The following is a 72,089-nucleotide window of genomic DNA, read 5'->3' on the forward strand; positions in this document are numbered from 1 at the left end:
CTTTTCATAGTCATGCTTGACTTTTATTCATCACAGATGAAGGAACGCTTCAGCAATCACAGTGATCTCCAACCTCTGCTCCTTACTGCCATCTAAGGTCAGCATGCTGAACGACAGCTCAGCTCAAGCGCTCTCCAACCTGTATCCTGATGAAGTGTCACCGCATCTGGAAGTTGTAAAGTCAGAAATTGACACCTGGCGGAATAAATGCAAAGATGCAACTTCTGTTCCACAAGATGCAATTGAGGCATTAAATGCCTGAAGGAGAGAGCTGTTTCCAAGCATCTTCAAGCTTCTCCGCGTTTTGACAACGCTTCCTGTCACTAGTGCCCATGTCGAGAGAAGTTATTCCCGTCTGGGAAGGATCAAGGACAAAATGCGCAGTACAATGACAGAATCACAGAAAGACGGCTTAATGGACTGGCATTGCTGTCGGAGCAGAGACATTGTGGTGTCCCCGGAAGAGGTACTGGACATTTTTTCCAATAAAAACAAAAAGATAAAAAAAGAAGACGATTGGACCTGCTTTTATAATGGGAATTTTATTTACCTGTAGCTTTCGGCAGTGTTGCCCGACCCCCCCCACCGAAAAAAAAAAGTTTCTGGCTACGGGCCTGATTGGGGGGCATTGAATGTCGCTTGGGGGGGGGGGCTAAGCCTCACTACAGCGCCCCCTGGAGCCGGGCTTGGTAGCAGCGATATTAATTTTGGAATGTTTATGTGGAATTGTAGATTGCAATGTCACAGCTTGATGACGATCATCCTGTAATATTTTTTTTGGGGGGGGTGGGGGGATTAGACTTTTTATGACAAAGAAGACATTATTGGGAGAGGTTTTCTTGATGTGTGCAAGTATTGTTACCGTTGGTATTAACGTAGTTTTAATATTAAAATTCTAAAAAATGTAAAAGTGTAAGGAAAAATTAAATGGGGAAAAAAACCTCATGCCGGAAGAGGTGGGGGAACGGCGATACCCCCGCTTCCCCCCACCCACTACACCATAGATCGTGTAGGTGGGCGGGGCCAAGGACCACGCCCCTGACCGGAGCTGCGCCCGAAGAGGAAACACCGAGGGTGGTCTGAAAGGACGCGGAAGCAGGGTAGGCTAAGCTAACTGCTAGCCAGGTCCGACAGTTATCTTAGCTGGTGTTCGTTCTCCTGGACAGTGATTTTGTTTGTTTAGATATATGTGTTAGTTTGGATATGTGTTCTTGTAGTGTTTGGATGTTTTTGTCTTTGTGTTGCACTGCTGTGGGCTGGGGGAAACGACGTTTCGTTTAATTTCATGTGCACAAGTGCATGAAGTGAAACGACAAAAGTATTTCTGATTTTTGATTCTAATTGAGGACCTGACCGAGAAGCACTGGTGTGGTTGTGCCTGCGGTCAGGCCATTTTAAGGGTCAGGTAGAGGAGCTAGATAGAGCACCTTCATGGACACTAGTGCATGACCTGGTGGACTGCAAATATTTCCCTCTAAGTTCCTTGCTGTCCCTCCAAAATGATTTCCCACTGGTCCCTACCGTCTTTGAAAGCCCCCCCCCCTTGCTGGCTCGTGTAACTTTGTGTTTGTCAATTCAAAGGACACAGGAATATTTGTTACATCAGGTTAGCGTCAGTTTAATCACCAATTCCTCTGGATATCGCCATCTGCACATCTGGAATTCACATCTCCGTCGAAACTTAGCTTGTGTTTTTGATGGTATGATGCTCTCTGCTGGCCACTGTAAGAATGACCATAATACTGACCTTGATTGTCTTTTGCAACCACATTTATTTGATCTTTAGAATGTAAGTAATGTAAAAGCATGAACTAACGTTTTAGTGGACACACCATCATGACAAGGTCCATAGTCAGGAGCACTATAGGTGCGCCTTAATATTGTATAAATACAAAGAAAACTCAAAAGCTTGGGTATTTCTATCGTATTGATTGTTCAGACTATATTTGCAACAAAAAAAAAAACTTGCGATTTGCGAGTAGCAAGTTTCGAGTCTCAACCATCAAGACAGGTATTGCCTTTCTGATTTCATTACATATTTGCTCTGTGCCTTTCAGATTTGCAAGTTTCTTATAGAGTATCAACACTTTAAGGTCGTGGAAATTACATGATTGTTGATTACGGGTGGATTTCCCCAGTGGCGGTACTTTTTCTCCATTGTTCTGGCGAACGCATGGACAGCAGGAGCTGCAGAAACCTGACAGGGACTGGTACAGGTGAGGGAAAAGGAGCCAGCCATAGCAGCACCAACAGAAAGAGCCTGTGGGCGTGACAAGACTTCATCTCCCTTTCAAGACTTGACATTTGATGAAAAGGCTAAATCTTGGAGATGGCATCCAAGCCAAAATGAGTTGGCTTTCTTATGATCCGTCAAGGTGGCTGTACAGGGGTCAAATTAAGTATCTTCTCTATCACAAATGCAGTCCATCTGGAATATCTTTTTTTTTCTTGAAAAGTTGATACCATGCCACTGAAATTCAGATATTAAGTTGAACCCGATAAAAGGGTAAAGTCACGATCAGTTGGGATGAGGACACGTTTAATTACGTGAATCCATTCTTATGGGGAGGCTTCAATTTGTCAAACTGAAGACTGAGATAAAAGGACCCATCACCTCTAATGCAAGCCCCCCCCCCCCGTCTTAAAGAACACAACTCAACAGTCGTAGCATCAGATGATGAGTGTAAAATATGAGTTTTGAAATTGAATTGTTTTGTTGAATTTTTAGATCATATATGGTGTAGTTTATCATTCATACACAAGATTACTTCTCAATAGCTTCACCTATATGGCACTATGGCGTTTTCCCTTAATGAGAAGCAGAGGACTCAAACAACTTATGCCGACTTCTTTACGCACTGTTTTAGGGTTGTATATCAATCTTATAAAGGAAAGAATAGGTAAACCAGGAAAGCTTGGGTGGCTCAAATGTGTGATGTCAGTACAGGGTCTGTTGCTTTCTCCGGTTAATGGCAACAATTATTGTAAAGTGACCTTGAAAACATTGTTACAATTTTTGGGGCAATCTAAAGGACCCATTAACCTCAATTTACAGCAATGCTGGAAAAGGAAGGACATTTTTTTTTATTTTTGTGGACAGTTGATTCATTCAAATTTTATAACAGCGCCAAATGACACCAGCACTGAGGTTTGTCTCAGACATTATTTCATTTCAATCGAGGGAACTGGGTAACAGAGGCAATACAAGAACAAAAATCCAGCTTTTATGCAAAACAATCCAGACAATAACCCATTTCACAGCTACAGAAAATTTGGGACAAAAACAATAAAAAATAGTTCATTACATTTAACAGATTTACCACAGAATTTAGCAAATTTTAAGCACCATCACTCATGCCAATTATTACCATGACTCAACACTCATAAAAAATATGTATAGAAAAGAATGAAATATTTCTGAAAATCAAAAATGGGTGTTATGAAAAATGAAGTCAGGGTGACATGGCATTTTAAAAAGTTGTACAGTCAAAACTTTACTACCCTACTTGTCTTAAAAACAATTGTCAGAAACAGGAGACTAAAAAGAATTGGGTCTGAACTTCGAAGCTTTTGTGAGCGTTTTACAAGCAGTGGACAAGTTTCACTTCAAAACATTTAAATGTGTCACGGATAAACAGTCTCATTGAGTTAGACAGTAGTTGCTGTGTCGGCGTCCACCATACCAGCCGTGTATGAAGCATATCCTACTGAAAATAATGGTGCTAACAGTTATGAGGAAAGGACCCTCACACACGGCTTCCTTGCCAGCAGATAAATGTTGAAATCTAATAATTCTATCAGAACAACTGAAAGAAACACAGAATGTGATCTCTAGAATACACACGCGCACACACACATACACACACACACACACACACACACACAAAAGATATACAGAGAATCAAGGGTTTTCCGTTTAAATTAAATGGGAATTGTGTAAAAAAAAATCTGTTTGGAAAAACCAAAACAAAAAACAAGACACACCGTACCAAGAAAACATCTTCCTGGTATGGTGTTCTAAACTGAATCCCAGAAAGCATTCCCACAGATCAGATGGTGGGACATCAGTAGCGCCGTCCGAAGGCTCCACCCTGCAGGCCTCCGCCCTGCATCATCTGGTTCTGTCTATTGAGCGCTCCGGAGAGAGACTGCGATGTTCCTGTGTTCATGTAGCCTCCACGGCTTGGAACAGAAAGAAAACAGACATACACAATAGGTTCACTTTAAAGCAGTTGTGTTAGCCTCTACAGTCACACATTTATCCCCTCTGTCGTAGGACTGCATCTACACACCTCTCTCATATACAAAGTGTGAGAGGAGGGCCCCCTCTTATGTTTACAAAGGACTTTTCATTTAAGTAGAATACAATTACAAAACAACTCCCAAATGCTGCTGAAAACAGACAATCAGCCACTGGTATGAGTTGGAAAGTGTAGGACATTTAAGAATGTACACTTTCTACTGTGTTCATGTGGTCTGTCTAATTCAATGGATTAATACTAACTGAAGTCTTTTAAAACCCCTTTCCAGTCATTTGTTTTGAAATAGGATGAGTTGTTAATTTGTTGCATTTACACATTGGTTCTGTTTATAATGGTGCATGAACATTTTAAGCCAAGGACAACTGATACAATGGAATAAATCCTTTATTAATAAGTTATTTGATATAGGGGAAGAATGTTTTCTCATAGTAAACAAACGTGGATCCCCAGCATCAGCTGTGTTTGTGCATCATCGTATTCTCTGGTTCATATACAAGCCTGTGGTATGTGATCACAAAGCTGAATGTAAAAGCTTTCGAGACCAAGTTGCTAACCCACGTCACATCGCTTCATTCCAACAAGACACTGCCTCAAGACTTCAAGTAAGAACAAGGCATGGTCTAATTATAGCCTGCTGTTTTAAACCATATGCTGCCAAAAAAATGGGTTGGATTATCACTAGAACGACTGGGATTTCCCTTCTACCTACAATGACCATGGGCGGTCAAAATGACTGCCAGTTTTTTTAAACTCTATATTCTGCCAAGATAAATACCCAATTGAGATATTAATGCACTGCATATGTTAGTATGTCTGTTAGGAAACGAATGACACCAAAATTAAAATTTTAACAACTATAATACTATTTTTAAACAATTTAAACTTCAGAGACATGGTTGAACTTGAATAGCAGAATTGAAAAAGTGAAAATATTACCTGAAAAACAAAACGGAAAACACATATTGCTCATCTAACAAACCTAAAAAGCCCTACAAAACGTGAAATGTAAAAAAAGAACTGAAAATAAATATTGAAACAGTCCCCAACAACGACTGGAACTTAAAAACTACTAGAACGACCGTGGGCGGTCATTTTGACTGCCACGGTTTTTAAACTCTATATTCTGTCAAGATAAATACCCAATTGAGATATTAATGCATTACATATGTTAGTATGTCTGTTAAGAAACGACTGACACCAAAATTAACATTTTAGCAATTTTTAACACTATTTTTCAAACAATTTAAAATCGCCGCTGTCCATCGCCTGTAAATACTGCAACGCGTCAGTGGTAGTCATGGTGCGTCTGTAACAAGACATGTTGGCAATAATCAAAAATCAAATTTAGACTATTTCTCTGCACTGGAGAACGCTAGTTTTTTTCCCAGGACAGAGCAATGAACTTCGCAAAGGAAATGATGTGACCAAAACACATCACAAATAGTGATATGACCCGCACGAGCGCACAATCACACGCAAATTACGAGATGGTCATTTTGACCGCTCATGGTCATTTTAGGTAGCTCTTATCATAATTTTTTTTGTGTGCAATTGATGTAAAGCTCATTTTAAATGCAAATATATGCAATTTTAGCAGAATTCAGAGAGCGGCAGGTCTGTATCTTCTTTTTTTTTTTCCCTCACAAAGCTACTAAACTTTGAAAACCCAAAACAGTCATGATGACCATCTTGGTCATTCTAGTGTTAAATCCCTCTCAAAACAATGCACTTCGGGGTTTGTTTGGTTATGAACCGAGACTATTTGCTTTACAGACTGGACATTGTCAACTGCTCACCTCTGCATTCCTCCGCGTCCCATGTGGCTCTGGCCAGGGATAGCACCATCTCTATCTGAAATACAGGAAAAAGACCTTAGAGAATATAACTTTATTCCAGACTCTATAGGGCTGACATCTCCTCATCCCTTTTACTGTGAGGCCAAATACAGTTCATAAGGGTCATCAAAGAATGCCGCAAAGAAGTATAACTGTTGTAAAATGCCGCATTTAGATTTTCTTTGGCATTTACTCAGATTAAAGAAGAACTAATGTTTGCACGGCTCAGATAGGCTTGAAAGCCACCCTGTCTAACTTATGATGCTAGTGAAGTATGAGTAAACTGCTTTAACTTTTACAAAACTTTCAATTCAAGTTTAATTTGAAAAGCATGATCATCATGGTTGTAGAATATTTTATTTTGTGTAGTATTCGTTAGCACCCTTTATTTTAACCGAGCAATCACTGCAGCTGACTGTAGAACAGTCAATAAAACATAAGTTGTCTTACTTTGCCAAGGTCTGTCTCCATCCATCTTCCGCCCAGAGTCCCAGTCCCGGCCTCCCTCCCTGAAGGATGACGAACAAAAGAATTGCTTATTGGGCGAAGAGGATGGGTGGGGGACAGCATCAGCCTATAAGTGTATTTCAGCAGACGCAACTGCATAAGTGCGTAGCCCATCAGTTGGGTACTACTCACCTGGGGTTCATCCGCTTGTCATAGCCGCCTCCCCAGGAGTCTCTGCCATGTCTCTCTGACCGGTCTGAGAAGTTCTATGGGGATATACAGTGTATGGTTGAGAGGATAACACTTATTTCTATTTGCAAACTAAATTTCCACATACTCTTAAAACCCTCTGCCGCCCCCTCTTCCTCTTTGGGGGATTTGGTGGATTCACAAAAGGTAAAGTGCCCTGTGATCGACTGGTGGCTTGTTCAGGGTATTTCCCCACCTGCCGCCCAGTGACTGCTGGGATAGGCTCCAGCATCCCACGACCCTGATTTGGATAAGCGGCTTGGATAAAGGATGGATTTCCACATACTAGGAGCTTGACTTGAGATAGTCGTTACTGTGACAGAGAGGGGATGCAGTGTGGATTTTAGATAGAGATGAACATTTAGTATATAGCTGAGAGAGAGAGAGAGAGCGAATGATAGAGAGAGCGAGATGAGAAACACCACATGTAGTGGCACCCAATCACTATCTACTGTGGGCCATTCTTATGGTCCTCCTTCCAACCCACTGTTGCCAGATGTACGATAATTATCGTATTTGTACGATAATTTTGCCCTCTGTACAATCAATAATGACAAAAAGTCCCATAATGTATGATAACTTGGTCATTATAATTATTATTGATTGTACAGAGGGCAAAATTATCATACAAATACGATAATTATCGTACATCTGGCAACAGACCAACCCAACAATAAAGCAGCTGATTTAATTGGTTAACACACTGTGGTTACATAATTGTGTAGAGGCATTTCACAAAGTCAGTGGTTTCTGTCAAGTCCTTGGGGACCCCATAGTACTGCTGGTATTCTATTCTACCAATCATAATCATATTCGCCTTTTAGGATTAGATGGCTGAAATGTCTAACACAAAAGGTGAATATAATTCTCTACCTGGTAGAAAAGAAACATCCCCATTACTGGGGGGGGGGGGGTCCCTGAGCATCTGACTGAGAACCACTGCACAAGGCAGGTTTGGGAAGCCATGTGACACTGTCATAATTTATTTGAAGAATCCATTTCCATCACCCTTTATCACATTTTCGCTTTATGCCAACTTTTCCATCTCAGCCAAGTGTAAAATCATTTGTAATATTTACAAAAATTCCCTTAAAAGTGCAAAACATTGAATCTATATATGAAACTGCAATAATTTGTTGCTGACCACACATTATGGCCGGTATTAACTGACAGAGAAGACTGCACCTGTCACCTCTGTGTGTTAGCTGCATCTGCTGTCAAAAAAAAAAAAAAGCTAAGTAGTTACGTTTCCATAAGAATTGTACTACGTAATATGTCCATACAACATCCAGCAGAAAGATGGACTAATTAACAGGGATGCTCTGATCAGGGTTTTTGGGGTTGATCACTGGAATCAGAATCGGCCAATACCGATGGCCGATCGTGGGGCGGGGGGGGGGGGATCTTCCATTTAAAGTGTTCTATTTATTGTGTAGCATTATTTATTTATAGCAATAAAAGTAATTATTCTTAACAGCATTGCAGAAATATAATTACGAGCTTATTGGAAGGCGACAAAGGACAAGGACATCATTAAAAATACGTTATAACACAGCATAACTGTAACTTGAGTGAGATTTTGATGTTATGAATTTGTTGTAGGTTATTTTGCCTACCCTGACCGCACGTCATTGGTCAGCTGCATAAGTAGATTAGTGCCCGTTTCTGTTCTAGTAGACTCTGTAGCATATACAAAGTACTATTCCACCTAGTAGATACTACATCTTGCTGTAGTCTTTTTGTAGGCTGGCCCAGTTGTTGCTGAAAACTTTGGAGTTGGGAGTATGCTAATGGGGAATGTTTAAAATGACTGACAATCTGTTTCCCTGCAGCTATTATATCAGAGATGCTTCGCTGTGACAATACTCCCTCAGCCACATTGAGCTGGAATGCATGCACCATACAGGGTAGGCTGGGTAAATCTGCATCCTTCATGGCTTTGCCATGTTCTTAGCATTATCCCTTAGAAAAGCATGTACCTTTTCTCTCGGGATTCCCCAGGATCGGAAAATGTCACTGAATGCGACAGCCAGAGCCCTCGCTGTGTGTGACCCTGTGAATTCTTGACAATAAAGAACAACGTTGTGTTGTTTGAAGTTTTGATCAACAAAGTGGACGGTTAAGCCTAACAGGGACATAGTAGTACACGCACTCAAACTCCAGATGTCACTTGTAAAACTAATTGATGTGATGATGTCCTTTAAAATGCTGTCAATATGTGTATACACTGTTTGGTATAACTGCGGCAGGCATACGTCCATGAAATATTTATGCCCTGGCAGGATACAGCATGGATCCAAGTAGGTAATAAGTTGTCGGAATCCTTCATCTTCCACTACAGAAAGAGGCTGCTTATCAAGGCCAATGAATTCCACTATATTGGCTGATATTTCTTTTGAATTCTTAGTTGCTGCTATAGGGTTCCTACCGTTTAAATGTCTCCCTGACAACTGAGCGACAGAAGACTCAGTTGCTAAAGGGTTAGCCCTCTTACTGACTACGCTGGCTTGCCTTTCATACTCCCCGTATTCTTTAGCGACGAATTCTTAAATGTCTAACACAACGACCAAGGCGGTCATTTTGAGCGCTATGGATTTTCAGTTTAATAACTTTGTGAAAAGATAAAGATAAATCTGTCGCTCCCTAAATGCTCCTAAAATTGTCTATATTTGCATTGAGTTTTAGATCAACTGCACAGAAAAAAAAAAAGTTATGATAAGATCTACCTAAAACAACCATGACCGGTCAAAATGACCATGCGGTAATGGCGCGGGTCATGTCACTATTTATGACGTGTTGGTCACATCATGAAATGGAAATGGATGATCCGCTGTGGCGACCCCGAACAGAAGCAACTGAAAGTAGTAGTAGTAGTAGTTGGTCACGTCATTTCCTTCGCGATGTTCATTGCTCTGTCCTGGAAACACACTAGCGATCTCCAGTGCAGAGTAATAGTCTAAACTTGATATCTGATTATTTCCAACATGCCTGGGTACAGTCGCAATTTCAGACGCACCATGACCACCACCGAGGCATTGCAGCATTTACAGGTGTTGGACAGCAGCGATTTTAAATTGTTTGAAAAATAGTATTAAAGTTGTTAAATCGTTAATTTTGGTGTCAGTCGTTTCTTAACAGACATAATAACATATGCAATGCATTAATATTTCAATTGGGTATTTATTTTGACAGAATATAGTTTAAAAACCGCCGGTCATTTCGACTGCCCATGGTTTATCTAGTAGTTTTTAAGCTCCGGTCATTGTTTGGGACTATTTCAATGGTTATTTTCAGTTCTTTTTTTTTTTTTTTTACATTTCAAGTTTTATAGGCCTTGTTGTGTTTGTTAGATTAGCAATATGTGTTTTCTGTTTTGTTTTTCAGGTATTATTTCCAACATGTCTGCGTACAGCCGTCAGGTGCACCATGACTACCACCGAAGCATTGCAGCATTTACAGGTGGTGGACAGCGGCAATTTTAAATTGTTTGAAAAATAGTATTAAAGTTGTTAAAATGTTAATTTTGGTGTCAGTCATGTCATAACACAATAACATATGCAATGCATTAATATCTCAATTGGGTACAGAATATAGAGTTTAAAAACTGCCAGTCATTTTGACTACCCATGGTCGTTCTAGTAGTTTTTAAGTTCCGGTCGTTGTTTGGGACTGTTTCAATAGTTATTTAAAGTTCTTTTTTTTTTTTTTTTACATTTCACATTTTATAGGCCTTGTTACATTTGTTAGATTAGCAATATTTGTTTTCAGTTTTGTTTTTCAGGTCATATTTTCACTTTTTCAATTTTGCTATTTAAGTTCGACCATGTCTCTCTGAAGTTTAAATTGCATCACTACTAATTAAGATAAATAAACAGCAGATAGTGATTAAATTCTATTTCCAATTCATTTTTAATTCAGCTAATGTGTTTCCATCACCCATTTAGCACATGAACTCTTTCTACAAAAGAAAAAAAAAAACCTCCCTAGCAAGCGTATAAACTTTTTAGTGATATTCAGGATTGACCCCCGTGTAAGTACAGAAAGAGAGAAGTGTGTATCTTAACTAATACCTGGATGCATCGAATACATCTCATTATTTCAAGATTTTGCTCTTATCAGCTCCAAAAAGAACTGGGAGAAAAACAGCGGGAAAAACGGTGTATTTATTTGGCCAATGAGGATAGCTCATAGTTATTGTAAGTATACTGTATACGAGACATTCTACTTTAGCGGTTTATTTTTTTTAAAATTTATTTCTGATTTTTCCCTTTTTTCTCCCAATTTAGTGGCCAATTGATCCCTATTTTAATTCAAACACCCACCCTCGTATTGCATGCGTTCGCCAACTGCATCTCTCCGGCCGGCAGTCTCGAAGGAAAGCGCCTCCCCACTTTCGTGACAAGGCGAATCCAAGCCGAACCACTGTTTTTCCGACACACACAGAGACGCATTCACATGACGAACACAAGCCGACTCCGCCCCCCTCCCGAAGACAGCGTTGCCAATGATTGCTGCTTCATCGAGTCCGGCCATGACTTTAGCGGTTTATTGATTGTCCCTTGACCTCCTGTTTTTTTTTCTGTTCTTTTTTCTGTTTGTTTTTTTCTTGTTCCTGATGAAGAAAAAACCCAGAAATAAAAAGTTCCAACAAAAAAAAAGGATTTTGCTCTTATCAATTTGCTCTTGTTCCTTCTTTGAACGAGTCTATGTTGTGCTGTAGGTATTTGAGGTGAAGCTTTTGCAAAGACCAAAAACCAAAACCTTCCCGCATCCACTTCACTAGGTCTGTCGCATTCATTTTAGACTGGGAGAAGATAAAAACAGTGGGGCAAAAGCCAAATTAGGGCCACAGTTGTTACGTGTTCAATTTGCACGGGATTAATATTATCAGGGGACCTCAGTCTTCACAAATTTGTAACAGGTAATTTGCGTTGAAATGTTTAAAGATGTGGAGGATTTGCAAGAGATAAAAATTACCCACAACATCAGCTAACATAAATTACTGGGTGTCCCCACATAAAAATCCTGTGCAAGTAAGACATATTCTGGTAATAAAGATATTGAAATATGCTAATATGATTTAAATATGACCATCACAAGTGTGTTTTTCACTGTCTAAATGGCATTAAAAAAAGACATTTTTAATTTTGAATGTCTAGGACATGTTTTGTCAATAACGATATTGAAACATGCTGATATGATGTCAATATAACCATAAAGCATTTTCACTGAGTATTTAGCAGAGTTCAGTGCGTGTCATGCAGAGAAAAGAGGTGCCTCGCTGAATCTCTAATGCCTCTTTTGATACCGGCTCGACTCAACTCAACTCGCTCTTTTTGGTTTTCCATTGGGCAAAAGTTAGGGATAGTACCTGGTACCAGGTACTTTTTTGGTACCACCTCTGTTGAGGCTCCAAGTGAGCTGAGCCGATACTAAAAGGTGACATGAAAATACCACTATAAATAAATAGATAAAATATAAATATATGTATATTTATTTATATTGATTTAAATATAAATAAAATCTTATAAAAAAAACCAAAACTAGTCAACACGCCCACAAATGACCAGTGGTGCTTCACCGTGAGGGGACATTATCTGCAGCGGGAAAATGAAATCCCATAAAGTAAAGCGAGTAGAGTCGAATAGTCAAGTTGAGCCAGTACCATGCTATGGAAAAGGGGCATAAGATAACAGCAGTGTTGTAGAACCTTGCTGCTCATGCAAGCAGTGTGTCTGCTCTTAACTGCTAACATGGACACCGAAATGAAAAGCAAAACATTCCGCATCGATCATGCATCCAGTATGCCACGGCCATAAGTTCAAAGTACACAAACAACCTGATTCACCACTGTTGTCTCAAATTGTAGAGGAAAAAAAAAAAAATATATATATATATATACACTACCGTTCAAAAGTTTGGGATCACCCAAACAATTTTGTGTTTTCCATGAAAAGTCACACTTATTCACCACCATATGTTGTGAAATGAATAGAAAATAGAGTCAAGACATTGACAAGGTTAGAAATAATGATTTGTATTTGAAATAAGATTTTTTTTACATCAAACTTTGCTTTCGTCAAAGAATCCTCCATTTGCAGCAATTACAGCATTGCAGACCTTTGGCATTCTAGCTGTTAATTTGTTGAGGTAATCTGGAGAAATTGCACCCCACGCTTCCAGAAGCAGCTCCCACAAGTTGGATTGGTTGGATGGGCACTTCTTTGAGCAGATTGAGTTTCTGGAGCATCACATTTGTGGGGTCAATTAAACGCTCAAAATGGCCAGAAAAAGAGAACTTTCATCTGAAACTCGACAGTCTATTCTTGTTCTTAGAAATGAAGGCTATTCCATGCGAGAAATTGCTAAGAAATTGAAGATTTCCTACACCGGTGTGTACTACTCCCTTCAGAGGACAGCACAAACAGGCTCTAACCAGAGTAGAAAAAGAAGTGGGAGGCCGCGTTGCACAACTGAGCAAGAAGATAAGTACATTAGAGTCTCTAGTTTGAGAAACAGACGCCTCACAGGTCCCCAACTGGCATCTTCATTAAATAGTACCTGTTAGAGCCTGCTTGTGCTGTCCTCTGAAGGGAGTAGTACACACCGGTGTAGGAAATCTTCAATTTCTTAGCAATTTCTCGCATGGAATAGCCTTCATTTCTAAGAACAAGAATAGACTGTCGAGTTTCAGATGAAAGTTCTCTTTTTCTGGCCATTTTGAGCGTTTAATTGACCCCACAAATGTGATGCTCCAGAAACTCAATCTGCTCAAAGAAGTGCCCATCCAACCAATCCAACTTGTGGGAGCTGCTTCTGGAAGCGTGGGGTGCAATTTCTCCAGATTACCTCAACAAATTAACAGCTAGAATGCCAAAGGTCTGCAATGCTGTAATTGCTGCAAATGGAGGATTCTTTGACGAAAGCAAAGTTTGATGTAAAAAAAATCTTATTTCAAATACAAATCATTATTTCTAACCTTGTCAATGTCTTGACTCTATTTTCTATTCATTTCACAACATATGGTGGTGAATAAGTGTGACTTTTCATGGAAAACACAAAATTGTTTGGGTGATCCCAAACTTTTGAACGGTAGTGTATATAGGTCAATATGATCAGTAAATTGGGAGATTTTCATCCATGTAACAGCAGCAGCTAAGCCGTTTGTTAAAAAGTCTGAGTTACAGTCCCCAATTGTATGGGTCCTTGATTTACTTGACGACAATTTGATGGAACAAATGAGCCCTTACATGACGCATACTTACTTGGCCATCTCTGTCTCCACCCATGCCACGCGAGTTATCCCGCCTGTCTATCATCACATCATCTTGGTAACGGCCACGGTCTCTGTGGTCAAAGTCTTGATAGCGGTCCTGACGATTGAAGTCTGTGCGGCCATACCGGTCATCCATGGCCATGCGCTTGTCAGGCCAGTCATCTTTCCTATGTGAAGACAGGCAGAAGAGACGGTCAGATATACCAACATCCAATGAGCAGCCAGGTATTCAGTAGGCTTGGGCAGTATACCGAAAATACTGTATACCGGGGTATTAAATTGACACCGTGGTATGATTTTCCCATACCGTCATACCGCCACGCCCAATTTTTCATTTAAGCAAGCGTGCTCATTCCACTTACGCATGTCTGCGATGTTTGGATCAATGAACTTGTAATAGAGTAGCCTACCGATGTTCCCGCCCCCTACCAAATGCTTCATTAATTTAGCAAAGTCTGCCATTTATTCACATAAATACTGGTTTATCCGGTTTCAAATGTTCAACTGGTACAAAATCAACGGATGAACTATGATAAATTCGTAAGACTATGAACTGCTTTTTTTTGGGAGGGGAAAAAAAGTTGAGGGTAACTGACAAATGTAGTCAGGGAACAGAATGACTCTCGCACGCGCGCACTTACATTCCCGCGCTATGCATCATGTGAGGTGTTGTTAACAACTTTTGGGAGACAGAATTGAAGTGACAAGACTGAGAGCTGTAGCAATTTGGTTGCTAAAAAAATGTGAAGGCTCCTGTATGGCAGTAATTTGATTTTGAGCCAGATGACAAGGGGGAGCCAAAAGATGTCGATATAGCTACATGTTGACTTTGTCAGAAACAAGTCACCACAAAGGAGGGGAACACATCAAATCTCCGATCTGACTTACGCAATCACCACCCAGCCAAATCAGCGGAGTTGAGTAGGAGTAGGCCTGCGTCACCCACACCATTTTCATCTATTCCTGCCGCGACAACGCAACAAACAATTATGGGTGCTTTTTCAAGGTCCAAAAAAAAAAACCAAAAAAACAAACAAACAAGCAAAAAAAAAAATCTATATACATATAGTGCATCCGGAAAGTATTCACACCCCTTCACTTTCCCCGCATTTTGTTATATTACAGCCTTATTCCAAAATGGATTAAATTCCTTTTTTTTTTCCCTCATCAATCTACACACAATAACCCACAATGACAAAGTGAAAAAGGTTTTGTAGAAATCTTTGCAAATGTATTAAAAATAAAAAACTGAAATATTGCATATACATAAGTATTCACACCCTTTGCTATGACACTCAAAATTGAGCTCAGGTTCATCCTGTTTCCACTGATCATCCTTGAGATATTTCTACATCTTGATTGGAGTCCACCTCTAGTAAATTCAATTGATTGGACATGATTTGGAAAGGCACACACCTGTCTATATGAGGCCCCACTGTTGACAGTCCATGTCAGAGCAGAAACCAAGTCATGAAGTCAAAGGAATTGTTTGTGGACCTCCGAGACAGGATTGTATCGAGGCACAGATCTGTGGAGATGGGAGAACCTTCCAGAAGGACAACCATCTCTTCAGCACTCAACCAATCAGGCCTTTATGGTAGAGTGGCCAGACAGAAGCCTCTTCTCGGTAAAAGACACATGACAGCCCGCTTAGAGTTTGCCAGAAAGCACCTAAAGTACTCTCAGACCATGAGAAACAAGATTCTCTGGTCTGATGAAACCAAGATTAAACTCTTTGGCCTGAATGCCAAACGTCACGTCTGGAGGAAACCAGGCACCTCTCATCACCTTGCTAATACCATCCCTGCAGTGAAGCATGGTGGTGGCAGCATCATGCTGTGGGGATGTTCTTCAGCGGCAGGAACTGGGAGAGTAGTCAGGATCGAGGGAAAGATGAATGGAGCCAACTGGGGTGAAGGTTTACCTTTCAACACGACAATGACCCTAAGCACACAGCCAAGACAACGAAGCAGTGGCTTCGGGACAAGTCTGTGAATGTCCTTGAGTTGCCCAGCCAGAGCCCAGACTTGAACCCCATTGAACATCTCTGGAAAGACCTGAAAATAGCTGTGCAGCGACGCTCCCCATCTAACCTTACAAAACTCGAGAGGATCTGCAGAGAAGAATGGGAGAAATACCCCAAATATAGGTGTGCCAAGCTTGTAGCTTCATACCCAAGAAGACTTGAGGCTGTAATCGCTGCCAAGGGTGCCTCAACCAAGTACTGAGTAAAGGGTGTGAATACTTATGTACATGCAATATTTCAGTTTTTTATTTTTAATAAATTTGCAAAAATTTCTACAAAACCTTTTTCACTTTGTCATTATGGGGTATTGTATGTAGATTGATGAGAAAAAAAAGGAATTTTATCCATTTTGGAATAAGGCTGTAACATAACAAAATGTAGGGAAGTGAAGAGGTGTGAATACTTTCTGGATGCACTGTGTGTGTGTGTGTGTGTGTGTGTGTATATATATATATATATATATATATATACACAATAATTAAAAAAAACTGCACGACAGGGAGATTGCACAGATGCAGTGACACGCTACTTGGCAAAAGAAATGGTGTTGTTCCACACAGTGGAAAAGAAGTTGTTCATTAACCTGGTCAATACACTGGATAAGCAGTACAAACTTCCGGGCAGGAAATATTTTTCACGGACTGCCATCCCAAGAGATGTACAGTCATGTACGAATGGAAGTGATTACGTTGATCCAGGGGGCAGAACACTATGCGCTAACAACCGACGCATGGTCAAGTCTCAGCATGACCCCGTTTATGTCACTGACTGTGCAAATAATAACCCGACTGGACGATGGAGTCGCGGTCTCTCCAGACGGCTTTCCTGCCGGAGAAGCACACCACTGTTTATCTTGCCAACGCGCTCCGTGATGCTTTGGAAGACTGGCAACTTGACACCCAAAAGCGCTCATGCATTACAACAGATAATGCTGCGAATATCCATGCTGCCATCACCAGTAATCTGAAACGGCCATGGCTAAATTGTTTCGGTCATAATTTGAACATCGCCGTGACCAATAGCCTCTGGGACAAACGACAGCCAACGGATCGAGCAATGGGAGTCTGCCATGCAATTATTGGCAGTTTTGCTCATAGCTGGTAGAAGAAGCGGGACCTCAGGAAAGCTCAAGCCGAACTTGGTCTCCTGGAGCATGCCCTTGTCACGGTAAATATCTTAGTTGACATATAGTTGCCTATGTTCATGAATGAGTGCCACTTTAGAGACAGCTCTGGTGCTGAAAAGACAGCTCCATGGTGTTGATCCATCAGTCCTTAATAACAGATTAACAAACGTATGTCACCAATATAGCTTCAAGAATGGCTCGTTTACAGCATGCACAACATGATTGAGTAGCCTATTTCCTCAGATGGAGTCAGGCTGTAGCAAATAATAAATGGTTACATTTAAGTTGGATCACTGTATAGCCTATGTTTTTTTTATTATTATTTTCTCCACTTTGAATGTGTGATTTAAATGTGTACAATATTAGAGCATAGACTGAATACTGATTTCACATGTTCTTATTCAGGATTGCGCCACCCACTGGGGTTCAAAGCAAAATATGATCGGGCACATCTTGGAGCAAGCACAGGCCATACGACGGGTCCTCACGGATGATCCGACGGGCTCAGCCATCACTTACCTGGCAAGCCGTACACGTACGAGTCCATCAACAATGCCCTCCAGCCTGTCAGTGCCTTCACTAATATTCTATCAGCTGAAGAATATGTTACAGTGTCCTCGCTTCTGTCGATGCTTCAACACCTCGAAAATAATGTATTGGTGGAGTCACAGGAAGACACCAAATTGACAGCTGCATTGAAAACCGGAATTCTGATCAAGTTGAAGGCCAAATATGAAAATGATGACCTCAAAGAATTGATGCACATTGCCACTCTTCTAGATCCTCACTACCGCAATCACGATGAAGCTTTGGCTGAGACAAAAGAGAAAGTTGAAAAACAAATGATCAACCTTGGACGACAGGCACCTAGTCTGGCGGTGACCATCAGGGAGGAAGAAGAGGAGGAACTGGAGCCACAACCAAAAAAGAAAAAAGTTTGGGGAGTCTTCTGGGGGAAAAAAGGGCTTCAACAACATCTGCCACTTCCATTGAGGAGCTCTCCGTGGTGGAGCTCTCCGCTTATCTACAGGGGCCAATGGTCGACGGAGAGGAGGATCCGTTAATTTGGTGGCGAGCCAATACCTCAAGTTACCCCAATGGCCAGAGTCGCTCTGCATTTGTGCCACAAGCACACCATCGGAGTGGGTATTTAGTACGGCAGGCAATATCATCACTCCCCAGTGCTCACTGCTTAAACCCGACCAGGGGGGACATGCTGGTCTTTCTAGCAAAAAATAGCTAGAATGCACTGTACATAGACCTGAGCGTTTCGTTACATTTTTGTAATTTTGTGCTTGCGTTTTGACTCTTCTGTTCAGGCCTACACACGCGATATTTTTGTTTTTTACATGTTTTTAAAAAAATAATATTTCAATGTTAAATATTAATATTTATTGAAAACAATTAGGCCTAGTGTGATTTATGTTAGAATTCGGCTTTTCATTTGTGATTTATTGTTGCCATTGCTACGATGTTTAGGTCTACACTTTATTTTTACCATTGTCAGTGTTGAATAATAAAAGTTCCAGAACGAGTTTCCATGTTTGACACCCACTTTTTCAGGTCATCTCGACTTTGACTGTTTTTCTTTGTTATTATATCAATAATAAATTAACTTTTGGTTGGTAAGGTAAAGTAAGTGTTTTAGTGCAGTGCTGCCACCGTGTGGTAACACGTGTTCACAGAACGCAAAGACTTTTTATGACCTTATTTATATATCTTATTATTAATACGGTATACCCCATACCGCGGCATACAGTGCATCCGGAAAGTATCCACACCCCTTCACTTTCCCCACATTTTGTTATGTTACAGCCTTATTCCAAAATGGATTAAATTCCTTTTTTTCCTCATCAATCTACACACAATACCCCATAATGACAAAGTGAAAAAGGTTTTGTAGAAATTTTTGCAAATTTATTAAAAATAAAAAACTGAAATATTGCATGTACATAAGTATTCACACCCTTTGCTATGACGCTCAAAATTGAGCTCAGATTCATCCTGTTTCCACCGATCATCTTTGAGAGGTTTCTACATCTTGACTTGAGTCCACCCGTAGTAAATTCAATTGATTGGACATGATTTGGAAATGCACACACCTTTCTACGTATATAAGGTCCCACTGTTGACAGTGCATGTCAGAGCAGAAACCAAGCCATGAAGTCAAAGGAATTGTCTGTGGACCTCCGAGACAGGATTGTATCGAGGCACAGATCTGGGGAAGGGTACAAAAAATGTTCTACAGCTTTGAAGGTCCTGAAGAGCACAGTGGTCTCCATCATTCGTAAATGGAAGAAGTTTGGATCCACCAGGACTCTTCCTAGAGCTGGCCGCCCAGCCAAACTGAGCAATCGGGGGAGAAGGGCCTTGGTCAGGGAGGTGACCAAGAACCCGATGGTCACTCTGACAGAGCTCCAGCGTTCCTCTGTGGAGATGGGAGAACCTTCCAGAAGGACAACCATCTCTGCAGCACTCAACCAATCAGGCCTTTATGGTAGAGTGGCCAGACGGAAGCCTCTGCTCAGTAAAAGGCACATGACAGCCCACTTGGAGTTTGCCAGAAAGCACCTAAAGGACTCTCAGACCATGAGAAACAAGATTCTCTGGTCTGATGAAACCAAGATTGAACTCTTTAGCCTGAATGCCAAACATCACGTCTGGAGGAAACCAGGCACCTCTCATCACCCTGCGAATACCATCCCTACAGTGAAGCATGGTGGTGGCAGCATCATGCTGTGGGGATGTTTTTCAGCGGCAGGAACTGGGAGACTAGTCAGGATCGAGGGAAAGATGAATGGAGCAAAGTACAGAGAGATCCTTGATGAAAACCTGCTCCAGAGCGCTCAGGACCTCAGACTTGAACCCCATTGAACATCTCTGGAAAGACCTGAAAATAGCAGTGCAGCGACGCTCCCCATCTAACCTTACAGAACTCGAGAGGATCTGCAGAGAAGAATGGGAGAAATACCCCAAATATAGGTGTGCCAAGCTTGTAGCTTCATACCCAAGAAGACTTGAGGCTGTAATCGCTGCCAAGGGTGCCTCAACCAAGTACTGAGTAAAGGGTGTGAATACTTATATACATGCAATATTTCAGTTTTTTATTTTTAATAAATTTGCAAACATTTCTACAAAACCTTTTTCGCTTTGTCATTATGGGGTATTGTATGTAGATTGATGAGAAAAAAAGGAATTGAATCCATTATGGAATAAGGCTGTAACATAACAAAATGTGGGGAAAGTGAAGGGGTGTGAATACTTTCCAGATGCACTGTATATTAAGGTCGGCATGACAGTGTGAAAATATGGATACCGCCCAAGCGTAGTATTCAGTTGTTAGAGAACAAATGTAATGGAACTTCTTGTTTGGCTCCAAGTATTGATAAATGAACTTTTTTTTTTGTTATTGTGAATTCCTAATGTTGGTGTAGCTTAAATTCCTAGCACACCAGTCACACTGGATCAGACTCAGCAAGATGACCACAATACAATATGTACATGTTTACGGAGCCCCTGAGTGGTCACATCATTTTTTTTTTTGGTTCATGTGCTCGTCTTACTAAATCGTGCGCACAATGTACTCATTATGTGTGTGGTCACATGACTTTTTCTAGTTCATGCACCCATTTTACTAAATCGCTTGTCCTTGGAGCTGGGTAAAGTTGGAAATATATTCACAGATTCACACTTCACGGATCAATAGCTCATGCGCGAAACATGCTTAAATCACAATCGATGCTTCTTTCCTTCCATAGTAAGGTAGACAATGAGCTACAACCTAATTTTCACCAAAACAAGCCGTCCGCCGAGCTAGACAAATAACATTGGTCTCTGTACAGCCAACTTGAGATGAGTGTGCACGGATCATCTAAAAAGTGCAACACCGAAGAGATACTACAAAAATATTCAATAACTTCACTCTTGTACAGTGCAGTGTCCCCAAAATCACTTCACTCATCAATGGTCCCCTGTTGGTTATACTACAACAGTTATTGATCCGGGAAGTGCGAATCTGTGAATATATTTCCAACTTTACTAAACCCCAAGGACAAGTGATTTAGTAAAATGAACTAGGGGAAAAAAAAGTGCCCACACACATCATGAGTAAAACGAGAGCACAATTTAGCAAAATGAGCACAGGGAACTAGAAAAAAAAAAAGACCACTAAGGGACTCTGTATATGTTACATGCAGGTTGAAGTTAATACATTTTGCACTGGCCTGAAATAAGGCAAGTTCCATTTCTAGCAGGTTAGCTTAATTTAGAACCCATTTTTAGGTGGTCTGAGCTCTGGCAAATGGGCTGATGAACATACTGAATCACATTAATATATGGAAGCATGCAATATTTATTTAGTAGACTGTAATATGGACATTTTTGATGAAAAAAAAATCATACAATTTTACAGTTCATAGAATCAGAATAAGGCTTCTTTTAAGCCAATGTAAACGGGCAGTTCACTGAAATTAAACCTTGCCTATGTTTGCTAACTGCACACAAGTTTACAAAGTGCTTTAAAGAGCAAGACAAAAAAACAAACAGACACATCACACAAAAAAAAAAAACCAAAACAAAAAGGATAGCAGAAACAACAAGGAAAAAAAAAACATAATGATGAGGGTTTGAGTAAGGGCCGTCGACGAGTGCAGATCTTCATGGGTGATGGTGGGGGCAGGCTGTATATGGGCTATGAACACCCAGGATATGAACCCTTGTCAGTAACAAGGGGAGAGCTTAACATTAACCCCTGGTGAATACTAAATTTGGTGTGTATGTGTGTTTATACTAATGAGCAACAACTGGGAGGTTTATTTACCTGCCATCCATGTCATAAGGCCTCTTTATTTGGCGGCGATCCTGTTCAAAGCGAAGCTGCTCCTGCTGCCGTCGGAGCTCCTCCCTCTCCCTGTGGATTCTCTCCTGCTCGCGACGTCGCTCGTACTCAACACGCAACCGCTCCCGCTCCAAGAACTGACGTTCCATGCGGTCTGCATCTAGACGCTGTTTCTCCACCTAGGAAGGTAGATAAAACATAAAAAACAAAAACAAAAGTTCTTTATGGTCATTAACATGTCCCTTGTGAGGGTTTCGCTTGCATTTTTGTTCTGATGGAAATAAAATTGAAGGATGTAATAAGAAACATTCAAGGTATATATATATATATATATATATATATATATATATATATATATATATATATATATATATTTACTGTCAGGAATAGATAAGGTCCATGACTTCATAGATGAAATATTCTGAAAAAAATAAAAAATAAACAAAACTTCCCTGGAACCACTAATTTGGCTGGATGAATTGAAGACAGCAGCTATATTAAAAATCAAATAACCTCCCCTGGCTGAACGATCACACCCATGCCCTTAGAAGACTCCAGAAAATTAGAACACAATGAAAGGTCAACAAGTCTGAATTAGCGCTTAACACCCCTAAAAACCAAATGTTACCAGAATGTTTACCAGAAGGCAGTTAAGGATGCAAGATCAGCGTACCTCTCTGAACTAATATCAAGAAATAACCACAATCTCTTCAGGGTTATTGATTCTATTATTAATGGTCCCGGGCGGCACGGTGGCACAGTCGTTAACTCGGTCGCCTCACAGCATGAAGGTCCTGGGTTCAAGCCCCAGGGTAGTCCAACCTTAAGGATCAACCCGAGTTGTCCTCTGTGTGGAATTTGCACATTCTCCCACGGAAACCCACGTGTCTGCGTGGGTTTCCACCGGGTGCTCCGGTTTCCTCCCACAGTCCAAAGACATTTAGGTCAGGTGAATTGGCCGTACTAAATTGTCCCTAGGTGTGAAAGTGTGTATCGGCCCTGTGATGGCCTGGCAGCCTGTCCAGCATGTCTCCCCGCCTGCTGCCCAATAACTGCTGGGATAGGCTCCGGCATCCCTGCGACCCTGAGAGCAGGATAAGCAGTTTGGATAATGGATGGATGGATTAATGATCCCTCCACTTATTTTTTTGAACCTGATGTCGAGTTATCCAAAGCACTTCTCACTCATTTTGTAAATAAGGTGAGGCAAATAAGGTGAGGTCCCTAATTCAGCTTGGCTCTTGCATTCATTCTATTCCCCACGTTAATTCTGCCTCTTTTACCCAGTTTCAACCAATTACAATTTCAGTGTGACGAGTACAGTCTCCAATATGAACTCCTCCTCCTGCATCTTAAACATCATTCCTACTAAGCTGCTCAAGGAGGTATTTTCAACCGATGGCCCAAATATTCAGCAAATTCTTAATAATTCATGGCCTCTGGTCCTTTTCCAGATAGTTTTAAGCATGCAATTGTTCACCCATTGCTGAAGAAACCTAAATTTAGATTCCCTGCCCTTAAGTAACTACAGACTCATTTCTATGTAAGATTCTGGAAAGTAATTTCATCTCAATTGATTTCTTTTATGAACACTAATAGTGTTTTTAACCATTTTCAGTCTGGTTTTAGAGCACTTCATAGTACTGAGACAGCTCTAATTAAGGTCGCCAATTACCTACTGCTGACTGCAGACAGAGGTGACTGCTCGATTTTAGTTCTTTTAGACTTTAGGTGATGTCTTTCAATCGACCACAACATCCTCTTACATCGCGTAAGAGACGTGGGTTGGCATCAAGGGCTTCACTCTTAGCTTATTATGCTCTTACCTCACCAACAGAACTTTTTCTGTTGTTCTGGGTAACTACGTCCTACACTGTACATTTCTGATCTATTTACCTGGTATACGCTCTCTTGACCATCAAGATCCGCAGATGGAGCCCTGCTGGTTATTCCTAGGTCTTGGTTTGTCACAAAGTTTGATCAGGCTTTTGCTGTTAAGAGCCCCCACACTATAGAACTCTCTTCCTATCCAACTATGACAAATCAAGTAAATATCATCTTACAACTTTTCTTTTTGTGAAAACTTTAACAAATGTTTGACATTTGTTTTTATTTATCCATACTGTTTTATTTTTATTCTTACTTATTTGGTCTTATTCTTATTTTTGCCTTGTCTGGTTTTATTTCTTTGTAGAGCACTTTCCAACATTGTTTTAGAAATCTCTCTCTCTCTCTCTCTCTCTCTCTCTCTCTCTCTCTCTCTCTCTCTCTCTCTCTCTCTCTCTCTCTCTCTCTCTCTCTCTCTCTCTCTCTCTCTCTCTCTCTCTCTCTCTCTCTCTCTCTCTCTCTCTCTCTCTCTCTCTCTCTCTCTCTCTCTCTCTCTCTCTCTCTCTCTCTCTCTCTCTCTCTCTCTCTCTCTCTCTCTCTCTCTCTCTCTCTCTCTCTATATATATATATATATATTTGTTATCGGGTGTACCTCTAGCCAGCTCCTCTTCCGAAGCAAGCGCTCCCGTTCCTCCTTCTCCCGAAACAATCGGATGCGCTCACGTTCCGAGCGGCCATCACGGTCACGGTCGCTAAATCAAGATGGAGTGGGACACCAAAAAAAATTATTCAGGAAGAAAAAATTTTTTTTTAAAAAAACCCCATAGAGCCCTCTTAGCAAATGACTTCACACTACAAATAACATAATTTATGTGTTGGTGTTTTAATATTCAAATCCAAAAAACAAAAAAAAAAAAGGAAGAAGATTTTGAATTATTTTTATGTCATAGGTCAGTTTGAGAATGCGCCCTCTAGCCACTGCCTCCATCCTCCTTACCCAGTGTGTCTACGCCTCTCCGCCTCCCTTATCTCTCTCTCCCGCTGCCTCTGCCTCTCTCTCTCCCTCTGCTGCTTGATCTGGTCAAACGACAGGATTTCTTTCTTCTCCTTACTAGACGACTTGCGGTCCCGACTCTTAGAGCTCTGGATGAAAGTAAAGTGTAACAAGACATCAGAGGTGGAGAAGAATAACCTTACAATGAGATGCTGGAGATTTATAAATGTGCAGACCGGCATTAAGTATCATAGGCAATGACAGCCTTAATTCCGTGGTGTGCATTGAGGTCATTTGTTTAAAGCTTGGTTTCTATATAACTTGAATGAAACTGCGCTTCCATACTTGTGTTGCACTTGTTCAGAACTCCTGATACAACACAAACATAAATAAATAAATAAATAAGGGGGAGTATAAAGACCATCAGAACCGCCGTACGTTTCCTGGAAGTTTGTTAAAAATGTAAGTTCTATGCTGAGGCACTGGCCTTTGCAAGCTTTTAGATTCTTATATAATTAATGTGACTTGCTGCAGCCATGCATGCCATCACTGTGTGTTAATGATGGGGCAGTGAGATCAATTTACAAACTAGAAATACACTGCTTAGGATTGTCTATTTGCACGATGTTGTTACAATATTAACTGTTTTACATGAGCACATTTACAGCTCAATTAGAAAAGACAAGGTTAATAGAGGGTGTTAACACTTGTGAGACTGACTACCAGTTACTGTTAATGGTAGATTTTGTGTAATCAACTAAGGCAAACATGACACCGCTATGTTCAATTTATTAAAAGGACAGGCCCGTGCAGAATTCACACGTCAAAGTGTGGAGGATAAACAATGAAGCTACAGATGTAAAACACTTGTCATTTTTTATTTGAATATTGGACTGACTTACTCGCTCCTTGCTTTTGGTTTTAACGCTGATAACTGGCTCTCCCTTGGATTTGTCCATCACTACAGTCCTCTCATTACGGCCTACAAACAATGACAAACAATTCTGGATGAGTGTTACAAACACTTATCCAAAAACAAAGTGACTCAAACAAAGTTCCACTTAACCTGTGCATTCTGACTCCACCTCACCTTTGCCATCTTTTCCTTCACCCTCTGACTTATCATCCTTGCCATCAGACCTGCAGAAGTTATAACATAACATCAATTTTGAACTCAATATACAAGCATTACCTATATGGCTCTGTATATTGGATATTGTATTTGGTGCTTTATGAGTTGATAGGTAGAGCTTAGCACTGAAACTGAATAGGGAAAGAGTTTCATCTCCACTGGGACTAACTGTGCTAAAAATTGTATGCACACATGGTGCTGCAAAGCACTTTAGAACAATGTAAAGCCATTTCTTAATGCATGCTCAATAATCCAGGTAAGGAAATCACAGACAGTTGAAATCAGTTCACCTGGACAGAACATTTATTTAGAGAAACGTTTCATCACTCATCTGACTTCTTCAGTCTCAACTGACGGCAGGTATCCCAACCCTTATAAACAATACAGTGGCAAAATGACGCGAGAAAAAAACAACAATCAGTTCCATATGCAAACTGTTGTGACCATTAACTAGAGTTTATGTACTATTCACAGAGGATTGGAGAATAGTTACTATCACAGCATTATAAGATGGCAACAGGTGTATTTAGGGCCCAGACACACCAAACCGACATCAGCGAACTAGCAGCGACGAAGGCCGACTGTTGCGTCGCCTCATGTTGCCTGCGCCTGGGCCAAAAAGTAGCACTTGAACACACCGCAAAGACTACAGCCAATGGACAACTAGCACGTATGTTCTGCGCCTGCATGAGAGGAAATAACTCTCCATACCAGCACGTGGCGGTAGTCTGTGTTAACATGTTGTTATTTCTGTGCATCCCCATTTAGTTAATGTAATGGAGGACAGCTCCCCTTCTGGTCAGGTTATGCATGTGCAGTGTATTGCCCCTTCTAGGCGGGAGTCTCTTGTCATGCGCAGTTGTGGTGGTGCTCATGCTGAGAGCAAGTTGCTGGTTGCTTAGTATCGTGAAGAAATGGAGTGAATAAAGTCGGTTTCACTGAAGATAAACGTCGTGTTTATTCAGAACAAGTTTAGTAGTCAACATTGGTAGCAGTCGATGGTTAGAAGAAAATGGCTTCTGCTAGCTACAAAGTTCCACCGAAGTTCGATGAGTCCCGACCGTACGAGAGTTGGAAAAATGAAGTTGCTATGTGGAAGCTCGTTACTGAGCTGGATAAGAAGAAACAGGCCCTTGCTGTCGTCCTGGGGCTTGAAGGAAGGGCAAGGGATATCGCCATGGAAATACCCGCTGCAGACTTGAATACAGATGGGGGTATGGACGTTTTAATTGCAAAACTAGATGGAATGTTTCTCAAAGAAGAGAGGGACTGCGCTTACGATGCTTATTCGTATTTTGACTGTATCAAGAAGGACAGTTCTGTGTCCATGGCGGACTATGTGATTGACTTTGAGCAGCGATACAATAGAAAGAAAAAATATAATATGACTCTTCCCGATGCCGTATTGGCTTTTAAACTTTTGGATACGGCTTGTCTAGACGAGAGGAGTAGGCAAATGGCGCTGACAGCGTGTACGGATCTAACGTTTGCGGCAATGAAGTCCGCGCTCAGGAGGATTTTTGGAGGGAAAATACAAGTCGACGCGACTAATGGCATACAAGTAAAAGATGAAGTGTTCTACACAGAGCAGCGCTCGCGAGGAAGATTTAAACGAACAAGTAACGTTGTGCAGCAAGCTGGACAAGAGTCACAGACAACACAGGTTGGACAACAAAAGCCACCGTTACAAGGTACTAACCCACTGGATAGGTTCGGTAGGCGATCAAAATGTGCTGTATGTCAGAGCACGTTCCATTGGGCCAAGGACTGTCCCCACAAGAATAGCGAGCAAGTAAAGCTAACTGAAGAGCCAGCAAAAGTAGAGGACACATTGTTTACCAAAGCCTCGCTGTCTGAATCAGCATCAGAGATCTTTCTGACTGAGTCGTTAGGGACAGCCATCATTGATACTGCATGTACCCGTACAGTATGCGGAGAAAAGTGGTTGGAAAATTTTGTCGCAGACCTCAGTCAAAGCCAAGTGAACCAGATAGCGCAAAGTGAAATTCCAAGCAGCAGACCATTTCGCTTTGGAGATGGGAATATAGTACATTCCTCCAAAATACTGAAACTGCCTGCAAAAATAGGACAGACAAAATGTCAAGTGGAAACTGAAGTAGTTAAAGCTGATATCCCACTGCTTCTGAGTAAGACTTCACTGAAAAGGGCAGGGACCATTTTGGATATGGAGAATGATAGTGCTGTGATGTTTAATCAAAATATCCCTCTTGAATTAACCAGCTCAGGACACTATTGTATAGATATCAGAGACAAGAGCACAGAAACAAAGCCAATAGAAACTGAAGCACTGACGGCTCCAGAGAACAGCCTGAATGAAGATGAGGTCCTCAGTCACAGAAAATATGACCGCAAATGAGAAACACAAAGTTCTTCTGAAATTGCATAAACAGTTCGGTCACGCCTCCGCCGAGAGGCTACAGCGGCTCATCCATAGCTCTGGAAATAAAGACAGAGTGTGACACAATTTTGCAGCACATAGTACAGGACTGTGACATTTGCCAGAGATACAGCAAGACGAAGCCAAAGCCTGCTGTGGGCTTGCCTCTTGCTTCAACGTTTAATGAAACGGTGGCAGTAGATTTGCATGAGTTGGAACCAGGGGTATGGTACCTCCACATCATTGATCAATTCACAAGGTTCAGCACAGGAAGCATTGTAAAAACCAAGAAGTCCTCAGAGATCGTCAAGTCATTTCTTCATACATGGATAGGAATCCACAGCGCCCCCCAGAGGCTCTACAGCGATAACGGAGGAGAATTCAATAATGCAGAGTTCCGTGATGTGAGAACTTTAACATTGAGACGAAAACAACAGCGGGATACGGTCCCTGGAGCAACGGACTACTGGAGAGGCATAATCAGACCCTCACCGACATCATTCTGAAGGTCAGGCGAGAAAGTGGCTGTGACTGGGAAACGGCCCTGGACTGGGCTCTTATGGCTAAGAACAGTATGCATAATGTGCACGGCTACAGTCCACGTCAACTTGTGTATGGTTTGAATCCTAACCTTCCTTCTGTACTGGTTGATAAACCACCCGCACTAGAGGGTACTACTATGAGTGCTAGAGTAGGAGAGCACATTTCGGCCCTACATGCTGCTAGAAAAGCATTCACTGAAGCAGAGTGCTCAGAAAGGATAAGACGAGCACTACATAAACAGCTCAGAGCTACAGATGAAAAATATGACATGGGTGACAAGGTGTATTACAAACGAGCTGAATGTAATGAGTGGAAAGGACCAGGAATTGTTATTGGTCAGGATGAAGCTGTTGTTTTTGTAAGGCATGGTGGAATCTTAGTGCGAGTACATCACTCTAGACTTTCCAAGGTGAACACAAGGGTTAACGAAGAACAAATGGTACAAAATGAAAATGATGCTGAAGCAGTAAATGATGAACAAGACACAGAAACAGGAAATGATGAACAAGGTATAAACAATGTAGCTGATGATTTAGCCAGTGAACAAAATACAGAGAATGAATTACCTGAAAGTAATGTTGCACATACTGAAATGGCCCATAGGCCTAATGCACATGATAATCCTGTCCCCTCTGCAGGTATGAGTTTAAAAACAGGACAGACTGTAACATATATGAACAGAGGTGACAATACTCTACTTAGAGCAAGAGTCTTGGGGAGAGCAGGCAAAGCTACAGGGAAATATAAAACATGGTATAACATGCAACATCTAGAGAATAATGGAAGCGATGGGCAAAAGGTATCAGTTGATATCTCAGAAGTTGATAATCTTCACATAGAAATAGACAGAGAAGCTGATGTACTTATAACGAAAGACATCTCATTTGATGCAGCTAAACAGGAAGAAATAAAGAACTGGCACAATAATAATGTCTTCGAGGTAGTTAAAGATGCAGGTCAGAAATGTATCTCTACTAGATAGGTTTGTAGTCTTAAAGAAACACCTAAGGGTATTGTGCCTAAAGCACGACTGGTTGCCAGAGGTTTTGAAGAGATAAATATTCAAGAGCTACAAAAGGATTCCCCTACATGTGCTACTGATTCACTTAGACTTATGTTATCAGTGATATGTCAAAACCAGTGGGAAGTGCATTCTATGGACATCAAATCGGCATTTTTACAGGGTATGGAGCTATCCAGGGATATTTATATCCGCCCCCCTACAGAAGCAGGCTGTGAACATGTTGTATGGAAACTTAAGAAATGTGTTTATGGACTTGCAGACGCATCACTATATTGGTACAACAAAGTGAAGGAAATCATGCAGACTACTGGTGGTAGAGTGTCTCAGGCGGATCCAGCAATATTTTATTGGTTGGATGAGCAATTTAAGGTCACTGGGGTGCTTGCATGTCATGTAGATGATTTTCTCTGGGCAGGCACATCAAACTTTTCATCAAACGTAATCCCGCAACTGAAATCTGTGTTTAAGGTTGGTCGTGAGGAGCATGAAAAGTTTTCTTATGTAGGAATGGATTTTGTAACGGTAAACGGTGAGGTACAGGTACACCAACAAAGTTACATTGACAATCTGCAGCCTATACCCATTCAAGCAGGTCGGGCCACACAGAGAAGTGAGCCCCTTAATGACACTGAAAGAGAGCAGCTACGGTCAAAAATAGGACAAATCCTATGGGTTGCTAAACAAACAAGACCTGATGTTATGTTTGACTCGTGTTGTTTGGCTTCTAATATAAAAGGGGCAACAGTACAATCTATTCATGAGGCTAATAAGGTTATCCGTAAGCTTAAATCTGAAAAGGTAACACTCAGATTCCAACATCTGGGAAACACTGATGCTTTGAACTTGATAGTATTCAGTGATGCTTCGTTTGGGAACCTCCCTGATGGAGGTACACAGGGAGGTACTTTGATAACACTTATGGGAGAAAGAGGGAAGTTTTCCCCACTCAGCTGGCACTCTAAGAAAATCAGACGTGTGGTCCGCAGTACAGTCGCAGGGGAAACTCTTGCTATGTCAGATGGAGTAGACAATGCAATGTTTCTGGCCACACTATTTTCTGAACTAACTACTGGCAATGCTGAACTGAATGCTCCCTCCGTGCTCTGTGTGACTGATAACCACTCTCTGTATGATGCTCTCAAGTCTACAAAGCAAGTCACAGAGAAAAGACTTAGGCTGGAAATCAGTAGCATTAAAGAACTCATACAAAGCAAGAAGATCAAGGAGGTGCGTTGGTCAGACACGAAAACTCAACTCACTGACTGTCTCACAAAGAAAGGAGCATCGGCTCTTGTGCTCTTAAAGGCACTCTGTGAAGGACAATGGGACCTGGGTTAAAAGGGTGTTGGATGGACAATTGATTTTGTTCTCAAATGTTTCCATGACATGTTGATTTCTCTGGAAATGTATGTTCCATAATTCACGCTGTGAATTTCATTTTTTGTTTTCTGTTTATTTCTTTAAAAAAAGAGAATGAGATTGTTAACATGTTGTTATCTCTGTGCATCCCTATTTAGTTAATGTAATGGAGGACAGCTCCCCTTCTGGTCAGGTTATGCATGTGCAGTGTATTGCCCCTTCTAGGCGGGAGTCTCTTGTCATGCGCAGTTGTGGTGGTGCTCATGCTGAGAGCAAGTTGCTGGTCGCTTGGTATCGTGAAGAAATGGAGTGAATAAAGTCGGTTTCACTGAAGATAAACGTCGTGTTTATTCAGAACAAGTTTAGTAGTCAACAGTCTGTATTCATCATTCAAAATGTGAAACCGGAAGACCCAGGACTGCGGATATTCAAACCGTAAACAAAGCAGTTTGCTTACCATTTTCACTCAACTCTCGCTCACTACAGACAGTGTCATAATATAGCAACTTCTAATCGAGAATATGCCCAATAAAGTTGCAAATGGCACTGGCGAGGTCAGCCCTTGGTCTTTTGTTTGTGGAAGAAGAAAGGAAGAGGCAGAGGCAAAAACTAAGGAGAAATCGCACGAAATGGGTGAAATCATGGATACTACAGTGACAGGCTCAAGGGGCTTTCCCGAACCTGTGTTGAAAGCTGGAGATAAATGAAACCTCCCAATTTTAAAAATTTCGCTTGGCTCTTTCCTGTTCAGACTTGTGTGTGTGTGGCCTCTTGACTTAGTCATTAACTTGTTTTCGTAACTACCATTTCTCTTCTTGTGCACTGATTCGCAAAGCTGAACAGTCAATCAGTCATCTCTCTCACCGACAGGCTCCGCCACAGATTCAACATGCTGAACCGGCCGAAAAGCTGCCGACAGGGGTCCGACTAGTGCCAACGGTGCAGGATACACCGCAAAAACTAGGGCCACAGACGCTCATCGACAGCCCAACACCTTCAGCCTGGTGTGTCATGGCCCTTAGCCCCCCCACAGTCCAGGGATGGTTGTTCCCTCCTCACATAGACTAGTTACGAGTAATTCTGTGAATAGTACACATTGCAATTGTAACTCTAGTTGATGGTGACGACAATTTGCAAAATGAAGTATATCATTTTCAGTCATTATGCTATATTGTTTGAAAGGGTGGGGATACCTGCTGTCAGTTGAGACTGAAGAGGTCACTTAGATGAGTGACTAAACTTCTCTCTCAAGAAACATTGCGTTCAGATGAACAGATTCAACTTTATGTGAATAAAGCTATGTTATTTTCAAAAAGGGATAACTTGCATGCATGATTATTTTCCAAAGCTCTGTTAATCACCATACAAGTCTCCTTACTTGGAGTCTGAGGAGTGTCTCCTGTCACTGCCAGACTTCTTAGTGTCATTCTTGTCTGCAGGCTTCTTCCCTGTCGGCTCATTTTTGGCCTGCAGATGTCAAGGAACGGATTATGATTAATTCTACACAACCAATACAAAGAACGTAATTTGCTATGATGACTTCAAAAAATTATGAAATTGTTTGGTTACTGTGAAAGTTAATTATTTTGCTAAATTCTGTTTTAATCTAAAAAATTTAGATTTGCATGAGACCCCTCAAAAGAGCAGCTTAACAAAAACATGTGCTAAATATTTCTTTTCAGATTCCATTCACTTTATTATGCTGACTGACATCTTAACATATCCTAAACAGCTGCTCATGTTCTCGATCTCACGTTGTGGTGGGCAACAATGAACCATGAAAGGCCAAGAATATGCACGTTTTCATTCCAAATGAATGCTGTACCAGACAATCCTTTAACTTGTTTTCATCAATGCAAATTTTTGAAGTTGCAAATTAGAATGCTAAATAAATTTATCCCTACTGTGACATTTACAGTGCAACCGGAAAGTATTCACACCTCTTCACTTCCCCCACATTTTGTTATGTTACAGCTTTATTCCAAAATGGATTAAATTCCTCTTTTTTTTTGTCATCAATCTACACACAATACCCCATAATGACAAGGGTGAAAAGGGTTTTGTAGAAATTTTTGTAAATTAAAAATAAAAAACTGAAATATTGCATGTACATAAGTATTCATCCCCTTTACTCAGTACTTGGTTGAGGCACCCTTGGCAGCGATTACAGCCTCAAGTCTTCTTGGGTATGAAGCTACAAGCTTGGCACACCTATATTTGGGGTATTTCTCCCATTCTTTTCTGCAGATCCTCTCGAGCTCTGTAAAGTTAGATGGGGAGCGTCGCTGCCCAGCTATTTTCAGGTCTTTCCAGAGATGTTCAATAGGGTTCAAGTCTGGGCTCTGACTGAGCCACTCAAGGACATTCACAGACTTGTCCCGAAGCCACTCCTTCATTGTCTTGGCTGTGTGCTTAGGGTCATTGTCGTGTTGAAAGGTAAACCTTCACCCCAGTCTAAGGTCCTGAGCGCTCTGGAGCAGGTTTTCATCAAGGATCTCTCTATACTTTGCTCCATTCATCTTTCCCTCGATACTGACTAGTCTCCCAGTTCCTGCCGCTGAAAAACATCCCCACAGCATGATGCTGCCACCACCATGCTTCACTGTAGGGATGGTATTAGCAGGGTGATGAGAGGTGCCTGGTTTCCTCCAGACGTGAAGTTTGGCATTCAGGCCAAAGAGTTCAACCTTGGTTTCATCAGACCAGAGAATCTTGTTTCTCATGGTCTGAGAGTCCTTTAGGTACCTTCTGGCAAACTCCAAGTGGGCTGTCATGTGCCTTTTACTGAGCAGATGCTTCCGTCTGGCCACTCTACCATAAAGGCCTGATTGGGGGAGTGCTGCAGAGATGGTTGTCCTTCTGGAAGGTTCTCCCATCTCCACAGAGGAACGCTGGAGCTGTCAGAGTGACCATCGGGTTCTTGGTCACCTCCCTGACCAAGGCCCTTCTCCCCCGATTGCTCAGTTTGGCTGGGCAGCCAGCTCTAGGAAGGGTCCTGGTGGATCCAAACTTCTTCCATTTACGAATGATGGAGACCACTGTGCTCTTCGGGATCTTCAAAGCTGAAGAAATTTTTGTGTACCCTTCCCCAGATCTGTGCCTCGATACAATCCTGTCTCGGAGGTCCACAGACAATTCCTTTGCCTTCATGGCTTGGTTTCTGCTCTGACATGCACTGTCAACAGTGGGACCTTATATAGAAAGGTGTGTGCCTTTCCAAATCATGTGCAATCAATTGAATTTACTAGAGGTGGACTCCAATCAAGATGTAGAAACATCTCATGGATGATCAGTGGAACCAGGATGAACCTGAGCTCAATTTTGAGCGTCATAGCAAAGGGTGTGAATACTTATGTACATGCAATATTTCAGTTTTTTATTTTTAATAGATTTGCAAAAAATTCTACAAAACCTTTTTCACTTTGTCATTATGGGGTATTGTGTGTAGATTGATGAGAAAAAAAGAAGGAATTTAATCCATTTTGGAATAAGGCTGTAACATAACAAAATGCGGGGAAAGTGAAGGGGTGTGAATACTTTCCGGATGCATTGTACATTGAGAGCTATGGTAAGGGAAGTAGACCATTAGGAAAATGTTAACTTAATCAAACAAAAAACCCAAAGACGAAATCCCATAACACACACCCTCTCCACAGAAATCATCCTGCCATGCAGCTCAGTCCTGTGTAGATGGCTGATACACTTAGTGGCCTCCTCTGTAGAGGACATGGTGACAAAGCCATAGCATCGAGCTCCAGGGCTCTTAGCATTTGTAACCACCTTGGCACCAACAACCTTGAGGACAGGAGAAGAGGGGTGGAAAAAACAGGACAAAGAAGGAAAGAGACAAAACATAAAGAAACAATCACAGAAAAGTTGAATCAGTTCATCTGGACACATTTATTGAGAGAAACATTTCATCACTCATCTAACTGACCTCTTTGGTCTCAACTGACTGCAGTTATCCCCACCCTTATAAACAATACAGTAGCATAACGACCAAAAACAACGATCAGCTTCATATGCTCTTGTTCCCTTGCCCTTTTGCATCTCTTTAAATTGGAGAGTACTGCTGGCGTTGCGTTGGCTGCCGCTTCTCCCTCTCATACCCCCCCCCTCCCATCTATCCCTGTATGTCTGTGTTGTTTATCTGTTTTCCCATTTCACCGGTTTATTGTAAAGTGACTTTTGAATGTTAGAAAAGCGCTATATAAGTTTGATTTATTATTATATTGTGGTGGACACTAGGGGCTATGCCTTTCACCCAGCAGGACTGTGAGCTGGGGGCGTGGTTTACGTTCTCGGGCTCGCTGGTGCAGGGTTGTTCCTGCTGTAGTTTTGGCTTTAGGAGCTGAGGAATAAACTTCAAACTCGCCTTCATCTCCTGTGTTTTTCCTCATCCTGCCACATTGGTAACCCCGAATTGAACATGTTTTGAGCAGAAGAAGAGTGTGAATCCAATTCGGCCGCGCCGCCCCAACTCTCACAGCCGGCTGTTCTCACCGCGGCTGTGAAGCTCCCAGAGTTCTGGCAGAGTGACCTGGCTTCGTGGTTTCAGCATGTCAAGGCGCTGTTCCACGTGCGTGGAATCTCCGCGGACGACTCCAGATACTATTTGATCGTTGCTGTGCTGGACCAGCAGTCCACACCCCGTGCCATGCAGCTGTTGCGCGCCCCCCCCCCGCAAAATGGTAAATACGTCGCCCTCAAACATCTTCTGCTCCGGAGGTACAGCCTATCTGCCGCAGAGAGGGCAGATAGGATCCTTTCCCTATCCGGTTTGGGCGACGGGACGGCTGTGGATCTCATGGACAATATGCTGTCGCTGCTAGGCTCGGACGAAGGTGGATTCCTTTTCCCACACGTTTTCCTGCGTCAGCTCCCGTCTCCTGTACGCGCAACTTTGGCTAACTCCCCGTGTCTGGCCGCTGGTGACTGCCGAGGTTTGGCTGAGGAGGCCGATCGGGTCCTGCTGGCTACCAGACGGTTCTCTGTGAAGAGTGTGGCATCGGAGCCTCTGCAGCCGGCGTCAGAGGACGCAGACCCGATGGTGGTGGCTGGAGTGACTGCCTGGAGACGGCGCGGGAGTGGCCTCTGTTTCTTCCACCAGCGGTTCGGCAGCAAGGCTAGGCGCTGCATCCCTCCGTGCACATTTGAGGCGCCAGGAAACTCCAGGGCCAGCACTCAGTAGCAGCTGTGGGCGCTGGTGGACGTAGTGAGCTGCTCTTCATTACGGACTCAATGTCAGGAAGACGGTTTCTGGTGGACTCAGGCTCGCAAAAGAGACTCCTCCCTCCAGCTAAGACAGACATGTCAGCCGAAGGCGGCGGCCCACTGTTGAGTGCAGCCAACGGTTCGTCCATTGCGGTGTTTGGCACAAGGTTGGTGACTGTTTGCTTCCACGGGCGCCATTTTGAGAGGGACTTTGTAGTCGCCTCCATTACTGTTCCTATTATCGGCGCGGATTTTCTGTGTGCTAATGGTCTGCTTGTTGATGTTGCAAACCGCCGTTTAATTGATGCTGTGTCTTTCGCCACTTTTCCGTGCGAGACAGGGGGAGCCGGGCCATTAACACACACTAACTTTTTAGCATTAGGTGACGTTTTTCAACGTTTGCTGGCGGATTTTCAATCAGTGACTCCACCTGCCTTTTCCACCGCGGTTACTAAACACGGGGTAGAACATTTCATTCCCACTGTGGGACCGCCAGTTTTTGCGCGCGCGGCGCCTCAACTTGGTAAAATTGGCTATTGCTAAGGAGGAGTTCGCCATCATGGAGTGTCTGGGTATAGTGAGGCGATCCAACAGCCCGTTCACATGGTGCCCAAGGCGGATGGGTCGTGGCGGCCTTGCGGCGACTTTTGCCGCCTGAACAACATCACCGCCAATGACCGCTATCCCATCCCACACATACAGGACTTTTCCATACGCCTGGCAGGTACCACTATTTTCTCTAAGGTGGACCTGGTGCGCGGCTATCATCAGATTCCCGTGCACGCAGAGGACGTGCCCAAGACCGCAGTGATCACCCCATTTGGGCTTTTTGAGTTCATGCGCATGCCTTTTGGCTTGAAGGGGGCAGCGCAAACCTTTCAGAGGCTGATGGACTCGGTGTTGCGTGACCTTGCTTTCCTGTTCGTTTATCTCGACGACATATTAGTGGCCAGTCCGTCAGCTGAAGAGCACCTGGCGCACCTGAAACAGGTTTTCCGTCGTGTGGACATCACGGCCTGATAGTCAACCCGGCCAAGTGTCAGTTTGGACTGCCGGTGATTGACTTCTTGGGTCACTGCATTTCACCGCAAGGCGTGGTCCCGTTGCCTTCTAAGGTGCAAGCGGTGGCGGAATTTCCCCAGCCTGTCTCTGTTAAGGCATTGCAGGAATTCTTGGGCATGGTGAATTTCTATAACTGTTTCCTCCCTCGCGCTGCCCACCTCCTTCAGCCACTTTACGAAGCCCTGCGGCTTAAGAAGGCTAACGACCCTGTCGACTGGACCCCCAACGGGTCCAGACCTTTGACGGAGCTAAGTGCACCCTGGCTAACGCTGCCCTCCTCGCCCATCCCACACCCACGGCGTCCATAACTTTAACAACCAACGCGTCTGACATAGCCGTGGGGGCTGTGGTTGAACAGCGTGTGGCAAATGCGTGGCAACCACTCGCATTTTTTAGCCGCAAACTGCGAGATAGCAAGCACAAGTACAGCGTTTTTGACCGGGAGTTGCTGGCACTGCACCTTGCAACCCATCATTTCCGCTTCCTGCTGGAGGGTCGCTCATTCACGGCTTATGTGGATCATAAACCGCTGACTTTCGCCATGTCCAAGGTGACTGAGCCGTGGTCTGCTCGTCAGCAGCGCCACCTAGCGGCCATCTCCGAGTTCACAACGGACATTCAGCATGTGGCCGGGAAGTCCAACCCTGTTGCTGATTGTCTGTCGCGTGTGCTTGTGTGTCCTGTGCACCTCGGTGTGGATTTCTCCGCTATGGCTGCCGACCAGCCCAGCGACCCAGACATCCTTGCCCTTAGGTCAACGTGTACCGGCCTCAAGCTAGAGGATGCTGTGATGCAGGAAGGCAGTCCTGCCCTCCTCTGTGATGTCTCCACCAGCTGTCCCCGCCCCGTTGTTCCAGTGGCCTGGCGCCGTCGAGTTTTCGATTCGAGTTCGGGCGTCGGTGAAGTTGGTCGGTTCCAAGTTCGTCTGGCCTGGCCTCCGCAAGGACGTCAAGGGATGGGCGGCTGCATGTGTGGCATGCCAGCGTGCTAAGGTCCACCAGCACACTAAGTCGCCCCTCGAACCATTTCCGATCCCAGCCAGACGTTTTGACCACGTGCATGTGGACCTGGTGGGCCTTCTACCTTCTTCACAGGATTTTACGCACCTGCTCACAATGGTAGATCGGACCACCAGGTGGCCAGAGGCTGTCCCTCTGTCCTCCACAACATCCTCGGACGTTGCACGCGCGTTTCTTTCCTCCTGGGTCGCCCGTTTCGGCACTCCATCAGATATCACCTCAGACAGGGGCCCCCAGTTTGTGTCAGAGCTCTGGTCGGCACTTGTGCGATCCTTGGGTATGCAGGTACACCGCACTACCGCGTACCACCCTCAGGCTAACAGCTTGTGTGAACGTTTTCACCGGTCGCTCAAGGCAGCGCTATGCGCTCTCGGATGGTAACTGGGTGGATCGTTTACCTTGGGTTATGCTCGGGTTGCGTTAGGCTCCTAAGGAGGACCTCGACGCTTCGCCCGCTGAGCCGGTGCTTGGTCAGCCGCTCCGCGTCCCTGGGGAATTTTTGCATGGGAGTTCCGCTCCTCGACCCCGTCTGGCCGTTTATCCTTTTTTGTACCGACAGCACTCGGGTTCCAGGCCCCGTTCACCACTGTTTTCCGCGGTCGCTCGTGCCTGCAGAGCTCATGTCGGCTCGTTTTGTTTTTGTACGGCATGATGCTCACCGCTCACCCCTCCAACCCCCATTCGATGGCCCATTTAGGGTTCTTGAGACGGATCCTAAGGGTTTTGTGCTGGATATGGGTGGGCGTAGAGAGCGTGTCACGCTTGATAGGCTTAAACCAGCGCACAGGGTGGCAGGCGAAGTTGTGTTTCCGGCCCAGGTTCCCCGTCGGGGTCGCCCTCCTTCCAGGACCCCGGCAGTGTCTTCACGGGTTCAGCATTCTGCTTCTCAGCCGGCATTGGACTGTGTTTCACCTACTGTTTCGGCTGAGGGACGGCGCAGCCGTTATGGCAGGCTGCTTAAGCCTCCAGTGAGACACTGATTTTTTTTCCAGGAGTCCTTTCTGGGTGTTCGGGGGGGGGGGGGGCTGTGTGGCGGACGCTAGGGGCTATGCCTCTCACCCAGCAAGACTGTGAGCTGGGGGTGTGGTTTACGTTCCCGGGCTCGCTGGTGCAGGGTTGTTCCTGCTGTAGTTTTGGTTTTTGGAGCTGAGGAATAAACTTCAAACTCGCCTTCGTCTCCTGTGTTTTTCCTCATCCTGCCACAATATACAAATTGCCGTGACCATTAACTAGAGTTACAAGGTCAAACTCCTGGTATATGCAAGCTTACTTGGTAAATAAGAAAATATTCAAAATGTTTTCAACATGATTAACAAACCTCGTCCTACATGCAGTCACAGAGGCTATAGACTGTAGACTAACCTTGCCATACTTGCTGAATAGCGTCTTCAGATCAGTCGCTCTGGTAGTGGAAGAGAGGCCACTGACCCATAGATTTTTGCCACTGCTTGCTGCCCCAATACCTCCAGAGGCTATAACATAAACAGTAATAGTGAGCAACAACACACTCAATATGGGGGAAAAAAATAAGTAAAAAAAATATAATTCCCTTAACTCACCCTTTTCATCTTTTGACTCAGTGCTGCCATCTTTCTCATCAGAGCTGGAGACAAAGAAAACAAACAATAACTATACAAAAATGAGGATACCTGGGATCTCGCCTTATAAATGTTTATACTTACGTGTTTTACAAATTACGAAACTTGACATTGATCAAACTCATCAGGTACCATAAGTGCAGTGGTTTAGCAGTGAATGGATGGAACTACAGCCAAAGACAATCCCAATACATTACTTGTTAATGCAATAAAGAAAGAGATGTGGGTGTAAAGAATGACAAACGAAAACTTGAGACAAATGCGCAGACCTTTGTTTTGTTTTGTTTTTTTACCTCCAAAAAGAGCATCCAAATTTTGCTAGAACAAAGGAGCCAATGCAACAGAGATAGCCATTTTGGGTTCTAGTAGACAGAAAACAACAAACCTCTTTTTCTGATCATCGCCCTCTACAGAAGAGGACTCTTTGGCTCCCTCCTTCTCTTCAGTCTTCCCCTCTTCCTCCTCACCCTTCTTAGACCCCATTTGTGAATCAACAGTTTCGCCCGCGGTGCCCTGTTCGCTTACGCTAACAGCCTGAGTGCTTTCGCTTTCAGTGTCAACTGTCTCTTCCATGACGTTCTCAGTGTCCCCAACCTCTTTCATATCAGTCTCCACAACATCTTTGTCGCTCTCCATACTACCAGCGGCAGCCTCGTTGCTTTTGGCACCGATGTCACGCACATTGTCTTCCCCTGCAGCAGCGGCTTGCTCTTCTTCTGTGGTCATCTCCTGGTGGCGATCTTCATTAAGCGGCTCAGATAAACAAGACCCGGCTACTTTGTCATTTTCTACGGATTCAACAGGAATAGAATGGCAGAGTTTAATCACTTCTAAAACACAGCAATGGTTAAGGAGGAACTGGCAAGGCCTGGATAAGGCAGGTCAGGACCTCTGGCCTGGGCTCTTAGATCTAGGCATTAAAATAGGAAGCACACCCTAAGGAGACTGGAAAAGAACCCAAAGGCTGGGGGGAGGGGTGGGGAAGCAACCAAGCAGGTAAGAGTCACTAAGACCTCAGCTCATTTCTCAAGTAGAACAACGACTCAGTTCACCTGATCCAAAAGCAGAAAAGAGTTCAGTGCTGAAGAGAGCCACAAGATCAGCTGGTTAATGGCGAAGAGTCCGTCTTCTTTCAGTCTAAGTCTTGACCAAGGATTATTTGCGTTGAACAGTTTTCACAAGAAGTCCATTAGTTTCATATCCAGTGGATTTATAATTCAGTCTTTAAAAATGCTGGTCTCAGTCGATGAGTCTTGATGCTTCTTCTTGAATATGGTCTTCGTGTGGCAACCTAGAAACACTACAATCACCTGTAACAGCCAAAACCTCCCTGATCTTGACCTGTAATTGCTGTCGATGTGTATCAAATCGTTAACCACTTGTTTTCAATAGTCCACATTACGCATGAAAACTTTACCAACAAACCATAGTATTAATGTTCTCATTACTTAAATCAAAAATTATGGTTAACAAACTTCAACACAAGGCCAGCAATTCCCTTTGGGCTTCCAGTCTCCCTTCTTGGTTGAAATTAAACTGAAGGACTGTATTCCAAGCTCAATACTGTAAAAAAAAGATAGGTTTGCATTCATGCAAACTTTTCAATCCCCTTTCAACAGTACCTGTTTCTTCCTTCAAGTCATCTGCATTGGAATCCTTTTCTAGAACCTACAAAAAATGGGTTCCAATGTTACACTTAAGACATTTTACATTAGCTTTTATTTGGCAGTATCAACATTTCATGTATACAAAGACAATTGTAAGAGGCGATACCTTTTTGGGTGATAGGCATGTCAGGTCTTCATCTTTTTCTATGAATTCAGATCCATCCATCTGTTTAGACACAGGGAATTAAAACATTAAACATGTGGAAGGACAAATGTCACATCTTACACTTTTGGACAAGCTCATCAAATCAGCCAAGATGTCTGTCTGGTGTAGCCTTTAATAAAGACTACCTTCTTCATCAAAAACACCCATAATAAACCATGTCAATTTTCCAAACAACATTGTCATCAGGCACTGAGATTATACAGATTTACTTTCCAACAGAATACTATAGAACTTATATCTTTCGGTAATTGGATATCTGGGTGAAGATCTGTCTTTGTAAATTCAGCTACTATAGTTTTTGGTTGGAAAGAAAACCTGGACACCCTTGGTTGCATACAGCTGGCAATCACTACTGCTAATCAAGTTTTTCTTTTTTTGCCCCTATTCAATACCTGTATTTTCCTGCCTAACACAGCTACACAGTAAACACTTCAAGTAAATTTAAGTTTGTAAAACCAATCCAGTTTAGGTAAGATATGCTTGACAATTTGATGACATAAATAAATAACATCACAACACATAAAAATAGCATCACAACTGTCCATTAATTAATCATAGAAGGCTGAGTCAATTCATTTGGATACAATGTTTATTGACAGATACGTTTCATCACTCAACAAAGTGAAATCTTCAGTCTCTGACTGCAGGTATCCCCACCCCTATTAAACAATACAATTGCATAATGACCGACACCAACGACCAGTTTCATATATAAATATGGGTGTGACCATAACTAGTTACAATGGTCATGTGTACTATTCAGAGGATTTGGGAATGTTTGTAATCACAGCATAGCTTGTTTGAAGTCATGTGATTCTGATGATGCACGAGATTCACATGGAGGGCAAGAAGAGAAAAGCAGAATGGACGAGATGGAGCTAGTTTAGCCCGAACTGTGCTAGTTTAGACGATCTTATGAGAGAAAGGTATAAACAGAAAGTAAGATATGTTGGACATGATCCTTATTATATGAAGAGGGATTTTTTTTTGATGAAATGGTCACTGCATGCACGCGTGTTACCCAACTCCGCTCCTCCCGACCGCAGACGACGGTTTGCAAGCCATTTTTTCCCCAGCGTTTTCGGTCAATTTCTTGCATTTCTTTCCCCTTTATGAAAAACAACTTTCGGTACTCAATAAAAACTAGTAGTTTCTCATTTAACGACGCCAAACACAGGCATTTCGTAAGTTTGTGATAGTGCTTCCTATGTAGAAAATCACTTCCTGCCCTCCATCTGTAGTGCGTGACGTCATACGCAAACAACTTATTCTAAGCTGGTGACAGATGTACTCTTAGCCCCCCCCAGTTCAGGGATGGTCATTCCCTCTTTACATAGATGGCCTCTTTTGACTTCCCATTCAAACCAGCATTCCTCCCTATCAAGGAAGTGGTCATTGAAACTCTAGTTAATGGTAACGCCTATATTTGCAGATGAAATCGTTGGTTTCGGTCATTATGCATATTAATAAGGGGTGGGGGGATACCTGCAGTCAGTTTAGACTGAAAATGTCATTGTGTTGGGCGATGAAATTCTCATTCATTTCAATATGTATCCGTCAATAAATGTTGTATCCAGATGAACGGATCCAACCTTCTTTGATTTTCTTACCTGGATTATTGAGTATGCATCAAGACTGTCCATTAATTGTTTTCACTTTTTAAACAAATACATACATATATGATACAAATATATAAACAACACTGACTAAAAAGAATGGAGACTCTAAACAGCAACATATGAACTTGTTGTATTCCTTCAAATGCTGTCTTTTTCAGTGTCTTAATATATTAGTTGACCTGAAAGTAGAGAAGTTACTACCGCCTCATTAACCACTGGCATTGCAGACATTATAAAGTGGCTGTTGGACTGCTGTCATCTTCCAATTTAAAGAGGGATATACCAGTGATTTTGCATGTTTTATTTGGTTTACTACTCAAACCGTTGTCCAAAGCATACAATTTTGTTTTAGACATTTGGATTCAATTTTCCTACCTTCTCAGGAGCCACTGGTTTCCATTCATTTCGATATGTATGTATGAAAATCAACTTGCTAGGACTACTTGTAAAATCAACTTGTGCTACTGTTGCAGGACAATGTTGTTTAACACAGATTGTTGTGAAGTCTTACAGGTGGTGCATTCCAGTGCACTTGGACGTCGAGATTTTGAGACACAGCTGCAAAACAGAAACCTTAATGCAAGAAGCTGCCAAATTCACACTATCCTTTTCACAACATCCCATTGATTACCGTTTATCTTCTAGATTTATTTTCATGGCAACATAGCTTGTGAATGTAACGTGGTTCAGCAGCCGAACTTAGACATTAGAGCTCACAAGAACATGCAAAAACACTGGTATGTTCTTTTAAAGAAGTTTGACAGTGCAGACATTTTTGCCGCCTGTTGTTGACCTTTGAACATGTGCCTAACTGCTACAAGTTGTGGATAATGTCAGTTTACAACACAGAGGACTGCGATGAGCCGTTTATAGTATTTATACGACAGCTGGCCTAGACATGGCCATAAAGAGATAACGTAAATATAGGAATTTGATCAGGCCTAATATAGCCGATACCAATGAACTACAATAAGCCTTGATCGGATTTTACACCAATCTCTAATGCCCCTTTTCCACTACGTGGTACCGGCTGAACTCGACTCACCTTTTTTTTTCGTTTTCCATTACTGGAAAGTACTGGCATTTTGGTAACTGTTACCACTTTTCTGGTACCACCTTTGTCGAGGTTCCAAAAAAAAAACTGGAGCAGGTACCAAAAACCTACACTGAGGGGGGACTGCTACGGTAATGAAAAGCAACACAGAAGCGAATCGAACCGGTACCATGTAGTGGAAAAAGGGCATAAGATTGGGACATCCCTAACGTTGTCTGATCCCATTCTCTCACCTCTTCAAGGTTGACTTTATCCTCTGAATCCATTACCCCATTGTCTTGTTCGTCCTCCCTCAATAGCTCCTCCTCTGCGTCATTGTCTTCTTCATTGTTCAAATCCTCATCATCCTCGGCAGGTATTCCATTGTCGTTCTCAGCCTCATCCAGAACATTCATGTCAAGAATGTCCATCTCCTGCATATTATCCAGATCATCTTGATGCTCTTCCTGAGGGTGAATAAGAAAAACAAGTTTCACTGACCAACTACGTTTGTACATACAGGGTATTAAGACTGTGATTATCTAATACAAAAAAAATACAAGGGAAATTTTAGAACATTCTAAGGAGTGAGATTTCACATTATCTTTTTTTTTTATTATTACAGAGCACAAAAATTGAACATGGGGTGTTTTTCCATTTGAGATAAAAAAGAAAAAGTACAAAAACCATACTTACATAAACAAATTTAAACAAAAAGACATTTTGGGGAAATATACAATTTCTATTTCTCCCAAATTTCCTCAAATTTAGTTTCCTGAAGCCTCATGGAGAAGGTGATTCTTTCCATCACAAAATTTTCATGAATGAATTTTCATACCAGTCCTCTATAGATGAGTGTCTGGCTTAAGCTATTTCTTTGTAATTGCTTTTCTAGCAGCTACACTCAATATTCCAAATAAATAACTTGTATTAATGTTTGTGGGTGTTGTATGTAATGGACCAAAGAGGAGTTCATCCCAATTAAAAGTAATTTTTGGTCCCAAATATAGTCACTTATTCTATATAACTCTTACGCCAAAAAGTATTTACTTTTGGGCAGGCCCAAAACAAGTGGTAGTAATTGGCTTCCTGGGAACTACAATTTATTTAGCAGCTGGAAGAGCCCGAGTTTTGAGACGTCTGAACAGGTAATAATATATCTACTAAGACTCTTCCAGCCAAACACTCTCCATGAGGTTGAGCTTGTTATCCTCCATTGAGATTTGCAATACTTTGTCCAAACTTCCTCTGGAATGGAACTGTTAGTTTCACCTTCCCCTTTTTAGTTTATGTAGGTGGTACTTGCCATCTTAATCTCCTGAAGTCCCCTGTATAGCCTAGAGATTGTTTTAAGCCCTGAATCCATCCTATAGGAACTAACACAAACTTTCAATAAATTATTTTAAGATGCCTTTTGACTCTGCAGCATAAAATCAAATCAATTTTATTTGTATAGCCCAATATCACAAATTACAAATTTGCCTCAGTGGGCTTAACAGCAACACAAGATCCTGTCCTTAGACCCTCTCATCGGATAAGGAACAACTCCCTAAAAAAACCCTTGAACAGGGAGAAAAAATAGGAAGAAACCTCAGGGAGAGCAACAGAACATAAAACCGTTAATGTGATGGTGTACCTGAAGCAATCTATAAAAGTCACTATTATTTAACCCGTATAGTCTTTTCAACATCTCAAAGTCTCTCAGCCTCCCCTGATTAAAAAAGGTCGGTATGAAGAGAGGCCCCAATTCACGTTAACATAGAAACAACAAAAAGTTTCTCTGGTGTCTTATAAATTCAAGTTTACCATTGACAGACATAAGGAATAAATCAAAAGTTCTCTTTTTTAACTTTTTTCCCCCTCCCAATCAGCTTTTGCATCTTTGAATGGGTAATCATGTTCCTGACGGTCTCCGTAGTTCTACCGTTTGGGGTTAAGGATTTAGCCGACTGGAATTTTTTTTTTTTAAATCACATATTTGGACGGCACGTGCTGTTGATTTTGAGTTTGAAGATGGCTCCCTTTGCACTGTCTTCAAACTTCTCTATATATTACGGTGACATACTGCAGAGCCATCTTCAAACTCAAAATCAACAGCAAAGGCATTCAAACTATGTGATTTAAACATTTACTTCACCCGGTTTAAGAACTTACCCGATCGGCGGGGCTGTTGAGAGCTTTGGGAACGTGATTATACCTTCAAAAATGCAACATCGGATTAAACACAAGTAAAAAAAAAAGCGACCTTTTGATTCATTCAAGTCAGTCTATTGCAAGTTTATGTGACCCGAACTCAAGAGTAACAATTTACGAAGAGATGGGGGGGGGGTCACATATCTGGCTAATATCTACTTAAAGGAAACTCTTGCTCCAACAATTATTAAAGTTTCTGCAGTACCTGTCCATCACCAGAATCTTCCTCAACAGCGCTGTCCTCTGGTTCTTCGTTTTCTTGCCTTGCGTCTATAATGTCAACGTATTAGATAATTTAAAGCCAAATCTTTATCCAGTGACTGGGAACTGTGTCACAGTTTGCTACAAAAAACGTTGAATTAAGTCTGTTATCACCTTTGATTGATCGTTTAGGCGCTGCTTTTTTGGGTGTTGGCTCCTGAGCGATTATAATTTCATCTGGATTTCCACCCTCTTCCTCGATAGCCTGTTATAAGGAGATAATAGCATATCAGAAAATGCATACCAATTGTAAAGACTTGAAGGTGCGATGTCAATATTTAACTTATTCAAAGAGCCATGTATAAAGCTAACCTAGTTAGCCATACAAGAATGAAGCCTCTAGTTAGCTAGCGCTAGCAGGCTAATGAGCTCACACGCACTTCAATAGGCCTCGTATTGCTAACACAGCTAATGAAAAGAGTGTAAGAATTTGCAACTATCCGCAGTATTGATATGATTTACTGAAGTATGGTTAACTAAGTACAAATGAAGAATCGGTCAACTAAAGAGCATACGATACCTTTTTTAATCTCTCTGACAGCACGCTCTTTATGCCCGTCGTGTCCAGGTTTCGTTTCTTGAGCTCGGCCTTCAAATCAATAACCCTCAACTCTGATAATTTGCGAACTTCGACATCCTCAGGGACCTCTACTTCTACTGAAGAGTCAGCCATGGTGTCGGTGGTCGAAAAATGTTTCCTAAACGCGAGGTAAACGCAGTTTATTTAGACGATGTTCCGGCAGAAATAAGAGACTGCTTGCAACAGTTTATGTAAAGCAAAATGGCGACAGCACGCAGAATCACGTCAATGCGCATGTGCAGTGTAATTGTAGCGCAGATCTAAGACCAGCTTGTACAGTTCAAATATGCTATAAGAAAAAGAGGGAAAACGGTGACTACCGGAGCTTTCCGCGTACCGCCACTTCTCATAAACTCCGGGTACGCATAATGTGTATGCCCCCCGCAAACTGCTCTTGCTGACTCACTCTATCTCCCAAGAGTTACTGTGGTGTGTTGTAGTCCATATGGATTAATTTCAGTGAGCCCTTTAATGGTAATGTCAAACCAAAGAACTGCATTACCCAGAGCGGACCACGCTGTACAGGCCTCGAGTTTCGCGCGCCGCAATTCTATTGTTCGTTTGTATCCAGGCAGAGGCCTGGGGACCACGTGGTGCAGATCAGCGAGGCTGCCATTACCAGCGGTACGCGTGTTTGTGGACCGTAGGATGGTTAGGGCAGAGGCTGCAGTTCTGCTATTTGGCAGCAGGGAGAGTGTCCCCAGAATGACCACGTACTGAAATGTGACGTAGGCTTCACTCTGTAGACAGACAGCTGTCATTCTAGCCAAATATTTCGGTGGAGTTATCGCTAAATTCAAGCAGATGTAACGTATATTGTAACATATATTAAACTAACGTTAGTTAAATGCATTTCTGTGATGTGTTTGTATTATTCATTCTGTTTTGACAAGTGTGTGATGTTTAGTCTTTGAGCTGCTAGTGTAGCTATTCTAGCGCTAGCCCTGGCTAGCTTAGCTCCATAGGCTACGTTACTCATTCGTGTAGTAGATATCATGTATTCATTGCCGATTTGCAAGATCCAACCGATCTTGGCCCAATAGACTTTAGGCGAAGTATTGCATTAGGTAGGCCTTCATATTCATGTCCATCTCCCAGGCTAAAGGCCTGTTCAGCTCAGCCATTTACGAAGTATTATTGACAGCCCCCCCCTAACATGTGACACTACTGACACATAGTAGCCTATACATATTGTGTACAAAGCAGTGTGTTGCCTATGGAATATGTAGCTATTTCTGTCTCCGAAGTCGAATAAGCGCCTCACATCTGCAAGGCACGGAGTAGCCTAAGGGAGAGGTTTACAGGTGAATGAGGGGATGGGTGAACCCACTGTTTTTTGTTTTCCATCTTCTGTTTGAGAGTGTCTGGGGATGCTGAGATGACAAGCTGGGAGAAATACAACTGAAGGAAGCTGCTATAAACTGGCCTGGAAAACGGCATCACACAACCACGAATAGGCTGTTTATTTTGCACTGCTTTCTCTTTAGCTGCTGCACACCTGAGATTAATCACTTAGGACCCTGAGTTAGTTGAACTAAACATCCTGTTTCCACAATAAAACAACACAGATAAAGACAATAAAACAAGACATTTCAACAATAGTAACAACCATTTAATTTAATCAATTATTTTTACATTTTACAAAATTTACTTTTGAAACTCACATAAATGTAAACTGATCAGCAACACACACACAGTTTTAATATATTCACATAAGAAATACAAGTAAATGTAACTTTGTCCAAATCACCTGTAACTTTATAATCATGTGTTTCTTCTACATTATGGAAACAGACAAGCCATAGGAAACAAAAAAGTGTGTTGGCCTTAAAAAACGTGTGTTGGCCGAAACTCTGAAACCTTCAAAATATGAACTAAGGGACAGCTTCATGTTAAACATTGCAATCCGAGAATCAAAGGAGTGGAACATTTACAAAAACAAGAAAAAAACAATGAAGGTATTTATTGTAACACAGCGAGCCATTGATTGACAGATCTGTATGTGCAAACTCCTCAGAGGCTGGCTAAGTAGGCCTACTAACCAGAGGTGGAAAAAGTACAAAAATATTGTACTCAAGTAAAAGTACCAATACTTTGATTAAATATTACTCAAGTAGAAGTAAAAGTACTCATCTGAAAATGTACTCAAGTAAAAGTAAAAAGTAGTTCATTTGAAATGTACTTTAAGTAAAAGTTACTTAGTTACTTTCTTTGTGTGGGGTGTGAGGGTAGTAAAAATAGGACAAGGGGTCAGAAATCCATAACTGTTTTGTTTTTAATTAAAGAACAAGTGTAACACATGTAAGCGCAATAACAACAACTTCACAACAACTGAACTTCTTGTTCAGTTTAAGTAGCATCTTAAAGTTAGTTGAGCTCATCCATTTAGTGGTACAACATTAAACATGCTTACTCTCACGTTTTCTCTCTCTCACTCTCTCTCTCTCACACGCACACAGGTAAAAAGTACAAAGTAATGCCCACATGATGACGCTCATAAGTGTTGCTACAAAGTCAAACTGACATAAAGGAGCAGCAATATTCCAGAGGAGGCATGCTTGTGTGTGTGTGTGTGTGTGTGTGTGTGTGTGTGTTTGTTAACCGTCAGAGAATGAGAATGTGTTAATGCCATCTCCACAGCTGCAAGAGCGCTATAGAGGGCATATGTGTGTAAGTGCGATAACAACAAAGAATACCTACACAAATGTAAGTGTAATTACAACAACATACATGTCAACACCAACAGCAACAGCTGTTATACTGCAAATCAAGGCCGCTAGTTTTGTGACACCCTGAATCACCTGTAACCTAGTCTACAAACTTCTTGTTCAGTTTAAGCAGCTGCTGATTTTCAAAGTTAATTGAGCTCATCCATTTAGTGGTAAAAAACATTAAACAGGCTTGTGCACGCCTACTTTCTCTCTCTGTCTCTCTCTCTCAGAGAGGTACAAACTACAAAGTAATGTCCACATGATGATGCTCACAAGTGTTACAAAATTAAAGGAACTAACATAAAAGAGCAGCAATATTCCAGAGAGGAATATTGCAAATCAAGGCCACTAGTTTTGTGACACCCTAAATCACCTATAACCTAGTCTACAAACTTCTTGTTCAGTTTAAGCAGCAGCTGATTTTCAAAGTTAGTTGAGCTCATCCTTGCTCGCTTTGCAGTGAACAGTAATCCAGCACAACTGAAAAGCCGCTCGCAGGCAGCTGAAGCAGGCAGGCCAGTGTTGAGTTTCAGAGAGAGTTTTTTTAAATTTGGAAAGGAGTTTAGCAGATCCATATCGTTTGGGATACAGGCTAGGTACCCTTCCAACTCCCCTGTACCTTCTGACCTTCTGGACTTCATTGAGGAGAAGAAATCCTCTTCATCTGAGGAATGTTGTCCAACTTGCTCCACTTCCACCTCTGCCATCTGGTCAAGGTGTTGTCTGACATAAGCCAGACCTGTCGAGTGACAAACAACACATTTCTGACAATTAAGACTTGATTAATTTACCAAGAGTGCACCATAATGCATAATGCCTTATAGCACTGACCACATTGTATTGAGTATAAAACAAAGTAGATCTCCAATAAACTGTTGAAAAGCAGTTTATTATAAGATGCAATCATACCTGTTTCTATGACATCAGGCCTCTCTGTCCAGGTGGTCTTGAACTTCGGTAGAAGTATTGCTGCCGCAATCAGTTCTGGGTCCATCATCATCTCACCAAAACGCTTTTGGACACCATCCTGAATGGCTTTGATGAGTGGTAGACACATCTTGGATGAGGTCTCCTGCCTTTTGAGTTTTGCTTGTAGCTGACATATCACTGAAAGAAGCCACCCTAAGTGTGTGTTGGTCTCTGACTGAAGTATGTTCAAGGCCTTTACCAGAGGTTTCATCACCGAGCAGTAATCAGTCAGGAAAGCAATTTCTGCTTGAGTCAGCCTGGCATAAATAGAATACAAACAATTGTTAGGAAATCAAGCAGGAAAAGTTAAGTTTCAAGTATGTAAACACACATTCACACTTTCATACTGTTGAAATGCAAATTAAAACTTACATTTTCAATTTGAATTCTTCACAAATATTCCTGATTGCCTCCCCCCCTTTCTCTTGTATGATCCGTATGATTCTCTCCACAGCCATGAATGTTGAATTCCACCGCGTTTGATTTGGTCGGATGAGCTGGAGTCGGCAATGATCTTCCACAACTTCTGCTGCCATGTATGAACGACCCGTCTTGTTCCACATGGCTTGACATTTCCCAAAGGCTGCACGTGATAGTCTCTTGTATGTGCCCATCTTCTTTTCTGCTATCTCAGCATCTGTTGTGGCAACTAAGTTGAGAAGATGGCATGCACACCTTTGGTGTGTAGGAAGTTGGTACTCCAGGCCATTATCTTGCTCCAGGATGCTGAATGTGTCCAGGTAGTTGGCTGTGGGCTCATCATCAATTGAATCTCTGTCCGACTCAGCATCTGATTCTGCATCCTCAGACTGGCTCTGTTCTCCGAAGACACTAAAAGCTTTAACGAAGTTTGAGCCACTATCTGTTGTGGTTCTCACCACTTTGCCCCTAATTCTATACTGACAGTGTATGTCGTCAAGTGCCCCTGCAAGGACATCAAAGGTGTGGGACCCTCTTAACCTCTTACATGCAAGCGCAGCTGATCTCCTCTCAAAGGTTTCTTCATCCACCCAATGACCCGTCACCCCAATAAAACTTTGCTGGTGTGCAGTCCAACAATCTGTAGTGGTGGCAACGTAGCTCACTTTACTGAGATGGGACATGACATTCTTCTTCATCTGAATGGCAGGTGCCTCTAATCTTGTCCGGACAGTGGGCCTGGAAATGACCTTGCATTGTGGATTTAGCGTTGTCAAAAGTTCTTTGAACGCAGGTTGTTCAACCAAACTAAATGTATGAAGGCCCTCACATATTAGCCTAATGATGATCTTGTCGATCTTGCCTTGTGGCACACGGCGGTTGCCTCCCACTGTCGTGGCATCTTTTATATTTGTTTGCTTGCTTGGACTTGGTGGATTTGCTTGGTGGGTTCGCTTCCCTGGCTTTGCTCGGCTAAAAGCCAACTGTTTCGATGGATGTTTCCTCTGTGAAAAAAAAGAAAAGGGTATTATCAGTAGAGGAATCAATGTGGTGCTTATTAAACACACTGAAATTAAAACTTTGATAAATAAAAGTTTTCTATTTCCTTAGTCATCACATTTTGTCTATTACATTGTATTAAGCACAATATGCCACAATCCAGAGGGCATTACAATGCTGCACCCTTCCCAACAAAATCAATGATTTGGATTTGAATGCTAAAATTGAGATTTCAAATCAACATCAAAAGCCAATGTGTTTCTATAGCCTACCAGTATTATGATACAGAGGAAGGAGACATATCAATGCATGTGTAATCATCATAGCTGCTTGCATGCACACAGAGCAACAATCGCCTACTAGTGATCTAATCCCTTGTCGTCGATATGAAGGAGTCAAAACAATCTTTTCTGGGTCTGCCTAGTAGGCGGGGAGCTACGAGGCCTTACCGTGCAGTCGTGCACCCTCCTTACAATCGAACGAAACCAACTTTTTTTGAAAGGTCTGACCGTGCTGAACATGTTAACAAATGTTAACATTGAAAATTTTGGGTTGCACGTCATGTTTCAGGTACTCAATGCATTTCAATGTATTTCCCTCCATTGGCTCTCCACGAGCAAAGGGAAGGTGTGACATCTGTCTCTGCATGTTTAATCACATCTAGAGGACACAAGCTTTTGGAAAATGTATGGTTTCAGTGGTATTATTGGTTTTCCATAATAGTAGAGACCGAAATTTAAAGTCTTTCTACTTGATTTGCCTTGTAAATCGAGTAGAAAGACTTTACATTTTGGCCTTTATTATTTAGAGAAAGCCAATAATACCACTAAAACCATACATTTATCACTAGATGTGATTAAACTTGCAAAGACAGATGTCACAGTTTCCCCTTGCTCATGGAGAGTCATGTTCCTGTAATTGTAATGCATTTCCAATGGAGGGAAATACATTGAAATGCATTGAGTACCTGAAACATGAAATGCAGCCCAAAATTTTCAGTGTTAACATTTGTTAACATGTTCAGCATGGTCAGACGTTTTTTAAAAAAGTTGGTTTCGTTCGATTGTAAGGAGGGTGCACGGTAAGGCCCCTTAGCTCCCCGCCTATAGTGGAGGAGTGCTGAGTGCCCTGTAATGTTGGTTAGGCAAAGTGCCTCACACTACAACCCTCTCTGTTAACACAGTTGAAATTCAAAGACACAATAAATTGAAACCCGTGGCAATTTCGATGGGGTAACACCGACTATTCATAGCAGCTAAATTTAACCAAGGCTAATTTCCTAGCACAGTGGCTAGCAGACTACTAGCAACTAACAGCTAGCCTTTACACACTCAAGTACCAGGGGCTAGCTGTTATGCAAATTTAGCCAATGTCCTAAAGACTTAAACAGACTGCAAATATACACTACGCGTTTTGTATCTGTTTGAAGTACGATAAACATGCGGATTGTCGGCTGCAGCGAGTTCATTTGGTACTTAATGATGTGTCACGTTTGATTATGTTAGCATAGCAGCTAATTAGAATGTGCTGGCTAGCTCTTCTACTGTCAATGGTTGCAGGTGCTAGCATAAAAATGCCCACGAAATGGGGTGAGCCTGGGTTGGCTATATTAAATAAAACTACTAACGAGACAGCAGAAATACTTACCAAAACATGCTTCTGCAGATTTGAAGAGGAGTTGTTGAAAGCAGACAGGTACTTCACTGCTGGGAGGCCCATCTTGCACTGCATGATGATGCTGTTGCCTTTCCTACGCTTGAACAAAAATAAATCTTCCAAATGTGGCCAAGGATTTGTTTCTGCATCTAGTTCTACAGACTTCGATGTTTCAGCTTGAGCTTCATCTATTATTTCTAGGTCCGGGTCTTCTGGACCGCGACCGCTGGCCGTGCCTGTTTTGTCGACCTCCATTCTGGCACTAGAAACTAAAAACTTCGCGCCCACTAACCTAGCTTGTCCGCACGCGCCCTCTATGTTCACGCGCCAGTGCTAATCACATCATCATTTGTCACTGTTGGTTCTGGCCATTGGTTTACTGTCTATGGTTCTGGCGCGTATTTTTCCCCTGTAGGTTGAATTGTTATTTTTACTCAGTAACGGATAGGATTTATAAAGTAACTAAGTACAATACTTGAGTCAAAACGTACTCAAGTAAAATACAAAATACCGATTTTAAATTGTACTTAAAAAATACAAAATACACAAAAAAGTATTCAATACAGTAACGTGAGTAAATGTATTTCGTTACTTTCCACCTCTGCTACTAACCAAGCTGGTTAGAATACGCACCCCAGCCGCCACCGTAAACATGAGACAAAAACAAAACTGTGAGAGTGAAATAGAGTTCGATGAAGGTGGACTTTGTGATGATGACGGACTGGAACTGCTGGAAGAGAGAGCTTAGCTGGGACTGGGACTGCTGGGGGAGAGAATTAGCTGGGACTGCTGGGAGAGAGAGCTTAGCTGCGGCCGTTCTGTACTGTGGCAAACTTTCACAAATAGAACAATGTTTGTAACCTAATTTCTCTGCTCATTGTAGGAGTACTGGGTTGGAGCTGGTCAGTATAGAGCAATGCATTCCGGGATTACTTGGTTGTAGCTGGTCAGGATAGGGCAATGTTCTGGGTTGGCGCTGTTTTACAGAAGTCTTACTAAGGGAAAGACCAGGAAGAATCACTCATTTTGTTGATGGTTAGCAGAGCTGGGCTGTAAAGGGAGGATGAACAGTGATAGAGAGGGAGGGAAGGAGAGAGGGGAGAGAGGTTGGGGGGAGAAGGAGGGAGAGAGGGGGGGAGGGATGGAGGAGAGGGAGGGAGACGTGGGGGGAGACGGAAGGGAGGGGGTGATCCTCCACCCCACACTACTTCCTAGAATGGCTGCCACCCAGGGCCACACCATCAGCCGCACACCGAGAGATCGCATGTGGTGCCCGTCTTTTAGGCAGCACACTACCCCCCTCCTTAATCTTGCCATAGCTGTGCTCTTTCCTGGCTCTTTTCGGTGGACGTCCGGTCTGGAGTGCGCATCTGCCTCCCAGCGGTGCCTTCCGCCTTGCCACAGCAGTAGGCTGCACTCCAATGGCTGTTCTTGTTTGGAAGCATTTCTGAGCCCGCATTTTCAAAAGTTTGACAGTGGTGGTGGTGGCTGCGCTCCTCCTCTCCTTTCCAAAGGAGCAGCAGGCTGAAATCAGACCACTGTCCGTCTTGATTTTCGCGTAGCTGGAGAGCAGACATTCAATGGGAGCCTCGAACAACTCATCCTGCCTGAGCTTCTCCCTGAGCTCCTCAAACATAGTTTTGAGGCCGGCTTCTAGCTTTTCCTTTATCCCTGCTCCAGCTGCTGCTGAGTCTTTGCCAGGACTTGTGGACTCAGGACCTCCTTCTCCATCCACTTCCCCAGCTGGAAGGACAGCCCTTTGTTCTTGGTCGCCTATTTTGCAAGGACACAGAGTATTGTTCAGACCACATTTGTGTGTCGGAACACTGCACATTAAAACACTTTACAGTTCTCTGGCCCTACAAAAAGTTTAATTTGCTTGCATGAGAAAGCCCATAACATAGAAACTGGTAGTGCCAAGCCCTGCTGCACAAAACTTACTTGCAATTGATGGATTCTGCTGGTCCTCCCTCTCAAATGTCAAAGCCCTGAACCAATCGTCTGCAACATTGTCCATCCCTTTTTGGACAAACAAGATGGGTGTACAAGATGAGTGTCATTGAGTGTGTGTGTGTGTGTGTGTGTGTGTGTGTGTGTGTGTGTGTGTGTGTGTGTGTGTGTGTGTGTGTGTGTGTGTGTGTGTGTGTGTGTGTGTGAGAGAGAGAGAGAGAGAGAGAGAGTGAGATATCAGGCCTTTTTGACAGACAAGATAAGAGGTACAAAGAGTTATGAATTGAATTATTATATTTTGCACAGAAGCAAACTCTTCACCAGGACCAGGATTATCCCAAAACAAGAAAACTAATTAATGGCCTTTCAGGACAAGCAAGCCATTACCTGTGTGTGGCACACCTAAATGAGGTGTGTAACACACCTGGTTAATCACTTGATCCAATAGTATGGGACAGGAAATAAAAATGCTCTACAAACCTCAGGAAGTATTGGAGCATGCCATCACCATGATAATAGCCTATTGCAATAGACTAGGTGCACGTTTGTAGTTCAGATCCAGTACTTCCTTGAGGAAGTACACACATGGGTTTCCTGTTGAAACACAATTGGATGAAGTGATTAAAATAAACAGCCTATACGTGGTTGTGTAATGCAGTTTTCCAGGCTAGTTTATAGCAGCTTCGTTCAGTTGTATTTCTCCCAGCTTGTCATCTCAGCATCCCCAGACACTCTCAAACAGAAGATGTAAAACAAAAAACAGTGGGTTCACCCATCCCCTCATTCACCTGTAAACCTCTCCCTTAGGCTACTCCGTGCCTTGCAGATGTGAGGCGCTTATTCGACTTTGAAGACAGAAATAGCTACATATTCCATAGGCTACACACTGCTTTGTACACAATATGTATAGGCTACTATGTGCCAGCAGTGTCACAGGTTGTTAGGAAGGGGACTGTTAATAATACTTCGTAAATGACTGAGCTGAACAGGCCTTTAGCCTGGGAGATGGACATGAATATGAAGGCCTACCTAATGCAATACTTCGCCTAAAGTCTACTGGGCCAAGATCAGTTGGATCTTGCAAATCGGCAATGAATACATGATATCTAATACACGAATGAGTAACGTAGCCTATGCTATGGAGCTAAGCTAGCCAGGGCTAGCGCTAGAATAGCTACACTAGCAGCTCAAAGACTAAACATCATACACTTGTCAAAACAGAATGAATAACACAAACACATCACAGAAATGCATTTAACTAACGTTAGTTTAATATACGTTACAATATACGTTATATCTGCTTGAATTCAGCGATAAGTCCACCGAAATATTTGGCTAGAATGACAGCTGTCTGTCTAGAGTGAAGCCTACGTCACATTTCAGTTCGTGGAGTCTGGGGACACTCCCTGCTGCCAAATAGCGGAATTGCAGCCTCTGCCCTAACCATACTACGGGTCCACAAACACGCCAGCGGTACTATGAACCCTATTGTAATTCATCAGATTAAATATTATTATTATTGTAGCGACTCTGTACAGTTGGGAGTGTCATTCCCCGATCCGTTACGGAAACCCATTTGTTCAACGCATGCGCCAAAATGCGTCTACTTCCTGTCGGCAGTATGTCGAAGCAATTTACAACTCCGCAGTATGTCGAAGCAATTTACGGAACTTTCTGACACACATTTTTCTTATAAGGCAAAAGAATCCACGCAAAGTTTTGAAACGAAAGCGTTGGCAGGAAGTAGACACATTTTCGCGCATGCGTTGAATGAAACGGGTTTCCGCAATGGAAAGTAGTTCTGGATTAGCGGAGTCTGTCTATCGTCTCCCTGCTCTTGCCAATCACGGGAATACATGTTATGTCGGGCAGTGTGCGTGCCCGTGGTTGGTGGAGCAGGTTAGTCCATGGGCCTGACGATATTTCGGTACACTCAAGGTGGCAAAACTTACTTATAATTTTTGAAAGGATCCATGTCTGTAGATGATATTTTGGTATGATAACCATTCCTGAGTGGCAGCTGTATCACAGTTATCAGCTCATGAAGTTAACCACCCGCTAAACTAAATTGCATTTTAGACGCTGGTGCATATCCTGGTTTAGCCTCATGGTCAGGACATTTTTCAATGTTCTATAATATTGTCTTTGGTATCATTTTAAAGGGGACCTTCTTAGCTTTCATTCAAGCCCTGTTGTGGATATTTCTCACAAATATAGAGGTCACTTGAGCTCTTCAACCCGTCAATAATGTAATGATCTGTGCCCTCTGGCTATGTTAACTTATAACATTAATGAAGCAAGGACGACTTCTCTCGTGCTGGGTGTTTATTGACCGACCGGATTCCGACTGACGTTGTTACGTACATCACGTGACTTTGTTGTGGCGCTACGGAAAGCCGTAAGGGACATTAGCAAATCAAATATTACTAGCAAATATTACATCTCCCTTTTTCTGAAAAGTGCTGCTTTCTCTGCAGAGATACAGACCACGTTGAGCACGTTTATAAGCGAATACAATCTTAATAAGAAAGAATATGAAAGTGGAACTCTTATATAACTGGACTGCAACAAAGTAGTGTAAAACATTTCCTTCACTGTCTAAATGTGACACCGTAATAACATTTCATCTTTTTTTTCATTTCATTACTGGTAACTGCAAACAGCAGGTAGGTACACAAGGTAAGTGAACGCTGTAAATATTTCTTTTCAAAACATAGCAGGTATAGTACAGGTTGGTGTAAAATTCTCTTTTTTTAACATTCATAAGTCAAGGATTTGTCTTGGTTTGATCGTGCGACCTGACCTCGTGGTGTAACCAGGCTGTGTGTCTGGTTGTCGCTGATTGTTCGTGTCTGGAGGTTCAGCATGCTCTTGCTGATGGGCTTGTGTGTTGTTGTTAGCGCTGGTAACAGTCTGCTGTGAAGTGTGTGTGTGCGTAGTGTGAGTGTTCACTCTGCTTTGTCGCAGGTGTTGACGGTTGCGTTGGTAGATCTGACCTTCTTTGGTTTGGATGTGGTAGCTCCTGTCTGTGTTCGCTGGTCTTTCCACAGTTGCAGGTCTCCAGGATCCATCCTCCTGCCGGAAGCGGATTGGTGTGCCTGCGGGCAGGTGGGGCAGAGGTTTGGCTGTTCGGTTGTAGTACGCCTGCTGGCGCTGTTGACATACCTCTCTCCTTTTGTGAACATCCTCCTGACTGGCGATCTGTGGTTGCAGGTGTTTTGCTGTTGATGGGAGAATGGACCGCAGCCTCCGACTCATCAGTAGCTGTGCCGGTGATTTCAGGTTGTCCACCGGTGTGTTGCGATACTCCAGTAAGCTCATGTAGGGGTCTTTGTTCTCAGCTTTGGCTTTGTCCAGGATGCGTTTGGCCGTCTGGACAGTCTTCTCGGAGAGGCCGTTGCTCTGTGGGTAGTGGGGGCTTGTGGTGGTGTGTGAGAAACCCCATGTCTGTGAGAAGTTGCGGAACTCACCAGAGCTGTAGCATGGACCGTTGTCGCTGATGATAGTCTCGGGGATTCCGTGTCGAGCCATTGCTGCTTTCAGCTTCATGATGACGGCAGATGAGGTGCAGCTGTAAAGTCTTTCTAGCTCGAAGAATCTGGAGTAGTAGTCCACAGTGACTATGAAGTCCTGTGAGTTCCATGTGAATAGGTCTGTGCCTATCACTTGCCACGGCCGCTCGGGTATGGCGTGTGACATCATTGGTTCCTTTGCATTTGCGCTGCGCCGTTCTTGGCATATGCTGCAGTCTGCTACCGCATCCTCGATCTGTTTCCCCATGCCAGGCCAGAACAGTAAGTCTCTTGCTCGGCATTTGCTTTTTTCCACGCCAAGGTGGCTGGCATGGATGCGCTGTATCATGTCCTTGCGAAGCTTTTGGGGGACAATGATTCTCTCACCTTTGAACAGGATACCGTCCATTTCTGAGATTTCTGCTCTGTGGTTCCAGTATTCCTGGATGCTGGGCGGGCACTTTTTCTTTGTGTCTGGCCAGCCAGTGAGTGTGGCTCGTCTGAGTGCGGTGAGCTGTGGATCTTGCGCTGTTTCCTGCTTGATTTCTGTGAGTCTTGTGTCGCTCACAGGGATGTTGCTGAGGACTGTGTGCACTTGGGCCTCCATCCCTTCCTGTAGGTCACTGTCGTGGTGTTCTATTGACTTGCGTGACAGTGTGTCGGCCACCGGTATGTCCTTACCGGGGCGGTGGATGATTTGGATGTCGTATTTTTGGAGCGCCAGGATCATCCGTTGCAGCCGGGGTGGTGCTGCTGCCAGTGGCTTTTTTAGTATTGCCTCCAGAGGCTTGTGGTCTGACTCCACAATCACTTTTCGTCCATACATGTACTCGTGGAACCTCTTGCAGCCGAAGACCACAGCGTAGAGCTCCTTCTCTATCTGTGCGTAGTTTTCTTCAGTGCTGTTGAGTGACTTGGACGCATAGGCAATTGGTTTGCCATCTTGGAGCATGACAGCCCCAAGGCCACTTTTGGATGCATCCACTTGGAGTCGCAGCTCTTTCTGCGGGTCGAAATATGAGAGTACTGGACCTGGGTGCTGTGTAATGAGATTCTTCATCTCTTGGAACGCCTTGTCGTGGACTGCATCCCACACAAACTCACTGTCCTGTTTCAGAAGCTGTCTGAGGGGTGAGTTTATCTGTGAGAGGTGTGGAGCGAATCTGGCGAGGTAGTTGATCATGCCGAGGACTGTCTCCAGCTCTGCTTTGTTCTGTGGGGGTTGCATGTCCTTGACCGCCTTCACCTTGTGTGGGTCTGGTTTGATGCCTTCGTGTGAGAGCGTGTGGCCGAAGTAGCTTACCTCGGACACGCATATGTGACACTTGTCGGGGTTGAGCCGCACCCCTCGCTCCCTTGTGCGCTTCAGCATCGCTCTGAGACGCTGGTCATGTTCCTCTTTAGTCTTGCCGAACACTAGTATGTCGTCCACTATGGCCGTCACACCGTCCAATCCTTCATATGTTTCATCCACGCGTCTCTGGAACTCGTCTTGAGCGGACACGATTCCGAATGGCAGTCTGAGGAAACGATACCTGCCAAACACTGTGTTAAATGTCGTCAACATTGAGGATTCAGTGCTCAGTTTGATGGCCCAATAGCCTGACCGCGCGTCTAACACGCTAAAGTACTCAGCTCCAGCAAGCTTTGTGGTGGCGTCCTCCAGCGTGGGGAGGGGGTAGTGAGGTCGTTGTATCACTTTGTTAAGAGCTCTGGGGTCTAAACACACTCTAAGTTTGCCTGTCTTTGGCTTCTCAACAATGACGAGTGCGTTCACCCATTCTGTGGGTTCTGTTACCTTACAGATTATGCCGCCTTTCTCCATGCTGTCAAGCTCGTCCCTCAGTTTGCTGCGTAGGGCGATGGGGATTCTGCGTGGCGGGCAGACGACCGGCGTTGCATCTGGTGTGACGCGGAAGGTGCACTCGCCTGGGAACTCTCCTATTCCTTGGAAAACATCTGCATACTCATCCATTATGCTCTGTGATGTGACATTGTTTTCCTCGCTCACAGCCATCACTATTTTTACCAAGTTTAGGTCACGGCATGTTTTCATTGCCATGACTGGTGGGGCGTTTGTGTCAATGACGTAAAAGTCCAGCATAATTGCATTGTCTCTGTACTTACATTTGAGTTTGCATGTGCCTTTCACGCTCAGCGCGCCTCCTCCATATTCAGTGAGTCTGTGTATTGCTGGTTTCAGTGTCACATTTTTGAACAGCGCCTGGAACAGGTTGGTGGGAATAGTATTGGCCTGTGCCCCAGTGTCTAGTTTAAACTTTACCTTCTGTGGAGGTGTGCCAATTCCAACCTCTACGTAAGCCTGCTCGTTGCTTTTTCCGTTGTTCTCTATTGAGATGCAGTCTATGTACAGCTCTGTCTGTTCTCCCACAGCGGTGCTCTCCACTGTAATGTTGTCGAAGTACAGTTCTTCCTGCTCTCTGTCAGTGGTGTACTCTTCTGGGTTCTCTCCGACGGCATGTACTGTGCCGCGGTAGTACTTTGTCTGTCCCTGGGAGCTAGACTTGCATACTTTAGCAAAATGATTGAGCTTCTTGCATTTAATGCATTGTTTACCCTTAGCTGGGCAAGTGGCTTTAGCGCCGTGTAGCCCTCCACAATAGCTACACGCCCTAGCGGCGGTGCTAACGTTACTTTGTCTGAAGTTAGCGTTAGCTGCTTTGGGTGCGTTCGGTTTGTAAGTCTTTCTGCCTATTGCGTGCACCGTTTCATGTGTGCTGCCCTGGCCCATAGACTTTAGCTGTTGCTTTGCTAGCTCGTGTGAGCGGGCTACATCTATGGCCTTTTCTAGCGTTAGCTCAGCTCCCTGGCTAAGTAGCTTTTCTCTCACTCTGGGTGAGTTGGTGGCAAACACGATGCGGTCCCTGACCATCTCGTCGGCATTTGGGTAGCCACAGTCTTTGACTAGGAGCTTTAGCTCAGTTACAAATCGTTCGAAGGATTCACTCTCTCCCTGCATCTTTTCATGAAATTTATATCTGGCATAAATCGGGTTTGCTTTGGGGGTGATGTACTCAGTGTACTTATCGTAGTACGTTTCTAGCTTCTTGGCTTGTTCTCCGCTGAGTGTCCAAGTGTTGTGCACATCGCGCCCTTTTTCCCCTATCCAGAGCAGGAGGTAGCTGCATTTCTCCTCTTCGTTCTTCCCGCGCAGGGGGCCCGTGAACATTAGCTCCGTTGTTTGTCGAAATCGTCTCCATGCTTCAGGTAAGTTCGCCGATTCCCAGTCCATCCGTGGAGCTGGAACGCCGTACGAATCCATATTGGGTATTTAAACTCCGCTACTCTGACACCATGTAATGATCTGTGCCCTCTGGCTATGTTAACTTATAACATTAATGAAGCAAGGACGACTTCTCTCGTGCTGGGTGTTTATTGACCGACCGGATTCCGACTGACGTTGTTACGTACATCACGTGACTTTGTTGTGGCGCTACGGAAAGCCGTAAGGGACATTAGCAAATCAAATATTACTAGCAAATATTACAAATAACACACATCTTTCTGCAATGTTCGCCTAAACTATATACTTTCTTTTAGCCCTGTGGCATCTAGGAATATCAGGGACACAAAACACAAAAACTGGAATACTCACAGGACTGTAAAGATTCAGGAAATGTATAATATACCCATACTATTTCATTGTGTGAGGTGATTGTGAGCCTTAAATGAGAACTAGACCAAAGCCAGTTAGGTCACAAACTGGTCTCTATACATTTGTTTAAATACACAATCAAAATACATGATAAAAAGGAATACCATAGTGAGGTAATGAACTATTTTAATATTTTAAACAACATTGACATTTACATATACTTAGTCAATGATACATGTAATCCCATATCATTAGTGGGTATATGTAATGGTAATGGGTAGGGTAATGGGTATATGTGAATATGGTTACATTATTGTTATCAAGCTCTGGGTAACCAAGTCCAGAATCAACATCCTGTGCATCAATAGACTACTACCACAGTAATACCATCAGAATCGTCACACTGTCATTCATCAAACCGCTCGTTTCTCTCATCATCTGACTCCCCAAGTTCAAAGTCCAGTTCTGGACCATCCTGCTGTTTTTGGTTACTGCAGGTCTGTAACCTGCACATGTCTGTGCATGGAAGTCCATTTGACAGGCACATGCAGCTTGGAATTTTGCATGAATGCACACACTTGCATGTTAGCATTTCCAAGACCACATCTGGTGCAGGTGGGGAGCGCATCCAGTAAATGGCCAGCTTGCCTTCATCGTCTGTCCATCCATACTCAGTAGGGCTTGGCACCACAGGGTTAGCCTGCAGACAGCACTTCCATATTGCTGCCTGATAGTTGGCTCGTTGAACATGCATAAAGAGACAGTCGCTACATGGTGGCAGCTGGCTGGACTCAACCTCTTCCCTTTTGGTGCAGAAGAGCTGGTAACGCAGTTTGTTCACCTCAGCAGTGCTGCTATTAGCAACATACATACGACAGGTGAACTGCTCAATTTTCTGGAACAGCTCATCACTCACATTCCATGTCTGTCCCAGTTGACTAAAAGTCTCTTGGCAGGAAGTGTGCTTTCTCACTATCTTCAGGGCATTCAGCTTCCCTCGACCAGCGAATGCACTGACAGTGTCGCAGCCTGTGAAGGCATGTAAGCCAATTAGGCTGTCACAGATGCTGTCTCCAAGTGAACTTGCCAGTTTGGTGATGTCAACAAACCGTGTGCGGTTCTGAGTCCCACACTTCTGGTAGATGGGACAGGTGATGTCCTTCTGGAAGCCAAGACAAAGCACCATGAAATCAGTTTCCTCAGCTGTGATGATAACTGACTTTGAGACCGCATTTGCTGCATGCAATGCATGTAGGAGCAGACGGGTGTCAGCTTCTTCATGTGTGGAGTGCAGTTCTGCTGCTTCCTCACACCCATCTTCTGTCAACTTGTAGCAGGTTTCCTCACAGGTCATGTACAACACCTTGCCATGCAGCATAGCTCTGTATCGTGGGAGTTTCCACTCTTCCACCAGAAACTTGATGAGACTGGTCTTGTTGGAGGAACTGCACAGAAATTTTCTCCACTGCTGGGCATGGTGTCCCCCTGCAAGATTCTTGTACTGGAGAGTGATGTCTCCACCCCGGTTCAGTCGTTCAGCATCTTTGATCGAAGTCTGGTGACAGACATCAAAAACAACATCAATCCTCCCACTCTGTGCTCCCTCATGGAGGACCTGGGTCAAGGCTGACTCTGCCACCTGTGCAAAGGTTTTGTTGTTGCCATTCATTTTTGGACCAGGCTCATCCCATCAATGATGGAAGTAGATGGGATTGGGATGTCTTCTGCAGGAGATACATTCTTTTCAAGCTCTCTGGCAAGTGCAGCCTTGTTTGTTTTTCGTAAGGACCCATCAGCATTTGCCAGTGCCCATGGTAGTGGGCCCAATGGGTAGGCAAGGACATCCTTCAGATTCACCTTCCTGCTTTCAGCCACCAGGATCATGTGACTGAAAAGGTTTCTATCTGCCTTCAGAACCACATCCTGTGCTTTCTTTCCATGAGCTTGTTTTGTGCTGACATTGGAGAATGTTTTCAGACTTTGCTTGGTCATCTTGTCGTGGAATTTCACAGGTGGTGGGTCTGCATCTAACCTTGTTTGCTGGAATGCTTGGTAGGCCTCTTCTCCTTTCTCAAGAGCTCTCAAGAGATCTATGGTCACATCAGGTGGAGCCATGTTGCCAGTGGAGAGGCTAACCAAATCAATCTCATCAGGGGACATAGGATTGAGCCAGTTATTCTCCATAAGGTCCATGAGAGACTGGACATCTGCTTCATCTCTCTTGATCCTTGGACTCTGTAGATCTGGATGAGACCATTTGCACCTGCCTTGACCTGTCAGGTCTCTCAGCTGTCTGAGGTACATGCTTCTATACTCAGCTGTGAGATAATATTTGGTCACAGCTCCTGGCTTCAAGCTGAATCCCTTTGTCCCTCCAGCTGTTTGGGTGTCTTTGTTCACCGTTTCTTCTATAGCTTGGTCAACAGGGATTCGGCCAAAGGGATTGGTGGAGCCCAGTTGGACTGAGAAGCCTCCTTCCATGAATTCTGTGTACACATCTGGGTGTGTGATGGGCAGCTCAGACATCTGGGCGTAGTAGTAGGGGAGGTAGCGTGCATAATTCATCTTGTCATAAGCAAAGCACCATGGGATCATTGCTCGAATGCTAGCCAAGTGTAGCATCCAGTCTCCCTCTCTGGATGCTCGGATGAGCCCCAACAAGATTTCAACCATGTCCAAATAGGACATCCAGAAGTTCGAGAGGCTGCCGTTTCCACCTCTAAGGAACTCACGGTAGACTTCAAATAGATCCATGATGCGTGTACAAGAGCTGTTCTCGAGGACCTCCTTCAAAGCATGTTGTGAGACTTCTTTCCCAAGGCTGTCAATGGTCTTCAGTGTCTCATTCAGGTGAACCATGTCATTCCTGTGAGTTTCTTCCAACTAGGACAGGAAACCATTCAAGGTCAGTCGCATGAGAGCCTCATACAGGAGCTTGTGTAGTCGCACTGCCCTGTTGTACTTGCGGCCATCCATAACACCAGCAATTGAGCCTTCTGCAATCATCCCAGACTCAATGCAGAGGTCTTTGAGTCCAGCATCTTGGAAACGCTTTCCTATTATTGTCAGCAGTGTGCAGATGGTGTGGAATACCCCAAGCCTAACGATGATGTCATGGAACTTGTCATGGTGTTTCCATGTGATCTCGACAGCCTTCGCATACAGGGCTTGGTCAAAGACACAGACAATCTTCCTCAGGCCTAAGCACTGCATGATGCTCAGTGACTGGTTAAGCACCTCGTTGACAGTAGACATTTGTGTCGCTGGAGCATTGATGGTAGGCAGATAGCCTATATTGTCGGGGATGACCGTCATCTCTCCTCGAGTCAGGATGTTGAAGCCTGTCCAGCTGCTGACTGACTGTTCTTCTTGTTGTGACATGCGTGCTAGGACCCAAAGAAGGTTTTTCTCTCTGGAAAGCTTAGTATTGGCTGCAGTATCGGCACCTGACTTTTTGCTTTGTGGTGGCCCTACCCGTTGTCCAGCATTGTAAGTTGGTAACATTGGTGGGGGTCCATCAATGCTTCTCTTCTTTGTTTTGGGAACAGTGGGCATGGGTTGGACAGGAAGTGGGTTGACTGGCTTTGCTTGCACAGCAATCCCATTGACTCTGTGAGATGTTCCCTCACCACTGACAGTTTCTTCAAGACGGTCGATATTGTCCCAGGCTAAAGTTGTGAATATGCCAGGATGGATGTTAGCTGGAAGGGCAATGCCACTCCCTGATGATGAGAGTTTCTGGAGACACAGGGCAGTGTTGATCTCTTCCATCTGTGAATAGGACACACTGTGACCAAGTCGGTTGAGGATGTTTATCAACTCTACATTTCCTGTCAACGATTTGACACTGAATGGCAGAACAATGTGCTTGGAAGGCTTGGTATTTCCACATGTCACTGCATATACTATGTCATGGCCAAATGACTGCAGAAGGCACTGCACTCTCTGGGATGCATGATCAGGATCATTTGAGCCTGTGAGTAGAGAGTACAGGAAGATAATGACCGACTCTGGAATGGTAGGACATTCTGCTTCTGGTTTGACTTCAGGCGGCCAGGTTTGAGGAACATCTTGACTTTTAATGTCTGCTCTCAATTTGATGGCTGCTTTGGCTATAACATCTTGTGCACTGACACTTTTCAGGGTCTGCAGCTCCCTTTTGAGAGACTGATTTTCTTTGGCAAGTTCCCTCATGGACAAGTTATCGGGATAGAGGAGGAATTTTCCTTTCTCATCAGGGAATATCTGCAAGGCTCCAGCAAACTCACACTCCAGGTTTCGCCTTATGTGCTTCTTGGTTGATTCCTTGACTTGGGCAATGCCTTGGGAGTTCATTGAAGCTACCAGTCTAGAAGAGAGATCAGTCATTGTCATCACTTGAGGATTGCCAAAAAGCTCCATCCTGATGAAGAGGAACAGCTCATTGTATGCCTTATTCACAGCAGCTTCATACTGGGCTGCAGCATCATCATCTTCATTGCTGGCAACCTCTCCTTTGGAAACCTCTTCTTTGGTGTAAAGTCTATAGCATGACCTGTGGTAGTGCCCTTCAGCTGCTACAAGGTCTCTACTCACAATGGCAAGGATTCTGCTGTCCCTTTTCTTTGTGGCTGCACTCCTGATCTTTGCATCAGCTCGCAGTTCTCGACACTGCACCAGTACTTCTCTCGTATTCTGTCTCTTGGAATATTTGCTGTTTTTCTGACAAAATATGCACTCTGCATCATAAGTCCTAGATGTACTTGGAGCATGTCGAGCTACTCTCTTAGATTGTTTCTCTTCAGCAGAGACACAACTTTTCTTTTCTTTTGCAAGGAGGCCATCAAGAATTTGCTTCATAGTGAAGATACTGCGACACTTTCTGTGGTAGTAGATTGCTGGAATCTGTCCCTCAGGAATGTCTTTTGCCAGTTTCAAAACTGGTGCATGATTTCGTATCTGAGCTGCCCTGAGCAGAGTTCTCCATGAGTCGACACTTTGTAGTGAAACCAGCTTATCTGTATCATCAGAACAGTGGATAATGCACTCCACCCGTGGGCGCTTTGGTATTGGGTAAAAACTTGCTTGTTCACCAGTGGCCATATTCAGTCAGTTTTCACCTGCCACATACAAACAAATACATGTAACTTAGGTGTATGAACACTACTAAAACAAAGTTTACTTTGCTTCACCAGCGTCATATTACCATTATTTATCTTACATAGCCACAAATAGATACATTACCTAGTTGCTATGCAACAGCTGTATTTTGTCCACATGAGGCCGCTAAAATCAACACAAGATGAAAGTTCCTCGTAGCCACTTTAACTAATCATATTAACATACACATTAAAAGAACATGCTAACATTATGGGAAATTAGCTTACAATCTTCTCCAGAGTGAGACAAGAAGATAGATACCAGTTTCCTCTATATGTGTTTAGTAGAAAGCTACCTGGCTGCACGTTAGCCTAGCTTAGCACAATGAATGGAAGTACACAGTACTGGTTATCCTTGGTTGTTGGCCAACTAAGAACTATCCCAGAGTTTAAGCTAGGCTAATCAGTACCAGGGGTGTTGAAATGCTATATTTGTAAAAATCTGGGCAAATACACAATCGTGAGAGGCACAGAAACAGGTTTCCTGAAAGAAAAATGAAATAGCTGCTCATTTGGAAAGGTTATCATGTATTATTTTACTTCTGTTAGTGTACCAAATAAAATGGCACCAGTGAAGTTGTGTCACCCTGGGTGATATCGATATCTGGTCTGACCCATGGACTAACTGGCTTTGGTCTAGTTAGTTTCTTAGTAATAATGCCCTTCTAATTTAAGGTTTACAATCACCTCACACAATGAAATAGTATGGGTATATTATACATTTCCTGAATCTTTACAGTCCTGTGAGTATTCCAGTTTTTGTGTTTTGTGTCCCTGATATTCCTAGATGCCACAGGGCTAAAAGAAAGTATATAGTTTAGGCGAACATTGCAGAAAGATGTGTGTTATTGACGGGTTGAAGAGCTCAAGTGACCTCTATATTTGTGAGAAATATCCACAACAGGGCTTGAATGAAAGCTAAGAAGGTCCCCTTTAAAATGATACCAAAGACAATATTATAGAACATTGAAAAACGTCCTGACCATGAGGCTAAACCAGGATATGCACCAGCGTCTAAAATGCAATTTACTTTAGGGGGTGGTTAACTTCATGAGCTGATAACTGTGATTCAGCTGCCACTCAGGAATGGTTATCATACCAAAATATCATCTACAGACATGGATCCTTTCAAAAATTATAAGTAAGTTTTGCCACCTTGAGTGTACCGAAATAGGAAATTTTGGGCTCTGGCCCATGGACTAGGTGGGGGAGGGCTGGCTTGCTGGGTGCCTATATATTGGCTCTGTTGTGTGTCTTTGCTGTTTTGCTCTTCAGCGAGATATTGCTGCGTCTGTGTGTTCTCGGCGCGGTACGAGAGGTTTAATAAACCGATTTGTGCGAGAAACCAGCTGTTGTCTCCATTTTTGTAAGCAAATCATTACACTTGTTTCAGGAGTAGACATCGTTTGACGGGGGACAACAATATTCTGTCGGGAGCTAGCCGAGTTTATAGAGTCGGTGAGTTGGCCAGTTTAGCGAACTGCCTGTCATGGATTGCTACGGCGGGACAATAGTGAAGAAGGAGAAAAAGAGTGACAGAGAGGAGGAAGGAGCGGGAGGAGGAGGCCAGGGAGTTCAGGAGAGCTTCACGTGAGGCGAAGGATCGCCTGACGGAGTCTGCGGTGAGGGTGGCCGCCGACGCGGGTGTAACCAGGTTAAAATTAATGTTTTTATTTTATTTTGTTTGAGTATGAAATATCACCAAATCCTGTCTGTGTGCTGTTATTTGTGTTTACTACATTTTATTTTATGTCATTATTTACTTTTATGTATGTTTTATAACGACCGTCATATACATGTACTGTCGCTTTAAGAGAGAGGTCTTGTGGGTACACGGAAGAGGGAACGCGGGAGAGGCCATTTTTTGTTTTGTGGGAGGAGTCTCAAGCAGCGATCGAGCCGAGCCACGCGTGTTTCTTACCGTAGGACAGTTTTGCTGGTTGAGGAGAACGTAACCTTGAGTATCCCTGTAAGAAGATACTGCAAGCTGTGGGATAAAATACTTGTTTATCCTTTCTTACATCGGAGTCCCGTGGACGGTTTCTCCTTCTAACGCACACGAGTGAAGTGCTTGCAGTGGTTGAACTTCGACCCCCACGTCCGTAAGAAACACCGCTCCCGCTGGAGGACTGGACGTTTGTCGAAGGGTTTGAAACCAAAATAAATGGCAAGGTGGGCCAAATAGAGTCCTGTGTGTCCCCCCTCCTTCCTTGATCATGATGATGATGATGATGAGAGACTGAGGGCCCCCCACAACACCTGGGGCCCCACCGAAAATAGAACACAACGCAGAGCTAATGATAGAAGTGACGGGCGTGCAGCAGGCTGACCAGCATAGAACAGCATAGGACTGCCCCCGTTACATTGGTGCCGTGACCCTCCTGGAACCTGAGAGTGACATCAGTTGCTCGCCGCGGGAGGCTGCTGTCGTCATCAAGCCCCAGACGTCCTCAGGTATTTCTATAGACTGTACGCTCATGTTACAGTGGACTGGAGTTGAGCTGTGTGGACACTGGACAGTCATAGCTGTGGTTACCATGGACTGGGCTTGTGAACAGGACATTTGTATATACTGAAGGAAGAAAAACACACGAAAAAAAAGGAAAAAAGGTTAATGTTGATGTGATTGAAGGACTCGTGTGAATAATCTATTGATGTAAACTACTGGATATGTGCATATGTGATTAATCTATTGGTGAATTTGTTGATTGTGTGTGATTGTTTCCATCTCTTAGTGATTTCTAGATTCAATTATTTAAATGAATTGAGCTTTTCACTTTTTTATTTTATTTTTTATTTTATCTGAGTGTTAGAGGTAGGAACATGGCAGAGGGTGGTTCGTACGTAGGTGGGGGTAACATTGCTGATCAGGATCTTTTGGATCGCCAGTGTGCTATGGAGAGGGGGTACCAGTTAGATGTGGGTGGGGGTTTACGGCTAGGTGTAGGTAGGAGTTTCGGGCAGCTCTTAGAGGGCGGGGAACCAGACACCAGAGCACCAGGACCTAGAGACCTGACCACATTTGGCACTCCTCAGTTCACCTCCACACGCTACAAGAACGGGCCAGGCCAGGTATCAGCGAAGGGGCTGTGCTAGGTAACAGCGAGCAGCCAGTGGGTGAGTTAGCAATGCTCATTACTCAGTTAGCAGAGAAGATAGGAGAGTCAATCCCTGCTAAGCTACAGGAAAAACAAATGCTTAGAAACACACACACAGACAGTGCTAGGTCTGCCGAACAGTGTTCGGAGACAGTGCCTAGTGTTAGAGTAGTAATGCAGACAGACGCTAGGGAGCCTCCTATTTTCAGGGGCGATAGCTCTGATAAGTTTACAGTTCATGAGTGGGAGAGCCTTATGACTTTGTATTTGAGG

At 43.3% G+C, this 72,089-nt stretch overlaps 1 protein-coding gene and 1 long non-coding RNA gene across 2 annotated transcripts; one reads left to right on the top strand and one right to left on the bottom strand.

Annotated features, from left to right (window-relative positions):
* The first annotated feature begins 1,062 nt into the window (after positions 1-1,062).
* Positions 1,063-10,266, top strand: LOC130109407 (uncharacterized). The gene is made up of 3 exons (XR_008809999.1): positions 1,063-1,100; positions 8,626-8,700; positions 10,178-10,266. It is a non-coding gene; the product is annotated as an uncharacterized LOC130109407 (long non-coding RNA).
* On the bottom strand, positions 3,569-47,944 carry safb (scaffold attachment factor B). The gene is made up of 21 exons (XM_056276300.1): positions 47,688-47,944; positions 47,282-47,372; positions 47,112-47,176; positions 44,968-45,180; positions 42,002-42,061; positions 41,851-41,896; positions 40,614-41,016; positions 40,190-40,233; positions 39,993-40,102; positions 34,981-35,130; positions 32,714-32,802; positions 25,970-26,019; positions 25,782-25,861; positions 24,883-25,028; positions 24,538-24,637; positions 22,041-22,237; positions 14,059-14,236; positions 6,737-6,810; positions 6,548-6,606; positions 6,059-6,113; positions 3,569-4,182 (listed from the first exon to the last, which is right to left on the bottom strand). The coding sequence occupies exons 1-21, from the start codon at positions 47,838-47,840 to the stop codon at positions 4,065-4,067; spliced, it is 2,481 nt and encodes an 826-aa protein (XP_056132275.1). The 5' UTR covers positions 47,841-47,944; the 3' UTR covers positions 3,569-4,064.
* Positions 47,945-72,089: the final 24,145 nt, after the last annotated feature.

The sequence above is a fragment of the Lampris incognitus genome, chromosome 3, assembly GCF_029633865.1.
Source record: "Lampris incognitus isolate fLamInc1 chromosome 3, fLamInc1.hap2, whole genome shotgun sequence".
In the NCBI taxonomy this organism is placed as follows: domain Eukaryota; kingdom Metazoa; phylum Chordata; class Actinopteri; order Lampriformes; family Lampridae; genus Lampris; species Lampris incognitus.

What these genes read in the sequence shown, in the direction of transcription:
- safb (XM_056276300.1), bottom strand. Translation starts at nt 47,840, where the DNA reads ATGGCTGACTCTTCAGTAGAAGTAGAGGTCCCTGAGGATGTCGAAGTT. An exon ending in AAGATTCTGGTGATGGACAG is followed by an intron (nt 45,181 to 47,111) that starts GTACTGCAGAAA and finishes ATTCACCCTCAG; the next exon opens with GAAGAGCATCAAGATGATCT. An exon ending in ATAAAGTCAACCTTGAAGAG is followed by an intron (nt 42,062 to 44,967) that starts GTGAGAGAATGG and finishes GTGTCTAAACAG; the next exon opens with ATGGATGGATCTGAATTCAT.